Here is a 72,089-nt window from a genome sequence, read left to right as displayed (position 1 = left end):
CTTTATACTATGCACATTTAATATTGTGCAGTGTCTTCATTTGTTTGCAGATTATCTGGGTGCAATAATCACTTAAATCGAAAAGTATCTACTTTTTGATCTATTCTAAACAAATACACAGTTTTCGGTTGTAGTTCCAGGAATACAAGTATAATGGGTGATAAGATAAAATCATAATAAGTAGGACATTGCCTACATCAAGGAGGTGACCTGAGCATCACTTACCCTTACGGAGTATCTGGAACATTAATCGGGGTTGGGATGCGCCCAGGGCGGTAGATAAGGTCTCCTCGCTGCCAGGGATGGCTGCAGACCTCTGGGGCATGAGTCTAATCCTCAGCCGGCCCTCCTTAGACTCCAACCACCAGCTGAAGAGCTCGGTCAGGTTAAATTCCAGCCTCCTCTTCAGAGCAGAACTTGGAAGGTCCTCCCGTTGTCCTTCATTGCTCAAGTTCTTACCATCCTCCAGGGTCTTTGGTGGCCAACCTACTCCACATCCATCCCTGACGAGGTCTTCCCCCACTTCCAGCAGGAGCTGCTTTGATCTTCGTAGACTTTTCAATGTTCCAGCCTTCAGCACCTTGGAGAGCAGCGCTGGCTGCGGCCGGGCGGATAGCTGCTCCTTCTTCAGATGTCCATGTTGACCGGGTCCAACTCGCTCATGCAAGGACTCCACCAGTGGTCTGCAGTCCATGACCAAGCTGGAGGTCGCCTGGAAGTTGGTGTTCGCTGCCCCTGCAGGGAACAGACCCAGCAGATCCCTCAAGGAGTTGCGAAAAGCTGCAGGGATAACAAAGTCAACAGCCAGGTTTTTCCTTTTCAGCCTGGTGAAGCTGGGCTCCCTGGGCCCTTGAAATGCCCGGCTGTGAGACACTGGAGCAGCCCTCTTCTCCAGAGATGTGCAACACCCCAGTGAACACCAGAGAGCCGCCACTAACAAGTAACAGTCTTGGACTCTCATTCTGATCTGCAGGGAGTCAGCTCTACAGATTGGATGTGAATACTGACTATATCTGGCGATCTCCTAATCCTCCCTGATGGTACATTGGAGAAGTTGAGATCACACAAGGTTGTTTTCTAGGGAGCCTCAGAGCTTGAGCTGCCTTGGTGCTGCCTCCAAATCAGATTGTATCTTGCAAATACGGTCTGAAATTTGCATTCCCCAATTTAGCAACAGAGCACGTGATGTCAGAGGAGTCCAGGGGGTCTCTCTTGAGGGTCTTGCGCAGGAGTGCGCTCAGCTGGACAGCATGCTGTCTGTAGTGTAGTGATAGTCACTTCACCAGCGCTGCTCTTTTTCTGAAAGTGCTGAACAGATTTAGGATTCCTGGGTCTTCCCCAGTGTTACTCAGTATCTTGCTGCAGCTCAGTGACAGCCTCTCACTGCCACCCTGTGGATGAGGCGTTGTGTGCAGAGCTTATCCACTACCTGCCAGACTATGCTGTCATCAGTTACTGCTCTCTCCAACTGTCCCCTTGATGTTAAACTGGGCAGCTCCAAGTGCCCAATCGTGCGTAATATGCAGATAAGTATAGACTGGGGATAGGGATAATCAGTCAGTGGCAGGTTATAAGCAATGGGCTTCTGTTCATGCCTGGTCACATAAACGCTTCCCAGCCTGGGGACAGCGGAGCCAGCCCCATAGTGATAAATATTTAATGTCTGTATACTGAATTGGGAAGCATGTGAGTGGCTCGTTACGTTTTCCTTATTGCTTCAGGGACTCGTTTCCTTTCACCGCTTATAAAGGGACTGACTCAATAATCTAAGATACACAGAGCTCGTTCTCTTTTTTCATTATTCTCAGATCTGAAATACACTGTATATTTGTATTAGCTTTTATCTACTACCTCAACATATATTCACCATATTACCACATTTAAGACAGCCAAGATAATGGTGACACCTCCAGATATTCCAATTCAACAGAAAAGTGGGCATTGTCCCAAGAGCTTGCAATCTAGTGTCGTTGGTTTTTTTTAAAAAAATAAGAAATTATAATCATATGTAAAATTCATATTATATATGCAGTGGATGTATTTCTTTGTCATATATTGTAGCTAATAAGATAAACTAGTGGTTCTGATTTAAAATGCAACCCAAAGAGTGATTGGCTGCTATCAAAGTAAATGGACTTCTGGGAACTCAGCCCATATTGTTAACAGTTAAAGAGAAGAATGATTATTATGAACACAGCAGTGCAGAGTAGGAAACAGATCACTCTCCAGATGTTTTGGAACTACAAGTGCCAGCAAGCTCTGGTAGGGTAAAAGCACAAGTTACTTACTGCTGATGGACGGCATCAATTGCTGACTTCCAGCATCTCTATCCAGCACAGTGGCTCAGTGGTTAGCACTTCTGCCCCACAGCACTGGGGTCATGAGTTCAATTCCCGACCATGGCCTTATCTGTGTGGAGTTTGTATGTTCTCCCCGTGTTTGCATGGGTTTCCTCCAGGTGCTCCGGTTTAATCCCACACTCCAAAAACATACTGGTAGGTTAACTGGCTGCTATCAAAATTGACCCTAGTCTCTGTGTGTGTGTGTGTGTGTGTGTGTGTTAGGGAATTTAGACTGTAAGCTCCAATGGGGCAGGGACTGATGTGAGTGAGTTCTCTGCACAGCGCTGCGGAATTAGTGGTGCTATATAAATAAATAATGATGATGACTGTATGACAATATATAGAAAAAAGTTGCATATTACTGACGTGAATAATACACATGAAATGACTGGAGTGTTTATAACTAACTTAATATGTCCCCATGCTCAGTTCTCTGCAGTCTCGTTTGGGGGGAGATGATTCTATCACTAAACAAGCAGATTCCCTCTAGGATATAAGGTCTTAGTCTCATTATTCTTTTGTTTTCCTGCCTACCACTGCACCTCTAGGCCTGTCTCCCCAGCCCTGTTTCTTAAGCCCATGTGTGTCACGCATGTGCTGCTTATCACGTGTGATCGCTGTCTTGTCAACAGCTGGATCTGCGATCCCATGTTCTCTGTTTATACTCCGTTAATGCCTTGTTGACTGGTCATTGTATAATTTTGTCTTGTGTCAGTATGTATCATCTGTACTTGTCTGTGCATTGTGTAATACTGTGTATGGCACTGGCTGCAGACCATTTGTGGCACCTTAGAAACAAAGGATAAAATTGATATTGGGGCAGCACGGTGGCTCAGTGGTTAGCACTTCTGCCTCACAGTGGTGGGATCATGAGTTCAATTTCTGACAATGGCCGCATCTGTGTGGAGTTTGTATGTTCTCCCCGTGTTTGCGTGGGTTTCCTAAAGGTGCTCCGGTTTCCTCCCACACCCAAAAAACATACTGGTGATTTAATTGGCTGCTATCAAAACTGACCCTAGTCCCTCTGTGTGTATGTATGTTAGGGGATTTAGAGATTGTAATCTCCAATGGGGCAGGGACTGATGTGAATGAGTTCTCTGTACAGTGCTGTGGAATTAGTGGCGCTATATAAATAAATGATGATGATGATGATAGTTACAATAATAATTATTAATTATGAAGTAGAAAAATTCCACTGCACTGTATCAAACCAGCTTTCAACTGTTCTGCACTTCAATTTGTGCAGGGGCCTCTAGATGCTCACCAAGGTACGTGGATTTACAGGGTGATATGGCAGCGTTTATAGAGCAGCCGAAGTTTGCACAGGTCGAGGGAGGAGCTGAATGGAGTGAAGTGTGCAATAGACCCAACCATGCTCCTAGTTTTGTGGAGCAGTGCAGGAGCGACATTTACTTTGTGGAGTAAGATTATTGAAGTTATATGTAGGGGTAAGGAAGATGCATTATTAGGGACATTCCCTGCTGTGTAGAACGGCACATTTCCATTCTGCAAAAGCATCAGAATTTTGCAGCACCTCCCAGCTGCCAGTCTTTGGGTCATATCCTAACCCTTTAATGCGACTTGTCCATCAGGACACTGTCCTAGAGATGTAAGAAGAGCTTCAGCTTTCAGTAACGGATGTGGGAAGGAATAATATACTCTGCACCCCAGCCGCAGTGGAATGTCAGGATGACATTGAATAATATATCTTATCTACATGGTGGTTCTTTAAACTCAAGAGAAAATTAGGATGTTAGACAGAGTGGTTGTAACATGCTTTCTACAGGGTTGGTAAGAATTAGATAGATTTGTTTTTACGTACAGACGTGGCCAATAGTTTTTATGCCTCAGTTTTTATGATGGCAATTTGCATATACTTCAGAATGTCATGAAGAGTGATCAGATGAATTGCAATTAATTTCAAAGTCCCTCTTTGCCATGACAATGAACTTTAACCCAAAACAACATATCCACTGCATTTCAGCAATGCCAGAAAAGGACCAGCTGACCTCAGATCAGTGATTCTCTTGTTAACACAGGTGAGAGTGTTGATGAGGACAAGGCTGGGGATCACTCTGTCATGCTGATAGAGTTAGAATAACAGACTGGAAGCTTTTAAAGAAGGGTGGTGCTTGAAATCATTGTTCTTTCTCTGTTAACTATGGTTATCTGCAAGGAAATGCGTGTAGTCATGATGGCTTTGCACAAAAAGAGCTTCACAGGCAATGATATTGCTACTAGTATGATTGGAGCTAAATCAACCATTTATCAGATCATCAAGAGAGGTTTAATAGTTATGAAGAAGGCTTCAGGGCACCTAAGAATGCCCAGCAAGTGCCAGGACCGTCTCCTAAAGTTGATTCATCTGTGGGATCGGGGCACCACCAGTGCAGAGCTTGCTCAGGAATGGCAGCTGGCAGATGTGAATGCATCTACATGCTCAGTGAGGCGTAGACTTTTGGAGGATGGCCTGGTGTCAAGAAGGCCAGCAAAGAAGCCACTTCTTTCTAGGAAAAACATCAGGGACAGACTGTTATTCTGCAAAAGGTACAGGGATTGGACTGCTGAGAACTGGGGTAAAGTAATTTTCTCTGATGAATCCCCATTCAAATTGTTTGGGGTATCTGGAAAAACGTATGCCTGGAGAAGGAAAGGTGAGCGCTACCATCAGTCCTGTGTCATGCCAACAGTAAAGCATCCTGAGACCATTCATGTGTGGGGTTGCTTCTCAGCCAAGGGAGTGGGCTCACTCACAATTTTGCCTAAGAACACATCCATGAATAAAGAATGGTACCAAAACATCCTCCAAGAGCAACTTCTCCCAACCATCCAAGAACAGTTTGATGACGAACAATGCCTTTTCCAGCATGATGGAGCACCTTGCCATAAGGCAAAAGTGATAACTAAGTGGCTTGAGGATCAAAACATCAAAATTTTGGGTCCATGGCCAGGAAACTCCCCAGACCTTAATTCCATCGAGAACTTGTAGTCAATCCTCAAGAGGTGGGTGGACCAACAAAACCCACAAATTCTGACAAACTCCAAGCATTGATTAGGCAAGAATGGGCGACCATCAGTCAGTATGTGGCCCAGAAGTTGATTGACAGCATGCCATGGCGAATTGCTGAGGTCTTCAAATAGAAAGGTTATCACAGCAAATATTGACTCTTTGCATAAACTTAATATAATTGTCAATATAAGCCTTTGGCACTTATGAAATGCTTGTAATTTTACTTCAGTATACCATAGCCACATCTGAGAAGAATATCTAAAAACACTGAAGCAGCAAACTTTGTGAAATCCAATACTTGTGTCATTCTCAAAACTATGACCGTATATTGTATTTCACTGTACTGATTTAATTTGCAATTGTTTGTACATTTACATTTTAATAGTACTAAACATCAATCCTAGCTATAAAAAAAACCTGAAACAAACATTACATCAATGGTTGACTCACCATAGGCATAAATGTGTTTATCTTGGCTGCAAAAGCCTTTCATTTAGCAATTTGCATATTTGCTAAAGGGCGTAGGCCTTTATAATGCTCACAGCAGCACAGATTATTTCAGGAACAATTATACTGATCCTGTCGATGACCCTGGCAGTCTCCTATACAGCTGTTAAATCTTATACTGCACTAATAATATCACAATACTCTATCACATACTTTTAAATAATCTTTGGGCAGCTGTAAGTTTGTATGTTTTTATTACTTTGCTGCTAAATACGTAACCCCCAGTAAGATTTAAATATCATGCAGCATACGCTAAGCTGTAATATATTTACCTTTGGAGGATGGTTCTGGGGGAGGAAGAAAATCATTTAATTGTAGCAAACAGGTACATTTTGACACATAAAAATTGGAGACCGTCTTTGACCTTCATTGTCATTGCATTTAAAAAATTCAACACTTTATTTATTGTCTAAACATTTTTGAAGTCCAACAAATCTGAAGGAAAAATAAATGACTTGCCTTCTTGAATTATATAAAATGTAACATAATAAGCTTAGAAAAGGCCACATTTATTCTGCGTGTGATTATGTTGAATGTTACAAGCGATAAAGCAAGAATATTAGATTGTCCACATTTACAAAGGAGATCAGGTGCAAAATAGACACTATCTGAGTCCAAATAATCAAAATAACTCAAGTTTAGTGCAATGTGGTAGAGGGCACGGGACCAACCGCGATGACCACATTTGCGCTTATGAAGATATCTCTCCATGTATGCAAACAATGAGAGAGAGAGTTTGTTAGTAAACAAACTTAAAATGGACTTGTGTTCACATGCGTAATAGGGGCTATAAACAGGTGTAATCTAGGCATTTTATGGTCTGAAGTGCCTGAGGCAGTTTTGTTCTGTGGATTATGCAAATCCCAGGATAACTTCACACAGATTCAAGAGACACACTATTACTAATTAACACAATACATACAAATAAAATCAGGACAGACATTTAAACATTGAGAGAAATAAGTAGCTCTCAATAAACATTTATAGACACAGAAGGTTGTACGACGTCACAGTACCATCGTTCTTTCATGATGTATGTCTGCAAAACATACTTAGACTCCTCAACTCCTCCCTATCTTTGGCCCCAACATTCAATCTCTTGCCCAATCCTGACGCTTCCAACTACGGAATATTGCCCACATCAGGCCCCTCCTCTCTCACAATGCTGCCAAAACCATCATCCATGCTCTCATCATTTCCCATCTTAATTACTGTAACCTTCTCCTCACTGGCTTCCCCCACTCCCATCTCGGCCCCCTTCGCTCTATTCTTAATGCGGCTTTGAGACTTATCTTTCTTTCACGCCGCTCCTCCTCCGCCTCCCCTCTCTGCCTTGCCCTACACTGGCTCCCCTTCTTCTACAGATTCCTCTTTTAACTCCTCACCCTCACCTACAAGGCCCTCTCCCACTCCACTGCCCCTTATATCTCCAACCTCCTCTCCATTCACACTCCATCCCGCTCCCTGCGATTGGCCAATGACCGTCACATCTCCTGCGCGCTGATCAACTCTACTCTCACCAGAATTCAAGACTTCTCCCGTGCTGCCCTCCTCCACTGGAACGACCTCCTTCTATCCATCTGTCCCCTAATCTGAGCACCCTCAAACAGGCTCTCAAAACCCATCTGTTCCTTACAACCTACCAGCCATCCACCTAACCTTCTCCATCCTTGTTCTCCTCACTTCTCTGTCCGCGCTCCTCTTGCACTTGATCCCATCCACTCTTCTCGTGTCTACTGTCTGTTTCCCGTCTGTTTAGTCTGTAAGCTCTTCCCTTCTGTCTCAATACCATTTCTGTACTTGCAATACATCACTGTACTTGCTGTGTTTGGAGCAATTGGAGTCTTGGTTTTACTCGTTTTGCTCTGTACTGTTGTATCCTATCTGGTCTACTGTTTGTATTGTATTTTGTATGCCGCTGCGGATACCTTGTGGCGCCCTATAAATAAAGGATAATAATAATTATACTAACATAAAAATTAAAATTTTTAATTATTGGTGAAATAAATAGTTCTATAAGGAAGGGATGGAGGTTAAGGTCTCTTATTCTCCATGCAACTACTTGACATTCCCGTGTCTGGCTGGCTCTTCTGTCTTTAAGGAGCAACATTTAACACTATCATGCAGCTTTAACTCGTGTGCATGACTGTAAACAGGAGCAACTGAATGAAAACAGGAACATGTGTGATAAAAAATCATTAAAGGCTTCTGTGCGTCACCTCCACGTTAGATCAATAAGAATCTCAGTCGTTCTCCTGGACAGACCGTCTCCTGGGTAGGACCATGTTTGTGCAGAGGTCACATAGGCAAGTCTAGGGAATCAGGGCTTTAGGAGCTGCTGACTGACCTCTTCAGCCACATACCACATTGTTTCTATATGTATGCCGGCCAACATTAAATACATAATTGATTCGTTACTGATAGAATATTTTAAACTGTTTTATTATGCAGAAGGGATGTGACACAGATTGGGAACATGGGACTCTGTGATGATGATGGAGATACAGGGGGAAATTTCCATGGGGTTCAAAAGGTTAAGGTTTTGGAATGGCCAACACAGTCCCCAGACTATTATTCAAAATCCGTGAGGAAATCTCAACCAGCCGCACGTGCCAGGAGACCTAAGAATCACTAGAGTTCTGTAAGTGGGTAAAAAATAGAAAGACTCTTAAATGGCTGCACAATATGTTTGTAAGCTGTGATTTCTGCCACAGGAAATGTTAGTGAGAACTGTCCAGCAAGACACATGAACTTTTGCACAAGCCACAGTCTCTGTTTGTATCGGGATTTTATGCAATCTTTTAAATTCAGCAAATAGATAATCATTGTGTATGTATACAGTTATAAGTAAAGGATTCAATAAAAGAAAATTGGTAAAAAGATTTAAAAAAATAGATTGAAATTCTGGTTTGAAAACTGCAACTTGACAAGCGAGATACAAACTGATTATTGTAGCAGATATTTCAATCTTTATTTTTATGGAATACTTTCATTATTGAGTTGCTTTTCCCATTGTTTTACATTTACAAACATTTCCCATCAATAATGAGTGCCATCTACATACAGTATACAGACATGGGCATCGTATACAACTAAGTCAGTAATATCAAACAACCTGTGTAAAACAAGGGAACGATAAGAGAATCCAAACCCTCTCTAAGCAGATAGACGTCACCTGGGGCGGTGAGATTTCCTGGAGCGCACATGTGGCTCAATACTTAAATATATTTCTATTTTTAAAGAACAGTTATAGGTTATTTTAAGGGTAGTGCTGTTTCTTTGCTGTATTTTTTTCTCTCCTGTCAGACCAGTTGTTAAACTGTATTGAGGCAAAAAGAAAAGGGGTATTTTGTGTGGAACAATTAAGACTACATTCTACCTGAGAAGCATTAAACATTCCGAGCAGGCCCGGCGCTCCCATTAGGCAAGGTTAGGCACTTGCCTAGGGCGCCGGGCTCTGGAGGGCGCCTGGAGGGCGCCACAGAATGGTAAATTACTTTAAAACTGTGCGGCGTCCGCCGCACAGCATTCAGATGCACGGGGAGGGGGGAAGAGGCTATTGCTCACCACCGCCGCCTCTCTGCTCCGTCTCCTCCCCCCCACTCACTAGTGTCAGTGAGTGGAGGGGAGGAGATGGAGCAGAGAGGCGGCGGTGGTGAGACAAGGTAAGGAAAGACGGGGTGAGGAAGGAGGAGGGCCCCGATTTTGTAAAAATGCCTAGGGCGCCATGGACCCTAGCACCGGCCCTGATTCCGAGCTCATTCCTACTTTAGTGACTTGAAGCATCGCCTCTATGGCAGCCTCCTTCAGCCTCCTTATACGGTAATATTGCGTGCGAAAACCGTTAATACGGTAGTTTACCCGCGGAATTTCAGCTCGCCGCTCAGGGAGCAGTGAGCTGAAATTCCGCGAGTAATTACCGTATTAACGGTAAGATTTTTTGAGCGCTCGTTTGTTAGCGTTAACGCTAACAATTGAATACGCCCCAATGATTATAAAGCTGGTATGTATAATACAATAATGTTTTGAAAAATAATACATAATAATAATAATAATAATAATAATAATAATAAATTATTTACTGAATGTCCTGACCGAGTGGTGCTTCTCTTTCTGTGATGTTATAACTTGAGAACTTATAGAGCTTCTCTATCAAAAATTTAAAAAGTTGGGAACATAGAGGATGAAAGGTCATCTATCTTCCAGATATAACTTGGTGAAAACATGGCCTTTAAGATATGGACAGAGCCCACAATCCTGGGGAGATTTGTTTTGGAGAAGAGGTCATTGTGGACCTGCAGTCTGTCACCTGAAGTGTTTCTCCAGCTGTCTGTGATTAAATCAAGATTATTTTCCCAATTCAAAGACGTTTCTTTATCAAAACTTTGGCCAGTGACATATTTCTTGCAGACAGTTGGTATTTGAAAATCTGCTATTAGCATTTTTCTCACACATGTTGTACTGTCACCTTGCGTATAATTCATATTTTTAAACAAAAATAGTACGCTTGTTATTTCTGTTTTATATAAATGAATGCCGGTTTATTTTCTTCACTTTCAGGAGTATTTATATAGATTTGTGGTATTGAAATGCCAAGAAAGACATTGCAGTAGGGTAAAGCTGCTTAATGAATATTCATTTTACCTTGAATATCTGCATTTAGGGAGATAGATAGATAGATAGATAGATAGATAGATAGATAGATAGATAGATATGAGATAGAAAGATAGATAGATAGATAGATAGATAGATATGAGATAGATAGATATGAGATAGATAGATATATAGATAGATAGATAGATAGATAGATAGATAGATAGATAGATATGAGATAGATAGATAGATAGATAGATAGATAGATATGAGATAGATAGATAGATAGATAGATAGATAGATAGATAGATATGAGATAGATAGATAGATATGAGATAGATAAATAGATAGATAGATATGAGATAGATAGATAGATAGATAGATAGATAGATAGATAGATTTGAGATAGATAGATACATAGATATGAGATAGATAGATAGATAGATAGATAGATAGATAGATAGATAGATATGGGATAGATAGATAGATAGATATGAGATAGATAGATAGATAGATAGATAGATAGATAGATAGATATGAGATAGATAGATAGATAGATATGAGATAGATAGATAGATAGAGAGATAGATATGAGATAGATAGATAGATAGATAGATACATAGATATGAGATAGATAGATAGATAGATAGATAGATAGATAGATAGATAGATAGATAGATATGAGATAGATAGATAGATAGATAGATAGATAGATATGAGATAGATAGATAGATAGATAGATAGATAGATAGATAGATAGATATGAGATAGATATGAGATAGATAGATAGATAGATAGATAGATAGATAGATATGATATAGATAGATAGATGATAAATAGATAGATATGAGATAGATAGATATGAGATAGATAGATAGATATGAGATAGATAGATAGATAGATAGATAGATAGATAGATAGATAGATAGATATGAGATAGATAGATAGATAGATAGATAGATAGATATGAGATAGATATGAGATAGATAGATAGATAGATAGATATTAGATAGATAGATAGATAGATAGATAGATAGATAGATAGATAGATAGATATGAGATAGATAGATAGATAGATAGATGATAGATAGATAGATAGATAGATAGATATGAGATAGATAGATAGATAGATAGATAGATAGATAGATAGATATGAGATAGATAGATAGATAGATAGATAGATAGATAGATAGATAGATAGATAGATATGAGAGATATATGAGATAGATAGATAGATATGAGATAGATAGATAGATAGATAGATAGATAGATATGAGATAGATAGATAGATATGAGAGATATATACGATAGATAGATAGATAGATAGATAGATAGATAGATAGATAGATAGATAGATAGATAGATAGATGATAGATAGATAGATAGATATGAGATTGATATGAGATAGATATGAGATAGATATGAGATAGATAGATAGATAGATAGATATGAGATAGATAGATAGATATGAGATAGATAGATAGATAGATAGATAGATAGATAGATAGATAGATAGATATGAGAGATAGATATGAGAGATATATGAGATAGATAGATATGAGACAGATATGGAATTTAGACTCCAATGGGGCAGGGACTGATGTGAGTAAGTTCTCTGTACAGCGCTGCGGAATCAATGGTGCTATATAAATAAATGGTGATGATGATGATAAATAGATAGATCTAGATCTATACAAATATCAACTTTAAATTTCAGTGTCCAAATAAGCTGTCAAGTATTTGTGTGCTACATGAAAAAATAGTCAGTATTTAACTTATGTGCAAAACAGAAAACTAGTTTGCACACCTTGCATTGTAACATGGTTTTGTCCAGGAGACTGAAATAAGAATCCTCTTCATTTTAAGATCCTTAATGAATCAGGTCCACTATTATTAAGTCATGTACTACTAATGGAGAAGAAAAATGTGTTTAGAGTGAGGCACTCAAATGGCCGTTTCCATTTAAAACTTCAATTTTTATTATATATTATTAAAATCTATAACCACAATTTGGTCCATTAAAGAACTTGTAGCAAAATATTAAAAGTGAATATAGAGTATATTTGTACAAGAAATTGTATCTGTTAATATAGGTAGTGAACCACTAGCTAGCCGCGACACTGTTCAATATATTGTAATGCCTTCCATAAGTTTGTACACTTATAATTGTAATTATTCAGACATCAAGGTAAATAAGACCATTAGTCCATAACCACAAGTAGTTAATAAAGGTATTTTCCTTAATCATGTGCTGATTTTATAATCTACAAAGATTATTGATGATTTCCTATATCTAGAAATAATATCATAGAGGTAATACTGTTTCTTTCAGTTTTTATATCCCACTTCAACTATATGGGACTTTAATATCCCCTATTTTTCCATGGTATTTAGTATCATTAATAGTGCAGTTTCAATCGACTCAACCAGCAAACAACATTCATTCAGTACTGGTGTAATAGAGATCAGATGTTATTCAATGAGTCCCTATGTCTGTTAAGCTCTAATGAATCAAAATGTTTTTCATTAAAGTCGTTCTGTAGCTTTTTATAAATAAACTTTCATGGATGACTGGTCTGTAAACAATAATAGGTCTGAATAATAAGAAGCAGTGAGCCCGGTGTCCGCCGACGCGCGTTTCGCTATAAGGCTTTGCCAGGGCAAGCTGAGGTGACTGTTGATTGGCTTTTTATAGGAAGAGATCCACCCACGTTTAATGACGTCATACATAGCAACGTTGTTAGTAACCAAAACAAACCATGTGATTGTGTCAGCCTATCACATGGTTTGTTTACTGAGGATAAATCTCTCTCTATTTGTGTGTATGGTAGAGAATTTAGACTGTAAGCCTCAATGGGGCAGGGACTGATGTGAGTGAGTTCTCTGTACAGCGCTGCGGAATAAGTGGCGCTATATAAATAAATGGTGATGATGATGATGATGATAAATGCATCCATGTATATACATAGTGATTGTGACAGTAGTATGCTGGCGATAGTTGTTTACAAATGAGGGGAACAAAGGAGTGTGTTGAAATTGGCAAAAAGGTGTCAGATATGGGAGGACTGTAAAGAGTTGAGAGACTTGAAGAATGATAGTTTAGCGAGGAAGAGGGCAGAACTATAGGATGAGAGGATGAACTTGTAATTACAGAAGTCTGCCAAGGAACGAGATTTTCTCCAGTGGTGTTTGGCGGCACATATGCCTTTTTGAAGGAACTGGGTAAATTTGGAGTGCCAAATTTAATGGTAAGAGGGAATTGGGAATTTTAATTAAAGTAAAGTTTTTTGTTTTTTTTTAATAGGGTGTCAGCACTGGTAGTCATGGGCACTCTAGCATACTGGCACACTAGTTCTTCAGGTGCCAAAATATCCATGCAGATAAAGGCTTCCAAGGTGTTAATAATACTCTGGCGGGAAAAATTAGGTTGTGTTGTGCTAAAAGATGGTTTATTAACACAGCAGCTGACAGGGATTAATGTCACAGTACTTTAGTGGCAGGAATATGAGGAGATCCACAGTGTAACAGTATATCTCTGGCAGTAGACAGTCACTGGTAATGTCTCTGACACTGATTCACAATAGCAAACAGTCTCTGGTGTAAATGATGATCACTTAGGTATACAGACAGGGTGATGGTATCACAGTCCAAAAATCACAAACAGATGAGCTCTCAGAAAGAACAGCAGCACTACTGAGACAGACCCAGAGCCCCTCGATGTGGATGGAAGAAATGCTAAATTGAGAGTAAGTACTCTAGTATGTAAGTGTAGTCAGGGCCGTCTCTTCCATTGGGCACAATGGGCAGGTGCCCGGGGGCTCTGCGGGCCAGGGGGCCCGTCCGAGGCAGCACTGAAGCAAAACATCCTGCAAAAAAAACCCCCAGAAAATACTTACCTTGGTACTGGTTCAGACTACTCAGCTTGGTTTTCGGGCACCTCCTCCATCTGCAGCACACTACTCACAGGGAACTCTACTACACTCAGGGCCCTCTTAACCACATTATGGGCCCCCGGGCAAAGCAGTGCTCCGGGGCCCCTATATATATATATATATACATGTAAAAAAAAAAGAAGTGATATATATATATATATATATATATATCACTTCTTTTTTTAACTTTTTTAGTATACTTACCTTGCGGTCAGCTGGCGATCCGGCTCCCTCCCTGGTCTCCTCTGCCGTGTGACGCTCGCAGTGCATGTCGGGCGTGACTTCATCACGCCCGCCTGACATCCATTGCAGAGAGGAGCACGGAGGAGGAGACCAGGGAGAGAGCCGGATCGCCAGCTGACCGCAAGGTAAGTATACAGGAGCCAGCTGACCGCAAGGTAAGTATACAGGAGCCAGAAGTCACCATAATGCAGATCCATGATGCAGGAGCAAGAAGTCTCTGTAATGCAGAGCCAGGAACCACTGGAGTGGAAGGTACAGGACCAGGAATCTAGTGTGTAAACACCATTGATGACAATATAAAGCTTGATACCCGTTAAGCATATTAAATTTATTAGTGTTCCTGTTTTGAGATTGCAGGGCTGATTGTTTATCTTGTTTTGACCACAGTTATTACACCAAACTCAGTCCAGTGTTATTAGGATGTAACGGCATTACCTGGTGTGCGGAAGACTTATATTGGTGTGTTTATGCTGGGAAAGAGGGACTGCTGGAGTCATGGAAAATCAAACAAAATAACGGTGGGTCGCCTACCCACCTCTATTTTGTTTGATTTCCCATGAGAAGGAGAGAGGACTCTCTGGATTTAGGAAGTGGTGCTCAGGATTGAAAGGCAATGTCTGGTACATCGATACGGTAAAAGCATTGGGCACTCATATAGCTGAGGTCTGGTACACAAGTAGTGAATAAGAGGTGGTCTGAGGTATACCCAGGTCTGGAACACAAGTAGTGAATAAAAGGTGGTTTGAGGCATAGCAAAGTTCTGGTACACAAGTAGTGAGTAAGTGGTGGTCTGTGGTATAGCTGAGGTCCGGTAGACAAGTAGTGAATAAGTGGTGGTTTGTCTTAATATGGAGCGCTATGCTCCGTCTCCCATCTTGGTAGTGGTATCTCCTGTGATCTAGTGAAGACAGGAAGTTGGGCAACCTCCAGCCGTCAGCATCACTCTACTGAGCATGCACAGACAGGAAGTTAGGCCTCCAGCCGTCCTCATCGCTCTACTGAGCATGCACAGACAGGAAGTTAGGCCTTCAGCCGTCCACATTGCTCTACTGAGCATGCACAGACAGGAAGTTAGGCCTTCAGCCGTCCGCATTGCTCTACTGAGCATGCACAGACAGGAAGTTAGGCCTCCAGACGTCCTCATCGCTCTACTGAGCATGCACAGACAGGAAGTTAGGCCTTCAGCCGTCCGCATTGCTCTACTGAGCATGCACAGACAGGAAGTTAGGCCTCCAGCCGTCCTCATCGCTCTACTGAGCATGCACAGACAGGAAGTTAGGCCTCCAGCCATCCTCATCGCTCTACTGAGCATGCACAGACAGGAAGTTAGGCCTCCAGACGTCCTCATCGCTCTACTGAGCATGCACAGACAGGAAGTTAGGCCTCCAGCCGTCCTCATCGCTCTTCTGAGCATGCACAGACAGGAAGTTAGGCCTCCAGCCGTCCTCATCGCTCTACTGAGCATGCACAGACAGGAAGTTAGGCCTCCAGCCGTCCTCATCGCTCTACTGAGCATGCACAGACAGGAAGTTAGGCCTCCAGCCATCCTCATCGCTCTACTGAGCATGCACAGACAGGAAGTTAGGCCTCCAGCCGTCCTCATCGCTCTACTGAGCATGCACAGACAGGAAGTTAGGCCTCCAGACGTCCTCATCGCTCTACTGAGCATGCACAGACAGGAAGTTAGGCCTCCAGCCATCCTCATCGCTCTACTGAGCATGCACAGACAGGAAGTTAGGCCTCCAGCCGTCCTCATCGCTCTACTGAGCATGCACAGACAGGAAGTTAGGCCTCCAGACATCCTCATCGCTCTACTGAGCATGCACAGACAGGAAGTTAGGCCTCCAGCCGTCCTCATCGCTCTACTGAGCATGCACAGACAGGAAGTTAGGCCTCCAGCCGTCCTCATCGCTCTACTGAGCATGCACAGACAGGAAGTTAGGCTCTCAGCAAGTTCTTCCAATTAGAACTGAAAAGACCTTTTAACTGGAGCTGCATCCTTTTAGTGTCCTCTTACTTATATATATATATATATAGATATATAAAGTGACTGGAGACACAAAAATATATACGAGCAACCTGTTCTCTGACATTGCTCACAATAGAAGCTTACCATCTGTATATATTAAGTTTGTCATACTGTCTATCTGTGGCAGTCAGTATCAACTGTAAGTAACTGTATATATGTATATATCATCTATTACAGCAAGTTCTGAAATAAAACCAATAAATTGGTTAAGTTTAAAAGCTTCTTCTGTTTTAACATCTACCACCAACGCCGCTGGCACCTATTACATATAACAGCACAAGTGCCCTGATAATAGGATTCTGCCAATAGTCTGAGGTATAGCCGAGGTCTGGTACACGGGAGACACACAGTAATGCTAACTACTCATCTAGTGAGACTCAATAATCTGGCAAATGTAACCTCTTGTTGCCAGATACCGCCACTTGGCACCTGTGATGACATCACTGCCGGTTCCTCCGCTACCTGTCGCTCTGTTACAGACTTCTGATCAGTGGAGGCCACGTCAATCACTACTCGTACTGCTCCTGTTGCTTCTATGCCCCAGTCTGAACACCAATGCTGAAAACATATGTGACATATGATCTGTTGAACATTCTCTTCTACAAACTAGTCTTTATCACATAAGCAGCTCTACGCCCCCAGAAACAAACAGGACCAACCAATGCTATAGTTTGTGACACCCATACTGAGAATTGCACCACTTATACGGAGAAGTCGTACTGTGCGAGTGGTCTGTCTCACAAAGGTCATTGTGAAGGATAAAAATCTCCTGGAACACAGCATCAATAGTTATCCCAATGATAGCAGTCCCTTCAAATCAGAGACAATTGGTAGCTATGATAAAATACACTTGTGTTTTGCCCCTCTTAATTCACTATGCATTATAGGAAATAAATATGTCATATTTCCTGTTCATCCTTCAGTTAGACATTAGACGTAGAGATATGTGTTTGACATAAACTCTAATTTAATCAGTAAGCATCCGGCATGATCATTTTACAAAGCATAAGTGCATAAATAGTCTGATTTTTCACTTTCTCAATATCCTTTCAAGCACCATTCAGATGGAAATATTGCCGGAAAGTTGAAGGGCAGCCAAGCTGAACGGCCTCAGAGTGTTTTGGGTCGGTGCAAAGTGTCCTTTATAATTGTGTTCGAAAATGATGAAGTTTGTGAGTGCGTAAGTATTAACTTTTCTTCTACAGGTATAAAGCGCAGTATTATGCAGTGTACTCTGTCAGCTGAAAGCCTGGGCTTCCTTGGTCTAGGACAGTAACAGATGCGTATTTATGAATCTTAGTTTGTCACGTTGGTCTTTGTTTTTTTCTGCTTAACATTTTAAATTTTTTATTCACAAAACAAATGTTTTTACAAACGGTAAATTGAGGGATCTGTCTCCAGGATTCATTAATAGATGTTACCCAATATCCCAGTGAACTGGGATTATTCTAGGATAGTAACTAGGGGCGTAGATAGGGGCGACCGCCCAGGGCGTAGCGCTGATGGAGGGCGCAGATTATGAATATTTTAGGTTCATTGCGGTAAAATTGAGGGCTAGGTGGGCGACATTTTTCTTTCTCGTCCCACTTGCTAAAACTTTAAGTTACGGCTCTGGTATTCACATCCACCCTCATATGCAAGCCAATGGGGAGTTTTCCTAGTGCCTGGAAACCCCCCTCCAAGCCTGGGGCACTGTATAATTGAGGTGCCTGGACCCTGCGACCGCTTCACACGGCTCTGCTCGGAAAAAAGAGCTGCGTGCACCTAACAGTAGCGCACGCAGCATTGCCCATGTATATTATGGGGATAGGAAGAGCTGGAGAGCAGCCAAGCACTCTCTAAAATTATAGCCACGCCCCCATGCATGCTGGTTACGCCCACTGGTGGCGTGGTGTAGAAACCCCCCTCTGCAAATCCTGCATTTGCCCCTGGTCCTGTTGCTTTCCAGCTTTTCCGTCCCTTATATAATTGATAAAAGACCTATTAATTGTGGATTTTAAGTTGCGTTTTAAAAAATATTGTGGGACCTGAGCGTAGTTCCGACTGTATTCAAATCAAAGCGATTCTGGGTGTACGTACTCTCTACCTAAATGTTACTTGCCAACGTGGACTTACAGACATGACAGACTGCAGGATTCGCCCAAGCATGAGTGTAATACAAGGTCACATCAGACCAGGCATGATATATTATAAAATAAATAAACAACTCTTAACAGTTTAAACATTAGCAAAAAAAATATTTGATTTTTTATTACATTAAATACATAAACAAAGATGCTTTTAATGCATACTGTACATACAATGCGTTTTTACAGTCTATCTTACTTGCATACACATGTTCTGTGGTAGAAAAGACTAAGCCGTGTCTGTCATTACTGTCAGTCGGCCCTGTAGTTGGTGCAAATGATACGGCTGAAACACAGGATTTGAATCTAGAATATCTGCATCAGAACGCCCTCTTAATGTCCATGGCCTCGTTAGTCCGTCCCCTCCCTCCCCCATTTTTCCTCTCAAACTCTCAAGCTGTAGGTAGTCGTAAGTGTCATTTATGTTCAGACGTGAATTGCATGTAATCGCGTTCATGGGTGTAAGGGCCGTTTTGGAGCATGCGCAGAGGGGTTGGGTAGGCTTTACCGATGTCCACCGCTCCGACATGGAGAAGTCCTGCAAAGAAGATCCGACACTATGAAAAACCGATTGGAAAAGAAACAGACTTACCTTCAACCCAACGCTGGAGATCTCCGATGAAAGCACCAGGCTGACTGCAAGTGATTCCGATTGGAGAAGTGTTCTGCACTGCAGGCTAATGTCATCGCGACTTCTGTCAATATAAATTTAAAGCGGCAATGTCGGGTTAAGTGTTTAAACACTTAACCTTAGGGGTTCCCACATTGTCGCTATCTGGAGAAAGATAGATAGCGAAACGCGCGTTGGCAGTATAGCGCGCCGCTCTCCTGCTTAATATTATAGATTATCATCTTTTAGATTCAGCTAACTTCAAGCGCTCACTAAGTCAGCTCAATTGCTATACCAGCATACTAAGGAGCTCATTATACCTAGTGCCAAGCGCTTATAGTTTACCATTCATGTATAAGAAGTGATAGTCTAGCTGAAGCAGTCAAATTGAATTACCTAACACTGACCAAGAGTGCTTATGTATACCAATTAGAAAGGATTATAAAGGAGCTGTTATCACAAACGGTTACCGTATGGTCAAAAGGACTTTAATCCGTGTAATTCAATCTGTTAATCTAATATATTATATATACCAAGCAGGTAGTGTTGGGATATTATAATGCTTATCAAAAATGATATTATTTTCCTGATACACTAATTAGCGACGTGCTAGGGCAGTAGTTAACTATCCTTTTAGCAGTTATTAAGACAATCTTCACACTACTGTTACTAATTTTTTAAATATTTCGCTACTTTCAAGTGTTTTTACGAGCTATGAGTGCTCCATATATAAGGACACTTTTTAATGTATATCAATAAAGATTTGGAGAATTTTATTTAGACAAAGAGTGCCCCTTTATCACAATTCTTCTTTTTCTCTCTCTAAAATTAAAAATTGATACAATGTGTGGGTGCACCTGTCCTTAGAACCATAACAATACAGATTGATTTAATCACTATATGAAGGAGATGTTATGGTGGAATAAAGGATCTGTCTACCAGGTGCGAAATATATGCTTCTAAAATACCTATAAGACCGCTCCGGAAACAGATAGGTTCACATTCAGTTTTTAAAAATTGCCTTCCTGCAAATTATTTGCATAATCATATAGGGATGTCGTGTATTTTATTTGTACATATTAATGTGTTTTAGTATTTATGTGCCTACATACAGTAAATGCACTTTTTCATAAAGCATGCTCCTGGATTGGGTAAAGAGCTCCAAATTAACTTTACAGTTAGATACATAGATCAAAGGGCACTGAGTTTTCTGTAATTGTTAGATGATCAAATATTATTTTACTGGAAGTAATACAAAGCCTAATGCTGGGAGCCTCATGTTGTTGCTGATGTATCATAAATAAAATCGGTTATGATTGTGCCCAAGGAATTAACGTCTTTCCTAAAAAGTCAAAAGAAATGACATTATCAAGACTGCAAGTCTCACCTTTAGCCACATGGGGGAGACATTTTTACTTTGCAGTTGCCTGCTGGCTGTAATTTCAGTTTATTACAACCACGTTGGGCAAAAAAAACATAGAGATCTTTGAATTCCACATGGTTTTTTTTTCTGGTCTATCTTTAAACTTACAATGACCTTAAATAACACAATAATAGGTGTCATAATATGACAATTGTTTTTATAAGCTTACACTGTGGAAAACATGATGTTACATAAAATGTGAATTTCATAATTAACTCAACACTTTGGACCAAGTGAATGAAGCGGTCAGTACACAATCAGCCAATCAGAGCGACATGTGTCTGACTATTCACCTATTGGCCCCACAAATTAAACTTAAGGTGATTCATTTGATTTGCGGCACAGCGAGAAGAAGGTTCTATCCTGCGCTATGGATCTTATTGTTATTCCCTATGGACTATTATCTAGGAATTTAAGAGTTAGATAAAAAGTAAAACAAGGGATTTGGTGTGTTTTTTCCCCCTATTAAGTACTATTGTGGAACTACATGTTCTATCGTGGCCTGACTGCTTGGGCATGCTGGCACTTGTAGTGCTACAAGCTCCATCTTGCCCAAAATGTCAATGGTTGACAGGTCTTGATGGGACTTCTAGTTCCACGATAGTACATAATCTATTTTTCACTTAAAAATATCAAACCTGGTGACCCAGTGGTGCCAGAGTGGGGCTGTTTTTTTTTTACAATATCCCTAGAAGGCGTGGCCACATCCCCATCGTGACATGACCACACCCCCTGTCCCGATGTTAGGGAGTAAATGCTAAGATGATATGATAGTGTGACCACCGCAACCTGCTACTGGTGCATGCTACAGTGTTTGGTGGTGAAGGTAGGTACCTAAGGGGCAAAATCATATTGCTGTATGTGGTCTTAGCAGCTGTCCATCAAGCCTATTTAAGGCTCATTTGGGTGTGGCCCACTAGCCAGTCCTTACTAGATGTAAGCCCCTGTACCTGGGAGGTGAGTGCATCTGATTTTAACTGCATTTTAATGGTGTTTGAAGGATATAGGTCAGTGTAGGACCTGCATACAATGAGGTGCCCTTGATGCTGGGATGCAGGCTTAAAAGTTTTGATCACATTATGACCCAATACCTCATGTTTTCATTTTGATAGATACACACAGATATGCAGTGTTAAGGATAAGCGCTGACAACAACTGTCTTTTGGTTTGTATACATATATGGGCAATTATATTGCCGTGCAACTGGTACCATATATAATATGGGATTAACCAAACGTGGGCTTGTTTCTTCTCTGGTTTCGTCTCCAAAAATTACCTTATGTTTTTTTAGCAGCTGTCCATCAAGCCTCTTTAAGGCACATTTGGGTGTGGCCCACAAACCAGCCCTTACTACATGTAAGCCCCTGTACCTGGTAGGTGAGTGCATCTGATTTTAACTGCATTTTAATGGTGTTTGAAGCACATAGATCAGTATAGGACCTGCATATAATGAGGAGCCCTTTACGCTGGGATGCGGGCTTAACTGTTTTGATCAAAATATGAACCAATACCTCAGGTATCTAAGGGGCAGCCTAGTGCTTTACAGCGCTGGGCTGAGCTCTAGGGGCATGGTCACATCCCCATCTTGATGTGGTTATGCCCCATCGTGACACTGTCATGCCCCTTGTGACCATCCCAACCTGGCATAGACTGGAGCTGGACATTTCCTGTGTTAGTGATAACCAACCCCCATTATATCAGTGGTACTGGTTAATTATTTCAGTGGGGGTAGGTTTATCCCTATGTTTGGGTCACAAAATTGTGTCCTACTCTAAACAGACCCTAAATGTCTACAAATGAACAGACTTACAGGGCAATTTAGAGTACGACATGTGCGGTCCAGACTCCGGTTAATCTGAAACATCCAAGATTCACATAATTTTTAAATAAAAAAAGTATACGTGTGAGTAAAGTAATAATTATGTGGGAAGTAGACAAACAACATATGAAGCAATTGGCTCACAAAACAAAGCTACATTTTAAGCTTTCCTAATAGATAAAACAATGTTCAGTTGTTGGCAAATTACTGAAACCTATAACAAAGACATACATTGAGAGCTAGTGAAGGCCTCTGGAATATATTACTTTATAAATAATAATCTTATAATAATTCTGCATAATCACCCAATTGTTTGCAAGGATAACTGTGGCCGGATCACGTAAAAATAACTTATTGTAGAATTTATTTCAATTAGTTGCGCAGGCGCCTCTGTAAATCATCAGAAATTTACTGACTGTTTTTATATTGTGTTGCATTGCTGTGTCAGAAAAGTATTAATTTCTGAGGTATTGATTTCTGAGTCAGTAGCCATTACTTAGAGGAAATCTGTTTTGTATCTTCGAGAGGTGATCCTCATTAACTTAATTAGACATTTTCTTGTGACGTGACCAACACTTGTTTAGCCTGAATACACAGCAGGGTGCCGTTACCTTTTTTTCCTGTGTGTTACAACCTGGCTGAACAATGTAAGCAGCAAGTGATTTGGGAAACCACAGATTAGTGTAAATTTTGTGTATAATTTGCATTCAAAATTCAAGTTTAGAGAACATAATGCATTCAGATGCTAATCTTTGAATGCTAACATATGAGTCTGAAACTGTTTAAAAAGAGCACTGTTTGACTATGTTTTGCATTATTCTATCTGCACCCTCTGTAGATCACGAGCACCACAAACTAGAGTGTAACTGTCCTTATTAGCTAATAAAACATCACTGCTTCAAAATCCTGCTTTGATTACCTGCTGTAATTCCTGTGACTTGCAGATTAGACCAAATCCAATCTGTTATCCAGCTGTTCTGAGTTTGGGACCCAGCATTTCAGTACCAACAGTCTGCCCTCTCTCTTGCAGCTATGGCCAGTGTGGTAGGCCAGGGGGAACCATCCACAGCAACCCTGATCTGAAGGCAAGAGGTCAGGGTTACCAGCCCAGGTGCCCAGCAAGGGAGTTCACTAGCAGCGAAAGTTATCCAGAAGTACACGGTTCTAGGTGCCGCGAAGGAGCCTAGTGGTGGCACCAGCAGAAACCCCTCCTAGTACATTGGAGGGGTGTATTTTGGGATAAAGAAAGGGGACGGTGGCAAGGCAAGCCCAGCCGGTCCCCAGCAAAACATGGTCAGGGTGGCATAGTAGGTCCATCATGTCATAATAAATAATTATTTTTAAAACACATGGGATTCTTGCCCTGGTGCTATACAAGGGTCCAGCGTGTGAGGTCCAATGTTTTAAATGCAACTCGGTAAAACAACAACATATTGACAAGTAGTGAATAAAATCCCATATATATTATCATCCCAATTGCAGGTCCGTGTTTAACCCTTTGTGTATGCACTCACTTGTTTTGCACGGAACACGCTCCTCTCTGATGACATGTAGTTTTGTACTCTTCACTTCTTCTTTTATTCCGTTGCTTTCAACCCATGATTGGACCCACTTGGAGCTGATCGCTGCAGGAAAAGTCTGGAGATCGCTAAAAACCCAGAGAGAGGAGCAGACAGCAGGGCCGCAGTCCTAGTCTATTACCGTTTATTTAAAAGACAATAAAACGTGGGTATAATTGCATGTACAATAATAACACATTCTTGCCATCGGAGTAAAGACAGAATAGGTAAGAGTAAAGAAAATATGTTTCTGGCATAACACAGCTCTAAAGATAGAGTTATAATCATTTTCCATATTAAAGAGGTGGGATTATTGGAACCTCAATCTATTATATCTATAGCACATTAAAAAACGTGTAACTTGTACAGCTAAGTCAGGCATGTCAATCTCAAAACCCCAATTAGGCCGAATAATCAAGGTCTACGGTTGTGGGGGCCGCAAGAAAACTAAAAAGAAATAAATAACCATCGTCAGCACAAACGGGTGATAGATTTGATAAACAATCGACAAACTGTCATATAAATGTACTTAGACAACAGACGAATAATGATAGTCACAAACAGTCACGGATTGCGAGGTACCAAGCAGTTGACTTGAATTATGAAAGTGTACTGTTCTGAATGAAGCGACAACATACAGCGTGGGTGGAGGGAGACGAGCGGAATTGGCGCACACGTGTCACATGAGACTGACGGGGAAGGTTGACTGAACTCACAAGCAAAGTGCTCTGTCTTATTCAGTGAATTTATAAGTTATTTAGCCAAATAAAATAAAACTCGGGACGCGTTCCACTTCTTATCCCATAGTAATGCGGGGATGCAAAAAATACGCGTTTGGGCCGCATGTGGCCCACTGACCGCGAGTTTAAAACATGTGAACTAAGTTATAGAATAAGTTTATGTCTGTTTATTAGACACCTTATTATTTTTGCACTACTAAATATAAATTAAAATGAAGAGATAGTTTGCATTATTTTCACAACTGAACAGTGAGAGACTTTCTTTTTGTTACTTTGTGTCACGTAATTTATTCTCATATATTGTGTTTGCATATATTTTGTTTTTATTTATTAGGAACCTTATTTATTTATGTTACTTACTAGCGTCATCTTTCACCCTAGTGTTGTATTTCTAGTAAATATTCTGGATTTTATTGAATGAGATTAGATTGAAGGACTTCAAGTGAGGTTTGCGCCAGACATCCTAGACATTTTCCTTTTTTATCTCCTGGGATGATAACAACTGCTGCCAGCCTTAATACTCGCTATTAGATGTTAAAAGGCTCTTAACAAAACCAATGTTTTGCATTTCCCAGGATTCATTGGTGTTTGGTTTGTTAATGATGTTATTAAATCGGGAGAGAGGTTATTATATCACTAATTCTATTATTTAGGGAGAGGACAACTATACCACATGTGAAGCTGTTGACTAAACCCCACCAAATATATTTATATTACTTTATCATGTCATCCGCACTTGTGCCTGGGACCTCCCGTCTGATCCCCCTCCCCTAAGAGGGGGATCAAAAAAGTAGGCAAGTACTGTGTGCTGCATAGTATACAGGACAGGTAGATACTGTGTGTGTGCTGCATTGGGCAGCACGATGGCTTAGTGGTTAGCACTTCTGCCTCACAGTGCTGGGGTCATGAGTTCAATTCCCGACCTTGGCCTTATCTGTGTAGAGTTTGTATGTTCTCCCCGTGTTTGCGTGGGTTTCCTTCAGGTGCTCCGGTTTCCTCCCACACTCCAAAAACATACTGGTAGGTTAATTAGCTGCTATCAAATTGACCCTAGTCTCTCTCAGTCTGTGTGTGTCTGTGTATGTTAGGGGATTTAGACTGTAAGCTCCAATGGGGCAGGGACTGATGTGAGTGAGTTCTCCGTACAGCGCTGCAGAATCAGTGGCGCTATATAAATAAATGGTGATGATGATGATAGTATACAGGACAGGTAGATACCGCGTGGCTGCAGAGTACAGACTGGACCATGCAATCAGATCTTCTCCAATTTCCCACCATATGTGTACGTGTATTTACCACAACATGTAATCACAGCTTAAAAAATGTAATATATGAAATGCAAAAAATCTGCATTTATGAATATGTGTTGACATTAACTACTATCCCAAGTCTGCCTTTAAAGTCTCTATGTACAAAGATTGTTGTTTGAAAGTTATTAAATCATAGCAGAATAAACTGTAATTTACTTGTAGATATGACCTAGCAGGGCTTGTTGCTCGCTGAGCAGGATAGATTTAGCAGCAAACGGGGCTAATACGTCACTAGCTAGAGATATATTGTCGTGGGAAATTGTCCTTAAACTTGAAAGAGAAACTGTTATTCATTCATTCTCAGACATATTTCACTTTGAGTAATGAAGTGATGATTATTACAGTATACATGAAATTAAAGTGCTTGAACTCTCAAAAATAGTTTGGAATTAACTAAGTGTTTACAATATTATTTATGATCTAACAGATGTTGACACATGGTTAAAAAAGTGAAAATACCTCTGACGACTGAGTCGCTAAAGATGCTGAGATGCTCAAACCAACCAGGTTTGACCATGTTTGAGCTGGTCCGACCATGGTAAAGCCTTCTGGAAGGTGTTCAGCTGATTACCATGAGTGTAAACTCTTTAGAATGCGTGCAGGTTAAATTTTAAACATTTTTTTGGCCGTTTCTTATTGCAAATCTCGAATACGGGAGGTGAACCTCGATTGGCGAACTTTAGACACAGACGTGTTCGCCTATTTAAAATATATTTTTTAAATACGTTTACATTTATTAAAAATATTATTTAAAAACACTAATTTTAACGTGAACATTGAACAGCAAAGCTCAAATGTAACCAGGGAACAAAAGCTGCAAACTTAGATCTGACAGTTTAAACTTGTTCATCATTGTTTTCAGCATCTCTAAAAGATTAAGGTTCTAAAAAGTTTTCGTTTTTAAGGATGTGACAGGATGGACCGCCTATGCCACCCTGTCTGTTGTGTTGCTGGGGACCGACTAGGCTTGCCTTGCCACCGTCTACTTTCTCTATATCAAAATGCGCCCCTCTAACCACAGTAGGAGGGGCCAGCACCTAGATTCGGTTCCATCTGGGTTACTGTCGCTGCTATAGTGCCCCCTTGCTAGTACACTTAGGCTGGTACACCTGACCTCTTGCCTTCAGATCAGGGTTGCTGTGGATGGTTCCCCCTGGCCTATCACACTGCCCAGAGCGTTGGTACTGGATGCTGGGTCCCAACCTCAGAACAGCCGGAAAACAGATTAGATTTTGTCAGAGGAATTACAGCAGGTAAGTAGCCGTCAAGGCAGGTTCCTTAAGCAACGATGTTTATTAGCTCAGGAAGTCCTTGAAAGGACAGTTACACACACTAGTTTGAGGTACTAGTGATATCCAGAAAGGTACAGATGGAATAATACATTTCAGTGTAAATCAGGGCTCTTTAAATACAATTTTGCACACTAGCTTGGCAGGAGGTAATCCGGCCTCCTGTCCCTTAAACCAATCCAGACTGATTCATGCAGCCTGCACATACATCAGCCTGGAGGGGCTTATTACCTTTTTACATTTCTACTAGTGGTGCCACCTGCTGTAAGACTATAAATTGAGCAACTTTCCTTTCTGTTTTGTTTATTTGAGAGGCATGTTATGGTATCAGAGCAGAGTGCTGGTGCTCTATTGCCATTTGGAGGTTCTTGGGGTACCTCTTGGTAAGTTAGCTCTCAATTTAAAAACACATATATATATGACCCAAAAATAGGGACTCTCATTGATTAGAGTTAGGACCACCCTATTAGCAGAAGCACTGTTAAGTGGCGGGTGGCTTAGCATACATACGCAATTTAACTTGCAAAATTCACATTCATCTGTGATAACTTGCATAGGGAGTCTACCAGCAAGTATAATGACCTCCTCCTGTATTTTAGCCTCAACAGATGTTTTGGTCACTGAGCGACGAAAATGTTTAATTAACATAAGATTACCTGTCTCTAGACCGTTGCAAAAACCCAAACATGACATACTGTCTCAGAAGTCCATACATTTCTGTACAAAACACATATGAATAAAAAAGGACAAGTACATTTACAATGAAATATAAAAGTGCATTGCACTCTTAATTAAATAAAATATCCTCAATAAGTTATTTATAAGTGATCCAGCCACAAAGGGGTTATTGGTTGATATGGTAACTTTACTAGAAACTACTTTTAAAATCCCCTTTATAAAAACTTAATATTAATCCAAATTGGATATATTATAGCGCCCTATTGACAATAGACTCCAGATGAAAGAACGTGTTTGTGCGACCACTTGTCAGAGAACGATAAGGATTCTTTTGTTATATAAATAAGTGCCATTCAACCTCTTGTTCCCTTGGCCAATTTTAGAACCTCTTTGACATTTCTACAATTTTCGTCCAGTGTTATCTCACCTTCAACTGGGCAGAGAGCTGTGTTGATTTCTATGACGTGTCTTTACAAATAGAAAGACAAGTTAATCCAATACAAGAAAAGTGAATTATTTCCATATAGTAACGGAATGTAACCACTTTTTATTATTTGGGAATGTGAGTTTTGGAGATGTCCTATTTCAGAAGACTTTTCTATAACATACATTAGAGACAGAAGCTGCCCTCTCCGCAGCTGCTTCCGTCACTCTTGTCAAGCTGTTGAGAGTCTGGAGATTACGTTTTGGTGACGAGAACCATATTGTTTGGGTCCTTGGCCATGTGATCGCCGCACACAGCTTCCAGACAGAGGGCTGTTGTTTTCTAATGAGAAAGTACCTTGTATAAGTGGTTTTTAGTCTTTAGTGATTCACAGGCTTAGGGAAAGAGGTTTTCCTTGTCGGCCTGTACTAAGAGATCCAATCTTTTCCACTTCTTAAAGTTTATCCTAATTTGCAAAATGTAAAGGAAAGTTACTATTTTATGTTTTAAAAAGTGTAAATGAAAACATCCTTTTTTTACAGCAAACCAATGCATGAAATATTGTATAATAATATAATTCTGCACATTTGCTACCCATACAGTATACCAACTAAATATTGGAATAATGAGTATAACCTTTCGCAGAATATTATTCTAGTGTGCTACCAATATAAAGTCCTAATTGTCCTTGAAAAGCAATATAAAAATAGCTTGGTTATCAGAGAAAATGGGAATGGTCATTTGGTTACGAAATGTCTCAGATCGGGAATGGGTTTAAGGATATTTTTGATCCTTCTGAAGATGGATCAATTCAGATATCTGCAAATCAAAGCGCAAAACAGGGAACTTTCCCCCAGATGCTCTTTAGCGCACTAAGATAAGGCCTCTAGTGGCACATTAGTAAGAGAGGTTAAACAAATAAACAAAAATTAGGTTAGAAACTATGCCTTATGCAAATTACCTGCCCTAAGTGACGTTTCTTATTTAAACTTAAGTAACGCTCGGGGGAGCAGGATGGCACAGAGTGATGAGGGGGTAAAGCAGAATGGCACAGGGTGATGAAGGGGGGGGGTGCAGGATGGCACAGAGTGATGAAGGGGGAAAGCAGAATGGCACAGAGTGATGAAGGGGGGGTGCAGGATGGCACAGGGTGATGAAGGGGGGATGCAGGATGGCACAGAGTGATGAAGGGGGGAAAGCAGAATGGCACAGGGTGATGAAGGTGGGATGCAGGATGGCACAGAGTGATGAAGGGGGAAAGCAGAATGGCACAGAGTGATGAAGGGGGGGTGCAGGATGGCACAGGGTGATGAAGGTGGGATGCAGGATGGCACAGAGTGATGAAGGGGGCAAGCAGAATGGCACAGAGTATTGAAGGGGGAAAGCAGAATGGCACAGAGTGATGAAGGGGGAAAGCAGAATGGCACAGAGTGATGAAGGGGGGGTGCAGGATGGCACAGAGTGGTGAAGGGGATAGAGCAGAATGTCACAGGGTGATGAAGGGGAGGAGCAGGATGGCACAGAGTGATGAAGGGGGGGGTGCAGGATGGCACAGAGTGGGGAAGGGGATAGAGCAGGATGGCACAGAGTGATGAAGGGGGGGGGTGCAGGATGGCACAGAGTGGTGAAGGGGATAGAGCAGAATGTCACAGGGTGATGAAGGGGAGGAGCAGGATGGCACAGAGTGATGAAGGGGAGGAGCAGGATGGCACAGAGTGATGAAGGGGAGGAGCAGGATGGCACAGAGTGATGAAGCGGGGCTAGGAGAAGGGGGGAGCAAAAGCAGCATGAAGGGAGCAGTGTGGTCATAAGGGGGCACAGTGCGGTGAGTAACGTGTGTGTGTGTGATGGCACAGGAGGCTTGTGGAAATGTAGTGTGTGTGATGGCACAGGGGGCTTGTGGCAATGTAGTGTGTGTGTGATGGCACAGGGGGCTTGTGGCAATGTAGTGTGTGTGTGATGGCACAGGGGGCTTGTGGCAATGTAGTGTGTGTGTGATGGCACAGGGGGCTTGTGGCAATGTAGTGTGTGTGTGATGGCACAGGGGGCTTGTGGCAATGTAATGTGTGTGTGATGTAGGTGGTGACTAATTACTGGGTGCTGTTTTGTTTGTGGGGTGATGGTGGGGCAATTTAATTTAATAGTGTGGACTTTTACTTTAAGATAGGGTGGTTTTGGGGCTATTAATTGAATGTGGGGTTGAGGTCTATTTATTAAATGTGAATATGAATTATTTAATGACAGTGATGATTGTGGGAAATAGGTATATTTATGAAAAGTAAATACTATTAATTTATTGCTGGGACTGTTTGGAGGGAAGAAAATAGGTTTATTTATTAAATGTGATACTATTACTTTAATATTGGGGTTGGTTGGAGGAATATAGATCTATTTATTAAATGGGAATGCTATTACTTTAATGTTGGGGCTGGAGGAAGGCCTAAGTATTAATCGTGGGTCCTATTGATTTAACTCCGTAGATGGTTGTAGTTTTCTTAATGTACCCATTTTTTTCCAAATAGGGCCCCCAACATTTCAGGATCCAGAAAAGCCGCAACTCAAGAAACCAGCAGCTACAGGTGATGAAAGTGACAAGAACAGGTAGGAGAGAGCAGGACAGTCTGCTAACTGTTCTGATTCTAGTAGGACAATCCCGATTTTTGTAGACTGTTCTGCCCAATCTAAGCGGCAGGTCAAGACTGTGTACTCTTTATATACACACAGCATTCTTTATATACTATACTACGGTGCTAGCTGTCCTTTATGGGCTGACCACACCCCTTCTAGTGGTTTGGTTATACCTCTCTAGTGGCTGGCCAAACCCCCTCTAGTGGGCCTCTACTATTGAATTCCCCCTGTGTGCCCTTCATTCCCCAGTCTGACACTGCCCCCACCATATAATTCTGCCATGGGGTGATGTGAGGGCATGAAGTATACACGTACTCAGATGATGTCCTTATCCTCTCTGTATACCCACTGAGCCAGGTAATGTCATTTAAAATGTATGGAATCTCTGTGTACACACTGATCCAGGTAATGTCATTTATAATGTATATCCTCTGAGTATACTCACTGAGCCAGGTAATGTAATTTATAATGTATATCCTCTGTGTATACTCACTGAGCCAGGTAATGTAATTTATAATGTATATCCTCTGTGTACTCACTGAGCCAGGTAATGTAATTTATAATGTATGTCCTCTCTCTATACTTACTGAGCCAGGTAATGTAATTTATAATGTATGGAATCTCTGTGTACATACTGATTAAGGTAATGTCATTTATAATGTATATCCTCTGTGTACACAGTGATCCAAGTAATGTAATATATAATCTATGTCCTCTCTGTATACACACTGATCCAGGTAATGTCATTATAATTTGTGTCTCTGGCATATAGTTCTGGACATGCACAGAGCGATTTTACGCAAAATACGGCACATATCGGCATTTGCGTTCCTTAATGACTCAGGCCCCTTGTGTGTCAGATTATCTGTGTAGTATTTTGGATTTATATATAATTAACAAATAAATGGATTATTCTGCACACCTTATTCTGAGTAAATGATTAATGCGGAATATACATTGCATTTGGTGGTGTTTAAATATCTGGAAACAATTCACTGGGAACTCTTAAAGCAATATTTCCAACGTCTGTATTCATTAACAATATTTATCAATTAATAACCACAGAGCACTGCAGGATGTCCGATCCCCCTAAAGTATTCTGAGAAGTGACTGCAATGAGTCTAACCTAAACCAGAATGGGCAGAGGAGGCTGATCTCTGGGTAATATCTAATACCTGTGTTTATGAGAGATTCATATGAAACCTCAGTCTTCATAAACCAATTAAACAGAGCGGGGCGGCCTCTTCTGAGCATGCGAGATCCATCGTTTGTATCACTCAGAAGAATTCTTCTCTCTACTGTTTTAAGAGCAGATCGGGGGACTCAGGGCGGAGCGGGGTCCTCAGGGAAGAGGGGGGAGAGGTGGGGGGGGACTTAGCATTGCTAGAACCCCCTCTTTGTACCCAGTAGCAGCAGCACCCCCTATTGTTGCACCTCTGGAGGAAGCTAACTAATTCCATTTTGTAGTGCAGCTTTACATAATAAAATAATATAGAATAGCCTCAAACATATAAAATATTATAGATAATATTACAAAAAAACCTGTATGTATGAATATACATATACACCTATACGTTCATATTATGGGGCTTATTTAGAGTTGGAAGTATTTATTTTTTTGCGCAAAATCCACATATCTGTACCACACGTGTGCATCAAAAAATGGACGCAGGCATCTGTATGTAGACTTTTACGTATGGTTGACTTATGCCACCTGGACAGGTCGAACGGGCCTAAGGACATGAAGAGTGCGTTCATGTTATTAAAACACAATTAGACATAAACGCATCCACAGATACACCCGGTAGGAGGCAGAACTCTTGCGGGTGCTGGAATGATGATGATCATAGCACTTTATAGCCATTTGATTGGCTCATTGTCCATTGACCACTCAAGTACTTAATTCATTAGCGTGGCGGCTTTGTAAAACAGAGTCTCAGCCACCTATTCGAATTGACTTAATTCACATTTGCATCTTCATTACTGCAGGAAAGTAGATTGCCATTTGATTTTTAAAAGGGAAACAGATGCTTGTATTAATATAATTTGTATTTGTGGTAGTATTTAATTTTATATGGAACACGTGACTTTTATATTTATTACTAACACGTGTTACCCCTGTCGTTCTGTATGTCAGGCGCTATTGCTGTTAACGTTTCTGAGCTGGATGCAAGTCTGCTTTTTATCCCAATGTTTAAAGGTACTCATGGAGCTCAAAATGCAAAGTCTAAATGAGACTATGGGCTAGATTTACTAAGCTGCGGGTTTGAAAAAGTGGGGATGTTGCCTATAGCAACCAATCAGATTCTAGCTTTCATTTATTTAGTGCTTTTTACAAAATGACAGTTAGAATCTGATTGGTTGCTATAGGCAACATCCCCACTTTTTCAAACCCGCAGCTTAGTAAATCAAGCCCTATTAGTTCTAAGGAGAACTTAAAAGCATTAACAATCTCTTAAATTCAATCACAGAGCTTGGAGCATCTAGGCCAATATCCGCTATGGCTGATTTATTTTGTGTCTAGTTAATGTGCAGTTTGACCATGATTAGTACAAATAGCATTATCCATATAAATTGCGAAACTTTCCAAACTGTTTTTTTTTTAAATATAGAGCAGAGTGATGCTGTTCTCTGCCTTATTCTATTTAAACTTTAGGGGCCCGATTCATCACAGCACGTATACTGCAAGGAACCTGCGTTTAGTAAAAACTTACGTATTTCGGCTTTGTACACGGCCAAATTCAACAGGGCATGGATCTCAAGATAGGTGTGCTGTTGAATTTGGGTGCATGCCCACTCTGCTCTAATCCACAAGACACTGCAGTATACGTCCAATACCTGCGTGGAATATAAATTCACAAAAAGAACACACAGAAAAATAAAAAATGAACGCCACCAGGTAAAAATAAAAGAAGGTTTTTACAGTTGCTCCTGATTGCAAACCCATGTTATAGCATGGCTATGAGACTGTCATCACTACTGATCAATACTTAGACTAGCCCTGTAGCTGGAGCAAGAGATACGGCAGAAAAACAAGTAACCTTGAGATGCCCAGAGCTGGCGCTGGAGTTTGGCACGTCCCTACTGTACAGGACCTATGTCTTCCCTGTCCTGTTCACTCCTAAAATCGAAGGCTGCAATAAGTGACCTTTGCGTTTGCAGACGGAACGGACAGGCATATGTCCCAGTTCTGGACCAGCACAGAGTGATTTTGATACGCTCAAATTCGTCAGATACAGTTCTCGATGAATCAGGCTCTCGGAGGCTATAGTATTAAATTATCTTTATTTCCAACAGGTGTTTGAAATGCTTATTTGTGAATGTTTCATTTTCAATGTAGTTGTCCAAATAATTAATTTGATTGATATATTAATTACTTATACTGTTCTAATAGAGACATATCACACAAGATAATTAAATATTATGTGTAGGTAATATCATGGGTAAGGGCTTTTTGAATTTAAAAATCCAGAAGAAATGACCTATCCTACCTTGTATGTCATTGATCACTTGTCCTTAGACCAAATGGTCTTCCCCAGCTATAGTCATTGCTCTAATGTGTATATACCCTTGAGATGCCCTACTGGTGCAGTCTAGTTTCCATGTACTAGGATCTGGTGTACGTGGTGTACGTGGTCTTATCGTCGTTCCCCTTTCCGTATCCCTGTGGTCAGTTGAGTGATAAGACAGATTAGCATTTCATTGGCGATACAAATAACAATGGGAAAGGAGTAAAACATACTTGACATTCCATGGCTACTGGTGGTTTCAGATTTCAGCTACTTAGGACTCATGACCAATTAAAATAATGGCTCAAAGTAAGACACAGCATGGAGTTGTCACGCACGACCACTGATAATTAACCAAAGTCACCTCCACTCCAGACCAGATTACAAGGATCTCAATTAATGAGGTCATGTGTCAATCACAATGTATAGGCAGCTGCGCTTGTATATAAGGACTGGGCTACTAGTCAGAACATAAACATTTCTGCAAGGTACAGAGAGTATTCCAGAGGCAAGATGGTGCTTTCCGATAGTGAGAAGTCTGCCGTCCTTTCCCTGTGGGAGAAGATCGCTCCAGAGGCCAATAAACTGGGAGCTGAGGCCATGGAAAGGTGTGGGCAGGGAACCAACTGGGACTGAGGTTATGGGCAAGTAATAAAGCTAATGCACTGGGCTGAGGCTGTGCAGAGGCTGCAAACTGGAGGCTAAACTAATGGACTGGAGGCTATGGGCAGCTAATAAACTGGGGTGGTGAAGCTATGGGCAATTATTATTATTATTATTATTTATTATTATTTCTGTTATTATTATTATTACTATTATTATTATTTCTATTATTATTTTATTATTATTATTATTATTAATAGTATTATTATTAGTATTATTATTAGTATTATTTCTATTATTATTATTATTATTAATAATATTATTATTATTATTTCTATTATTATTATTACTATTATTATTATTTATATTATTATTTTATTATTATTATTATTTCTATTATTATTATTATTATTTCTATTATTAATAATATTATTATTATTATTATTTCTATTATTATTATTATTATTATTAATAATATTATTATTTATAAGGCACCAGAAGGGTTAAGCAGCCCTGTACATAGGTTCTTAAAACATACCACAAAATGACAGCATAACATAATTACAAAAGTGACAAAATTCTACAAATACAAACAAGTAATTACATATCTACCACTCGCAAAGTTACATAATTACATAGAGAGCTTACATTCTAGGTAGTACTATACTGTTGGAGTGAGGCTATGGGCATGTATTATTATTATTATTATTATTATTATTATTATTATTATTATTATTATTATTGCCACAATTACATATAATGAGCTATTAATATTTTTGTGACCCACCAGTTTTACAATATTATAGTAAATAAGATGAAATAATAAAACAAAAATATTGCCATTTTAACATAAGGCCTATCCTACGCATTTTCAATTTCAGATTACAGTTATATCATCCCCATTGGGTATTTACACCATCCTTCCTTATTTTCCTACGCCATTTAAATTATTCTAAAACAACAAAAGTGGATAATGTTACTAGTTTTTGATTATAATAATAACGAGGGTGCTGGAACATATTCCGGGAATCCTGCAGCTGTCCAGCGTGATGTCATCCTACGACACAGGACATCGTTCCGCTGAAGTACAGACTATGACATTGCTGACATTGGTTACATGGCGCTGAACACGCTGCCAAATTCTTTCCTGTCTAATATCTTGTGACACTTTCAACCTATTGACACAACAATGTGCTCTGAGGTTGGTAACCAGTGATCTGCGGATTGAGGTTGTGAGCAGGTAATGCTATGTGGGTGGAGGTGATGGGAGGTTCATAGCCTGAGTGTATGTAGATCAGGTAGATTAATTCATAGTTCTAGCTTCTAGCTTCTAGTATTACATTGTGCTGAAGACTGAAATCGACTGTGTTCTTGACATATCTCAAATATTTAAACTTTTTTGACTGAGCTATGCATATGTGTGCACCCGATTAACCCCATTTATTGTGCTTCAAATATAAAAATGTGTTTTCTTTTACCACTTTCTGATTTGTATTTACACTACTCGCAAATAGAGCCCCTGGGGTAAATGTATGAAGCTGAGAGTTATCCAGTGGGTTTGAAAAGTGATGATGTTGCCTATAGCAACCGATCAGATTCTACCTGTCATTTTGTAGAAAGTACTAAATAAATAATAGCTAGAATCTGATTGGTTTTTCAAACCTGCCGAAATACTCTCAGCTTGGTACATTTACCCCCCTGTCTTTCTTGTCATTCAAGAGCTAGCCACCTCTCACTACACCCTCCTACACTTCTCCAATGCTGCTCCCCACTTATCTAACACCCTACCCCTCCTGACCAGACTCTCCCCCAGCCTTCAGTCTTTAAATCTCATTGGCAAAACCCACTTTACTATCACCTATTGTACTCCCACCTGATACCACTCTCTCTGGGTACCACCAGCTACTAATAGCTTGTATTGTCTCAGCCTTATTCCTGTAGATTGTAAGCTCTCATGAACAGGGCCCACTCCAGGGGCAAAGGCAGGATTTGTAGAGGGGGGTTTCCACACCACAACACCAGTGGGCGTGACCAGCATGCATGGGGGAGTGTCTATAATATTAGACAGTGTTTGGCTGCTCTCCAACTCTTCCTATCCCCATAATATACATGGGCAATACTGCGTGCACTACTGTTAGGTGCACACAGCTCTCCCTTTTCAAGCAGAGCCGTGTGAAGTGGGGACAGGGTCCAGCCACCTCAATTATACATTGTCCCAGGCTTGGAGGGGGTTTCCATGCACTAGGAAACCCCCCTCGGTTTGCCTATGCACTCTACCCTCTGTTTAATGTCTGCACCTTCTCAGTCAACCGGTTTTATTCGCTATGTTGTTCAGTGCTGTGGAGGTTTGTAATGCCTCACAAATAGACAATGAAGATCCTAATAGTTATAATTGGAACTATATGACAAACTGTATTCTATGTCTGTTAGATTAAGATGCCACCAGGCAGTTAGAAACAAATGTCCTATCTCTGTGACGTAACTAGAGATACATAACCCACAACAGTTAATCGACCTATTCTTTGATTAAGTTCTGTATGTTTTATTCCCAGGCTTTTCCAGAAGCACCCTGATACAAAGTCTTTCTTCGGCCGCTTCGATCTGACTCCTGGCTCTCAGGACATCTTGACACATGGAGGAAAAATCATGAATGCCCTCGGAGAAGCCGCAAAGAACCTGGGCAACCTGAACAAGTACCAAGACCTTCATACCAACAAGCTGAAAGTCAGCATTGATCACATTAAGGTGAGGGGCTTAATGTACAGAAAATCTCCTAATAAATGAAACGTTGTTTCCGTAATCTCCATTTTCACGGAGACCAAGATTTAATCAAAGACTGACAGGTAAGACAACGTGACTTCAGTAATGGAGACAGAAAGGTAAAGGACACTTAAGTCTCTAGAGATTCATTAGCTGCTTTTCTTTAACGCATAGTTGCCTACTTTCCCGGAATGTCTGGGAGACTCCTGCATTTCTGGGAGACCTCCCGGGAGACCAGGGCAACCTCCTGGATCCCACCCTGCAATAGATAAGTGGTGGGGGGCGGGGCTTAATGACACAAATATTACATCATCTTAGCCACACACCCTGCTGTAATTACCAAAATTGTGACAATCGTTTAGGAGCCAATGTTGAGCAGTATGGATGTACATTTTTGTATCGTGAGACAAACAAATGGGTATATTTGCACATAATGAAATGTTCTGCGCACCTGAATGTTTTGCGCTTCTGTAAACGAGATTTAAAGTAATTTAAAATGGTATTTAGTTTATCCTCACCATTTAATCCTCTGACAGAAAGCATGCAGCTTTGTGAAGTCAGAGCCACTTCTGTTTCTTAGTATTACAAGACTCCTCAAGGTCTCAATGTCTCCCTGCAGAGTGACCTCACCTGCAGCAGCAGCAGCAGAGTTAGCTGGTTAATACTAAGACCCCGACATAAATCTGGATGCACAAATTATACATCCACTTAGAACTTAAAAAGGAGTGGTCTCCAATTGGTTTAATAAATCTTACATTAAAAATGAGACACACTAGCATTTAGTATATAGAGCACCAGAAACTAGAGATGTTCAATGACTCCCGTGTTTTGGTTTTGGATCTGGATTAACTTTGTGTTTTGGTTTTGGCAAAACCGCCCTCGCGTGTTTTGGTTTTGGATCCTGATTTTGTTTTCTAAAATCCCTATTTTTTTTTGCTAAAATCACATAATTTGCCTCTTTTTTTATGCCTACATTATTTATTATTATTATTATTATTATTATTATTATTATTATTATTATTATTAATAATAATAACCTCAATAACATTAATTTCTCCTGGGGAGGGAGGTACTTATGGAATCCAAATCCCGCGAGATCCGCCAACGCAATGTTATGAGCGTTTTGTCGCTATCCAATAACGATTGTCGAATCTCGATTTGTGTTTCCAACGCACAAATATTTATTTTCAAAAAGTAGCAGAATAACTCAAGTGAAATAATAATAAGTACAGCCGTTACTTATCGCAGGCGCTCTGGATCCAGTGAACAGTCATTCAGTCCTGAAGTCTGTGGTCTAGGTTACTGAACACTAGACGAGGAGCTGCTGCTTATATGCAAACAGAAATACAGTAAAACAATGCAAAGGGTGTGGCTTGCTTCTATTGGTCCAGGCTTCAGGAGGGTCCAGGGGGTTGTAGGTCATAGGCTAGTTTAAGCACAGGAATCCAAAGGTGGGGGTCATCTCTCCAGGGCATGAGCTCTGATCTTCCCACCAAGATTACTAATCCTAATAGTCCATAATTCCTTAACATTAATAACTTGCGTATGCACTCTGCGATCCCTTCGCAGAGTGAACCGGACAGTTGCAAATGTAAAGGGGATTAATATGATCCCACACATGACATGATTCCTTCAACGTGTACCATATGTTTTACTGATATGCATATAACTTATAATATTACACATAAACTTTACTATATTTTGACATAAATAACTATGTGCTGCAACTACCATTAATGTGTACTGTTTTACAAGTGTGAGTGTTTGTGCGAATGTATGTAAAAGCGCAAATACTGTTGTTGCCACGTGTTGCGGCCGCGTACGCCCTTTCACGCCGTAGCGTGCCATACGCATCTTTTCAGACAAAGACAACCAAGTTTGCTCGATTTTAATTGAAATGACTTCATACAATTTGCTGACTTCCACAGCAATGATGACGTTTTGCCTCGATTCAGATACGAGGACGCTCGGAGATACCGAGCCGGCTCGCAAGCCTACTCGGATCCCCTAAGTTTGGGTGGGCTCGGTTTTCAGAAAACCGAACCTGACCATCTCTACCAGAAACACCATTTTTATCGGTTTTATACCAATATTATCAGAGAGTATAAGATGAAAGCATGTGGACAGATGGATTGTAAGGTCCGAGGTTATTTAGAAGATTTTCGGTAGAAACAAAGAATCAAATTCACGCAATAATTGATCATATTTGATATGTATTTGTTTTTCATTTTTAACATATTTAAAAGACCGATGGAAAGATTGAAAATGGCAGATTCCAGATGATTTTCAAAAGTGTAAAAATTTGCCTCTGACAGTGCAAATCTAAATTGCTTTTGCACAAATATGCACAATCCTATGCAATGCTCAGATGTTACACATATTAGTGGTGGCAACTGCGGGGTGAAACGTTCTGCTGGTGAGAGAGCAGGGCGGATTGGGGTATTACTTGCTGATTGTGAGCTTGGGGCATTAATGTTCTTAGTTACATTCAAAATGTGAATTTGTATTTTGCAGGAAGAGAATATTCAAATGAGACAGAAGGGGCTAAAAAGACACATTTCTGGGTTCTTTCCAGTTTAGACGGGGGGCACAGGACATTTTTCTCCTTGCAAAAGGACTTTTCTAGGGGGTAGTTCCTAAATCCTCCCTGTTGGGTGCACATATTAATGTAGACAAATAGGCTTCTTGGTAAAAATAGAAAAGCTCTGTGCTCCTGTGTGTTTTGCACTTTCGTGTATGACTTCTACTGCATTTCTGCATTGCAAGTTTACAAGCCTGTCAGTCACTTTATGTCTGCTCAGTTAGAGAACCTCCTCACATTGCAACTTGCTGCAAGAGAAGGGACAGAGATCTTTTTTTCTTTTACCTCCAATGTGTGTTTTACAGCTCTATATAATGCTCTCACATGGAAAGTTGTGATATATACACTTTCTGAACCGAAATCCCTCAGGTCCTTTACTCGGATCTTCTTCTCTCCCCAGTTGCTGAACGGTTGTATCCAGGAGGTCTTAGCTTCTCACTTCCCCGGTGAATTCGTACAGGCGGCCTGGGAGAAATTCCTCAACGAGGCTGGAGCTGTCCTGACTTCCTCTTAATCACCCAAGAGAAGAACCTGACTGTGATGTGTTTTCCACATGGATACAGCTCCTGATCCTCCAGAATGACTGTAGCAACTTTCTGTAGCATCCAGACCCTCCACCAGGGGCAACTCTAGGGTATATGGGGGCTCTAAGCCAAACGTGTGTAGGGCCCCATCTAACACTGTAACTTGCAATTGAACCAAGGAATTTCAATGTACGTTGCACAAATAAAAATAAAACACAACATACATTTGAATATATTTCTTTAAACTGAGCATATGTATTTAATTTAGACACACGTGACCGGGTGGACACCTAGAACTACTACTGATGGATATAATTAAATTTGCATTTTGGAGCTGTACATAAAGTATATACTTTAATTGTATGTGTATAGTAGAAGAATAATGTACTCAAGGAGTGGAGAGCACACTTTCAGGGCACGTGACGGTAACACGCACCAGTCTAACACGCACCAGTCAATCCCTCGTCACTGACAGTCAGCCAATCACCAGTGTTTGAGCCGTGTGAGTGTGCACTCCATTGAAGTCATCCCTAGCATGTGCCCTAACAATGTATTAATTTATTTTAATTTTAAGCCTAGCGTAGAACCGTGTCTAAAGTAACCTCAAATAAAATGGTCAGATGTTATTTTCTGCTTGTGTTTCAATCAATGCCTTGTGTGGTTTTTGTATGTCTTCCAATGACCGTTCTTTGTCAGAACACGTATGGTTCATACTAGCAGTAGTTAAAAAAAATGTTTTTAGCTAAATGCCAGTGATATGTTGGCATAAGTATCTCAGTAGGCTGGTGGGTGTCGTCATATAAACTAGCAGGTGTGTTTATGCTAAATAGTGGGTGTTGCTTAACAGATGATAGGCATTGATATCTATCTATTGTTAAGGCACTAAGTTTGCTGAAGTAAATATGAAATCTTTAATACATTCACATCTGAGGTGGACACTTCTCATACAGAGAGATGTGCGGCCTTGTGTAGACAAGTACACGCTTTTATACAGTTTATCAACATCTGTTACACAATGTAATGATCTTTACTCTTACTTACAGTTTTGTAACATGGTAAAAAAAAAGTTTTAAATTCACATTGGATATCATGAGATGAACAAACAACAAACATCAGCATTGTTTATAGCGTATATGGTGGTATCATAAATCTCCCTTCACCATTTTTAAACCTAAGGGTAAATAAGTTTGTCTTTCTGTCACTAAGGCTGGCTACACACTGGAGGTATTTCAGCCAATCATCGAGCTAATCAGCCGACATGCGACAGTACGGTCAGATATCGCGTTAGTCTGTTTACTTACACGATGAACCAGGGGCAAACGCAGGATTTGTAGAGGGGGGGTTTCCACACCACGCTGCCAGTGGGCGTGACCAGCAAGCATGGGGGTGTGGCTATAATATTAGAAAGTGCCTGACTGCTCTCCAACTCCTTCTATCCCCATAATATACATGGACAATGCTGCATGCACTACTGTTAGGTGCACACAGCTCTCCCTTTTCAAGCAGAGCTGTGTGAAGCAGTAGTAGGGTCCAGCCACCTCAATTATACAGTGCCCCAGGCTTGGAGGGGGGTTTCCAGGCACTAGGAACCCCCTCTCGGTTTGCCTGTGATGAACGACAGTGGTTCCAAAGTGCCGATCGTTGTTTCATTTGGTTGGTCGAACCGTTTGATGATCTCGTTCCAATCACCTTCCGGTCATGTAGTGTGTATGAATTCACGACTGATTCCATGACCAACTGGTGATAGTTCCTCAAACTGCGGCTCCTTTCGGGGTATGTGTATGTAAATTTCTGATGTCTTCTCCTCTCCCACGTGGTGCGGTGTCCACACATCAGTCCAATGGCAATTATGTCCTTTTAACGGAAAAGCAACAGTAGCTGTGTATTGCATTGATGTGTATAGCATATGTCTGCTTGCCTAATTATTCACCTTTCTCAGTACAGTCTACAAGAAAGGCACATACTAAAGATGTGTATTGGACATGTCTGCTCCCCATAATTAAACCCCCCCTGTACATCTAGGGGTATATTTACTAAACTGCGGGTTTGAAAAAGTGGAGATGTTGCCTATAGCAACCAATCAGATTCTAACTGTCATTTTGTAGAATGTACTAAATAAATGATAACTAGAATCTGGTCGCTATGGGCAACATCTTCTATAGATGTGTTTTGGATAAAACCATACATGTGCATTCAACAGGTTTCATACTTATGACTTTATTGTAAGTAAATATATATATTTATTGCAAGTGCACCAAAGAAACCATGCTTATTTAATCTAGCACATTCATTAGCAGACAATATCCATAGCAATGGATATAGAAAAAAGCATCACTTATAAATCCACTGACATATTTAACGATTAACCTGGCTACTCCATTCCGACATAACTTTCTCATATACTGGAAACATTGAACCAATTTTCTTGATTTTTTTCTTAATATCATTGATGTTTGCCCTTAATTCAGTAAAATATTTGTTCAGCTTTTCCATCCTGTTGACCACACCCTTCCCATCACCTGAAGGACCACAAATATTTCTGCGTGTTGCATCCTTCTCTCCTTCTGAACTTGGGTCAGATGTGACGATAGTGTCTATATGAGGAAAGGTTTTTGCTGGAGATGTTCTGCCCTTTATTTAAACTTCTTCGACATATCGTTGCAGGGAGCCCATATGTCCATGCAGTGTGTACAAAATCTTTTAAGACAATTAAATGGCTGTTAAAAGTCGCTGCTCAGATGGTTGGTCTTCCACAAATCGTTTAAAACGTGTCTAGTGTGTACACACGTTCCGCTCGACCAATCGGACCTTCAGATGCAGGTACAATCGTTGTAGATAAAACATTGGTTGGAAAACTCTCCAGTGTGTACCTTGACTAAGAATACATCTGTTGAGACCATGTCTACTTGTGACCCCAGCTGAATTCTGATGACAATAGAATTGGATACACTTATTTACTCTTGTCTTCTGCTTCAGTACAGTAAACAGGTAGCAGGACAGGTTCCTAGAGTCAAGAAAGACAATTAGTCTATTCAGAGTGCACCCCAGTAAGTAAGAACTGGTCAGTTGGGGACAACCAGGGACATGATGCCTGAATGGGGTACCAAGATGTAACAAGGACCTGAGCCCTAGCTCCAAGGATCTACACACCCATGGAGGGAAGGTGGTTAATGCCCTTGTAGAAGCATTGAAGAACCTGAGAAACCTTGCAGAGCATCTGTCCATTATCAGAGACATGCACACAAACACTCTGAAACTGACTGTAGCTACAATCAAGAGAATGTGACCTATAGTGAGATACAAAGGATCTTTCCCTGTTGTGGAAGACATGGGTTTCTTCCAGTACAATAAATATATTTGATGTGCTTACCCTGTCTTTTAGTTCATATACTGCAGCTCTCTTTGTACAGTGGATGTTAGTCTGGTACTATGTGTACCGGAAATCTAACTCTTACAATATCAAACCAAGGAATCCTAGAGAAGAGCTGAACATAACCTGCTGATCTGTCAAAAATATCAAAGGAAAATTCTTCTACTAACATACAAGGCCGTCAACAAAATTGCACCGACATACATCTCCTCACTTGTCTAAAATTTCTCCCAACTCGACACCTCAGTTCTGCACAAGATCTGCGTCTCTTTTCCACTCTCATCACATTACTCCATTCCCGGTTACAGGACATTTTTGGGGCTGCACCCATTCTGTGGAATTCCCTCCCTTGCACAGTAAGACTTTCCTCTGGTCTTCAAACCTTCAAGCGTTCTCTGAAAACCAACCTCTTCAGGCAAGCTTATAATATTCCTCAACCACCCTCTTAATCTCCCTAGGTTACCCTATTACCACACTCTACACAGCTAACACAAGACAACAACCCTCTGACCAACATTACTGTGTGACTGATCACACAGCCCACTCAATACTTTGTACCCTTTGCATTCTAGCTGGACAAATATTCAATATGATGCAGCACTTACCCTCGTTATCAAACCATTGTCCCATAGATTGTAAGCTTGCTAGCAGGACCCTCTTACCTCTCTGTCTCTATGTATAGTACCCAGTATTTTATTAATGTTTGTTCCCAATTGTAAAGCGCTGCGGAATCTGCTGGCGCTATATAAATAAATGATGATTTTATATAGCGCCAACAAATTTCGTGTCACTTTTCAACAGTCTTCAGTAGTACACTATTAAAGACAAACCTTTATTTTTAGGTTTATAGATAACACAATTTTCCTAATCTGCTCTGATTGAATCAAAATTGGGGATGAAAAGCCCCAAACAGTGTGTGAGCTCTGGCTTGGATTACTTTTGGGACGTGCTTTAAACTTTGTATTCTACATTAAAATGCCAGTCACGAATAGGATACATTTAAAATGTAACAGACGTCTCACATGTTGTGCTAACGTTCATATATCATAAGGTGCATGCTGCTCAGTATACACAGAATTGCTAATTATCTTTTCTTTTCTTTTCAGACGCTTCTTACATCCGTATTATTAAGAAAAATGCATCAAACTCTACAGGAGGCCCAATATCTTTCTTAAACAAGCTGGATTCATGTAGAGGCCTGTTACATACTCAATGGTCTGTCTGGAAGCTACAATATTAATAGCTCAATATTCAGGCTCTAATTTGTTTAAGCTGCATCTCTTTGCAATTCTGAGCTTCCATTTCACCATTGTTACACATCAGTATAAGCTCTGTGACTATTCAGACTAGGGGCTAGATTTACTAAACTGCGAGTTTGAAAAAGGGGAGATGTTGCCTATAGCCACCAATCAGATTCTAGTTAGTACATTGTACAAAATGACAGCAAGCATCTGATTGGTCGCTATAGGCAACATCTCCACTTTTTCAAACCCGCAGTTTAGTAAATATACCACCTAGGTTCTTAAACCTTCACTTTCATCCTCAAATAGATTGTCTCATTCTTATCATTTTCACTTCAGGTTTCCCATTTGTATACCACAATATTCATCTTGCTGACCAATATTATAACATTATTTAGCTCGCCTGCTGTGGACGATAATAACACTGGAAGTTATAATGAAAGCATATAATTCATGTGTTCTATTAGTATGTTAGACCACTGGGAAACGAGAGTGGTAAAGTCAACTTATCTCAAGAGGGCTCTGCTGATTTCTTTTATGACAATTTGGTAGAGTAAATCTTGTACACACGATGAATGTTGTTAATATTTCGTGTTGGGAGGGTGTATATTTAAGGATTCTCCATAGCTGATTTATCTCCAAGGTTTTTGAGGAGAGCTGGCTCTGTTCCATTCTTCTAGAATCACTAATTGACCTGATTTTTCAGTGGGCGCTAGTAAGTCACCAGATTTTTGGCAAATCTGGAAATATTCACTTCTCTGAAAACCAGATGAAATTTGAGAATTAAATAGCCCTTTGCAATGCGCTCTTATTGGATAAAGAGAAGACTGAGAAGGCCATGCCAAAGATATGAGGAGGGAAAGGGGCTTAAAGTGATAGCTAAGAAGGGAACACAGGTCATAATTAAATAAACAGTTGTTATTTTGCTCACCCTTTGATGAGTGGCGGTATGTTCAGACCTCCTTAGAGCCTAGAATATGTCAATGTTCCGTCCTGTGATGGTTTTATCCAAGTCTATTGTTCTTTTGCCTTCCAGGTTAGATTACTGACCACAGTGATATAATGAAATAGCCTAGGACTTTATTTAAAAGTCTGGGAAATATATTACAATGCAGACTATTCCAACATTGGAAATCTAGGGGTTAAACGATAGTCAGAGGTAAAATGGATATAACATAATATAATGTTTAATCTTGTCCAAACTACAATAAGGACATATTGATACAAAGACACAGGTCATTTAGTAGTAGTGCTGGATGTCAGTGTCAGATAATGATAAATAAAACATCACACAACCTGGATCTGCCTCCCAGTTCCACCTGGAGATCATCTAATCACTAGTCCCAGACTTCAGTCCTAGTGCTCAGACAGGCCATGTTATAAGGATATCCTGCATGAGCACAGGTGTGTCAGTCACATGATCCTCTAATGACCCATTTGTGATTATATAAAGGGATTCCTAGAGCCTTGGTTATTAGAGGAGATTGAGCATTGTATGAGCACTGAGAGAAGAGAGAGCACCAGGTAACAAGATGCTTCTGTCAGACAGTGAGAAGGCTGCTATGGACTCTCTGTTTGAGAAGATTGCTCTTAAAGCTGAGGATTTGGGGTGTGAGGCCCTGGACAGGTGAGACACATATTTTTTTATTTTTTTTTTCCCATAGACTGTATGGAACAATAGTATATCTGTAGTAACGTATACCATGAGCTGGATTTTAAGGTTACTTTGAATTTGTCTTTGGAATGATGTGTGTTTTATTCTGCTGTCTATGTTTTTGTTTTTTTTTCCAAGGACTTGCTAAATCCTTTCACACTCTACTTAAATGTATTGTACTGACCCAGTGATGATGGCCATTTAAATGTTAAATCTGTCCAATGCATAATATAAATTTAATATATATAACTGAATACCATAGTTTTTATTAACAATCATTTCTAGGTAAAATTTTAATCCATATTTAGATACCTTTGAAAACTCCTATCAGGGACACTACTGAAGTAAGTGTAACACATGGGGAGGGGGATGGCCTGCTCTATTTTAGGGCTGTGTCTAGCTCTAACATGCCAACATTTGACATCTCCCTCTTGGGAGATATTGCTGGTGGGTTTTTTTTTGTGTTTTTTTTTGGGGGGTGTGGCCAAGTGGGACATGTTGCTTGGCCCTGCCCCCTAATGTGTCAGTTTGGCCAATTATAGTGGGAAAGTGCCTGTCATGTGTGTACTGCGTCACTAAGCCCCACCCCCACCAGTCAACTAACCCTGCAGAACATGAAATGGGAGTCTGCTCTGCTCTCCTGGGAGTCCAGGAGGACTTCCAGAGATTTGGGAGTCTCCTGGACAGTCTAGGAGAGTAGGCAACTACGGTCTAGCTCCATGCATCACAACATGCAGAGCGAAACCGTATCCTGTTCTATAGACCCAGTGACCCCATTGTCAATGAAAATCTAATACCCCCCCCCCATCTTCCTTTTCCCTGAGATGCACCTTGTTTATACCTGCTGGTCGCCTGCAGCTTTTTTTACTGTCTGTCACTAAATTGCTGCTCCTTCCCCTCTCCCTGCTTCTGTGCACACCGCAGCCCCAAAATCAGACTGTGCACACAGTACGCACTTCTGGGGTTGTGTGCAGTTAAGCGAAGTGAAGCCCTCCAGTCACCACAGAGGGAAATGTGATAGTCGTCAGTACATTGACACTATAATACATGAAGTGTCTTAATAACAAATGACAGCCTTCAGTATCTTTCAGTGAGAAAGTCTTCAGTAGTTGACAAACCTGATTGTAATACTGTGAATGGGATCTCCACTGACTTCTCCCCATTAAAGAAAAGCCGCTACTGATTCTCTAGAGACGGGACGTGTCTTACATTTTTGACTCCATTACTGAAGTCATGAGTGTCCTAACTGCCAGTCTGTTAAATCTTGGTCTCCATGAAAATGGCCACCTCCATAGTAGTCAATGCATGAAAATAGGACACATTTTAAGTGTTATCCAGACACCAACATCTTTTCCTACTGGTTCATCATTGGGGAGAATGCCAGACTCTCCTGAGAGTCGGGAAGATCACCCATTATTTCGGGAGTCTCCCTAGGAGTATAATTTGTTTTCTCACCTGCCATCTCAAATCGGTATGTATGCAGTGTATACGTGACCGCAAAATAAGCAAACAGTTCCTGGTAGGTAACAGAAGAGGCTGCTGCTGCTGTAGAACAATAAACAAAATAAGATTATTCCAGAAAATCTGAAGTAATAATACTGTACCTTCAGTTTTGCAATTTGGCTGTAACCCCTACATCTATATATCTGGTTTATATGATGACCTACTGTGGATCCAATGTTAAGAGGCTGCTAAATATAAATCTGCATTGAGGATCACATACAAAGCTGCCCCTGTGGTTTGGGGATTGCAAAATGCTGCATCTTCTGATGGGAGAAGTTGGGAGGGGGCTCTTGTAAAATGTAACTAGGTGCAGAACTTGTGGCTGCCTTGTGCACATTTACAGGTGGACAGTAAAGGTTTGGCTACAGGATACTATTACAAAACTGAGGTTTTGCAAAATGTTTGTGGTAGGCAGTGATGTGCCCACTCGTGTGATTGTGTAAGTGAGGTCAGCTGCATATAATTGAGCTGTATAAGGAACCTGGACTACGGTAAGACAGAATTGACAATTGTACGTAACCTCACACTAATGCTCTGTGCTGCACCTTCCATCAAAAAGCTAGGACATGAAGGGCATCCATCTAATCTTGTGGGAGTATTCGCAGGTGTACTGAATGAATATATTACTGAAACGCTACTGATAATTACCCTATTGCTAAATATCTTGCTTTTCTGGAACACCCAAACCAGAAACGTTACTCCGTGTAGCTACCTCTTTAATGAAGCTATATCTCAATCTATTCTAGGCTCTTCCAGAACCATCCTGAGACCAAGTCTCATTTCGTTAACAAGGACCTGAGTCCTGGCTCCAAGGACCTACACACCCATGGAGGGAAGGTGGTTAATGCCCTTGTAGAAGCATTGAAGAATCTGGGAAGCCTTGCAGAGCATCTGTCCACTCTCAGAGACATGCACACAATCACTCTGAAACTGACTGTAGATATAATCAAGGTGAGGAAATGACCCATAAATAAATGTGACCTTTATTCCACCACTGATGGACAGTCACACTGCCCTGGTTTATCATGCTGAACCACTCCATATTAATCCTGCTATATAAATTGGTTATGAATGACCACATTATCTCTTAGAGATCCTGCACACTATATTTAATTGTATCAGTTGGTTGTATTAATGCTAAGATTGAAACTGGAGATCTCCTATTGTAGTATCTCTAATAGAATGTTCTAACTGTTGTTCAATATGGCAGCTATTCAAAATAAGACCTGTTGATGCCCATTAAATCTACTATACTAAACTGTAACACCCCCACTAACCAATCCCTCTGCCTCCCTCCCCAGCTGCTGTGTGACTGCCTCCTGGAGGTCATCATCAAACACTTCCCTGATGCAGACCGGGCTGCCTGTGACAAGTTCCTCACTGCAGTTGCTGAGAACCTGATCTCCAGTTAAATGGGGAAGAGATGGATCTGTCTCCTGTAAACCAGTCTAATGTGTCCATGAATATGATCTACACTATGGTTCCTGGATCAGGGGCACACGCAGGATTTTTAGAGGGGGTTCCCCCCCCACCCAAAAAAAAAGAGAGAAAAAAGCAGCAGCACTGTACTATACAGCGGCCGTGGCGCTGTCAGAGTCCGCAGCGGTGCTGTATACAATACAGCACCGCTGCAGACGCTTCTTTGATAGCACCGTGGCTGCTGTATAGTACAGTGCCGCTATGTGGGGCACTTCATGAGGGGAGGGGTTTCTGGGTCTCTGTGCCCCTGAGGATGGAGGAAAATACAATTTGACAACACTGAACACTACTGGATCATACAGTTGTATTGAACAGTGTACAACTACTCTGCCAATTCTTCAATAAAAAATATTTAACTATTCCTGCTGGGCTGTCAGTAGCTGAGGGAATGAAACATGTGACCAGAAGCTGTAACATTGTTGTCAATGGGATTCCATATATCTAAGTCTTTAACAGCTTCTTCTCCAGAACCTCCCAGACACAATGGTGCTCATGTAAAGGTGAATGTACATTGTTTTACAATATATTCTGTACTGTGCATGCACACAAGAAATGGCATGTCAGTATGCAGACTTTGTTTCGTGGCAGGACAGGGGTGGGAAGGCAAGAACAGAGAGGCTGTGTTTAGGCCCGGCGCTCCCATTAGGCAAGGTTAGGCACTTGCCTAGGGCGCCTGGATCTGGAGGGTGCCACAGATTAAAAATGTCTTTAAAACTGTGCGGCGACCGCTGACCATACCTTTCATGGCCACCGCACAGCTTCTGATACATCCACAGGGAGGGGGGGAGGGACAATGGATCATCACCACCGCCGCCTCTCTGCTCCGTCTACTCCCCTCCACTCACTGTCGGGCCGTGACATCATCATCACGGCCTGACAGTGTCAGTGAGTGGAGGGGAGCAGAGAGGAGGCAAGTTAAGGTAAGAAAAGATGGGAGGGGGGGCCAATTTTGAAAATGGGGTGGGGGGGCACCGATTTTGAAAAAGTGCCTAGGGTGCCAAGGACCCTAGCACTGGCACTGGCTGTGTTGCCCTAAAAGCAACGCAATCAGGGGTGAAATCTGTAACAGATATGTAAGGAGGTGATAATTAAAAGGACCGTGCTGATCATTACTTTTTTGTGTGCTAAAAATAGAGTGATTCAAGCTCAGCAACTTTAGGGGGATGAAAAGCTACAACCAGGCTTTGAGCACTGGGGCTTCGATTAATTTTGGGACACCCAATGCTACACTAAAATTCCAGCCAATAATGATTTAAAGTGTATCTTCATGCAGCAGACTCTAACTTAGTATACTATCTCATGTATATTAAGGTGCATGCAATGTCTTTTCAGACTCTTTTTGGTTTTTTTTTAGGCTTGATTTTGTTTTTTGATATGCATAAAATTTAAGATGCTCAATGTCTTTATTTTAATTAGAAGTTGGACTTGTGAACATTGTTTCGGAGGCCTGTTACATGGGCACCAGACAATGTCCACTTTATAAAAGTAATGCACAGGCTTTATCCACTGAAGTTATCAGTGCATGTGTCATTGCATTCCCAAATCCATTATACTGCACATGGCTGGATGGGGAGTAACCATGATGTAGAACAGAATATTTTGCAGGGCATCTCCTGCCAATATACAGTACTCGGTGGTCTGTGTGGAATCTACAACATATTGGGCCACAGCAAAATTAACATGGCTCTAAAATATTGTAATATAGCAGTAGAGAAACTCTCAGATGGAATTCTTTCCAGTTATACCCTTCTCTCCAACAGTGTAGTCTTGGTACAAAAGCTTGCCCTCCATCTCACTGGTTATTCTGTCATGCAATGGTAGGCTTTCCTCCATAGTCTTGGAGCCTCCATGGGGCAAGTGGTGGTCATGTAACAAGATTCCAAAGAGTAATATGGATGGCTTGTGGGGATGATCTGTCCCACAGTTACATCAAGAAATTTGTGGAGGGGGATACGTCTCTAAGATAAGCTAAAGTAAGAGTTTTTTTGTTATGGAAGAGTAAAAGTCCAACGAGTTGCGAGGTCGGCACTCTGCTGTGGGGTGTGAAGTGTGTCCAGTTAGTGGGTCATAAATCCAGTTGTTTGAGTCCTTTCTTCAATGACTGGAATGTTCTTATTGGAATGAATTCCCATATTTTTCTCTCCCTGTCATTTTTAAAAAGACCTTTCAGTATTAGGACTTTTAAATCTGTCATACTGTGTCCTGGTCCAGAATCGTCTTGTGTGTAGGTGTAGACTCATCCTGGATTGCGGTTTCTGCTTGGTCTCCAATGTAGATTCCCTCAGGGCACCATGTACAGTGTATCATATACACCACGTTGAAGGATGTACATGAGAATGTGTCAGTGGTTTTATAGTCCCGCTGTGTGTTTGGTATGTGGACTGTGTTTGTTGGTAGGACATGGGTGCAGGTTTTGCATTATTTGTTTTTGCAAGGAAAGGTGCCAGTCTCTGATGGTGATGGGAGGTCACTTTTAACAAAAAGTTGGGAGGCTGTTTATATGAAAGGAAAGGTAAATCTGGGAATATTTCCTTCAGTCTATTGTCTTTCTGAAATATGGGTTGAAGGTCAACCTTCATCTTCTAATGGGGCAGGGACTGATGTGAATGAATTCTCCGTACAGCGCTGCAGAATTAGTGGCGCTATATAAATAGATGATAGAAACTTTCAAAGGTTTTAACAAGGTACAGGAAGGAAACATTCCTCAAAGGAAAAGTACCATCAGCAGTGGTAGAGGCTAATACAGTAGAGCCATTTAGACAGACATAAGAATACCCTTACAAAAAACTAAAGCTCATATCTGGTTTGAGGTTACAATGGATTAAAATATGGGCAGACTAGATGGGCCAAGTAGTTCTTATCTGCCATCAATTCTATGTAGGAAAGCAGCCTCCTGCCTTGAATGACAGATTCTATTACCAAGACACATTCATTCATCCATAGTAGGTGTATATTGGTGTGGAGGGTACTATTACTTTAATGATCACATGATTGACTACCCTACTTTACAAACATCAATATGTTTGAATTGTGATTTGAAACCCTCATACTTTAAACTGGAAAAATGGGCTTTCCATCAGCCACAAGTTAACTTTCTGGGCTACATCATCTCTCTTTAGAAACCCAAGAGCCCTAAAAATGATAAGGAGGTTCAGCGTTTTCAGGCAAATATATTAACAATCTTTAAGAGCATAATAGTAAAGTAGGAGATCAGATTATACCTTCCCCTCTCCGGCAGCTGCAACCAGATTGATAACAGACTGGACTATCTCCCACCCCTTTCATACTGCAGCCTCAACATGTGTTTTTGCCACCTGGGTCGAGACTGCAGTATGAATGACTCCAGGTCTAGTTCCCAGGTCGGCTGACCCGGGACTCTTGGTGGGGTAATTACTGGTTTTTGACCTGGGTCGTCTGCACTATGAATGGTGAGACCTGGGTTTCTCGCCAGACAAAGTTAAAGTTTTGAAAAAAAACCATCACAAGAGGAGCCAATCAGAGCTGTGTAAGTAACAAGTAGGGGAGTTATTATATTCAACAGGATATCCCATTACTCTGACATGCTGCCACTTAGATGCCCATTGTTGGATTGTCCGTCCCTCAATGGCCAATATCCATTATAATTGTGAACATTTCATTAACATGTGGACTTCCATACACAACAGGGGCTAACGACTAACATTAGTTACTTAAAAGTAAATATTTGCCATCTTTATTTTGCACTACTGGCCAATCACCCATTCAGGGGTAAACCAAACATAGAATATATACTGTATATTAACTGTGACTTTACCCATAATTAATATACAGCACATATGTCGCAATGCCTTCAAAATAGTGTAATATTGTTGATAATTGAGCAAGGATCATTTTGATAATGTTACAGTTCCCTTCTCACCATTCTCTGTATTTAATATCACGCAGTTACTAAGTAATGGATAAATAAGACATGATGAAATGTATTTAATGTAACCATTGTATATACAGATGTGTCAGAAGGTACACAATTATTTTATGTTTATTATATGAAAAAACAAACAAACTGAACAGTGGATCATTTTTTTGTCTTATGTGTTGTCCTATAATTGCAAAGCCCTTGGAGGTTTTCACACAATCATAGTCTGGCTGTGCTGGCTTTAATGGTTCTTGAGTACATGTAAACCCACTTTTGTAGTGTGCATGGGTATGAATCAATGGTGCCAGCAATTCTCAAAGCAAGGATCCCTTTTTTTTGCAAAACTGCATGGTTTAACAACTCTACTAGAGGGAGGTGGAGGTTCCCAGAAAGAGTCCAGCTCTAGTATCTAGAGACCCAATAACTGTGGTATAAACCACCCCCTACTAGCCACACAGATTACATGTCCATCACTATATTCATGGAGCCTTTAAAATAATGAAGAGCACAGAGTTATAATTGCAACCACTTGGTGACTACAGAAAGACTCAATAACTGATTAGTCAGTGAACTATATCCCTATTAAATGCATTACATAGTGACAACAGTGCAATGGAAGATCAGAATTGTAAAGAGATGCAGTTAACATACTAGAGTCTGAATATTATGTATGGGTGGACAGTGCTTTAACCAAGATTATAGCCGATGACATGGAGTACAGGCTTTTGTACCAAGAAATAGATTCTGGACAGCTATATTCCACGTCACATCTGACAGCGTTTCTAATGTCAGCAAGCCAGGAATAACGCTCCAAGGCTTCCACATAGCAAAGATTACAAACTATTAGAACCATTTTATATTGCTGTTACCCAATGAGTTGATATATAAACTGCGTACCATATACAGTCATGGCCAAAAGTTTTGAGAATTACACATTTTTTCACTCTGGAGCTGAACTGTGGTACTCTGTCTTACTGAATCCCATTTCACCCAGAACCAGCCAGAGGTAATGAAAGATTATCATCACAAGAAGCTAGTTTGTTTTCAGATCAGTTTCCTTCTTAGGCTGACTATATAAACCATCCCTCACCAATCTAGCTGCCCTCTCTCCCAATTGTAAATTTCAGAACTTACACCAGTAGCTCCACAATGCATTGTTCAGAAGCTGATTGTTTTGTGGGATGTGAATGTTTGTCATGTGTATATTGCATTTGTAATGTTTGTTTCTCTATATGCTTTATGTATAGCCATGGTCAAAAGTTTTGAGAATGACTCATATTATTTTTCACAAAGTCTGCTGCCTCAGTTTTTATGATGGAAGTTTGCATATAATCCAGAATGTCATGGAGTGATCAGATGAAATGCAATTAATTTCAAAGTTTCTCTTTGCCATGAAAAAAAAAACAAAAACTTTATACCAAAAACATTTTCACTGCATTTCAGTCCTGCCACAAAAGGACCAGCTGACATCAGGTCAGTGATTCTCTCGTTAACACAGGTGAGTGTTGACGAGAACAAGGATGGAGATTACTCTGTCATGCTTATTGAGGTAGAAGAACAGACTGGAAGCTTTTAAAAGGATGGCGGTGCTTGAAATCATTGTACTTCCTATGTTAACTATGGTTACCTGCAAGAAAACATGTGCAGTCATCATTGCTTTGCACAAGGGCTTCATAGTCAAGAATATTGCCACTAGTAAGGTTGCACCTAAATCAACCATTTATCGGAACAAGAACTTCAAGGAGAGAGGTTCAATAGTTGTGAAGGCAGCTTCAGGACGCCCAAGAACGTCCAGCAAGCACCAGGACCATCTCCTAAAGTTGATTCAGCTGCAGGATGGGGGCACCACCAGTGCAGAGCTTGCTCAGGAATGGCAGCAGGCAGGTGTGAGTGCATCTGCACGTACAGTGAGGCGAAGACTTTGACGACGGCTTGGTGTCAAGAAGGCCAGCAAAGAAGCCACTTCTCTCCAGGAAAAACATCAGGGATAGACTGATATTCTGCAAAAGGCACAGGGATTGGACTGCTGAGGACTGGGGTAAAGTCATTTTATCTGATGAATCCCCTTTCAGATTGTTTGGGACATCTGAAAAAACCCTTGTCCGGAGAAGGAAAGGCGAGTGCTACCATCAGTCCTGTGTCATGCCAACAGTAAAGCATCCAGAGACCATTCATGTGTGGGGTTGCTTCTCAGCCAAGTGAGTGGGGGGCTCACTCAGTTTTGCCTAAGAACACAGCCATGCATAAAGAATGGGACCAGAACATCCTCCAAGAGCAACTTCTCCCAACCATCCAAGAACAGTTTGGTCACATACAATGCCTTTTTCAGCATGATTGAGCACCTTGTCATAGGCAAAAGTGATAAGTGGCTGGGGATCAAACCATCAAAATTGTGGGTCCATGTTCAGGAAACTCACCAGACTTTAATCCCATTGATAACTTGGTCAATCCTCAAGAGGCGGGTGGACAAACAAAAACCCACAAATTCTGGCAAACTCCAAGCATTGATTAGTCAAGAACGGGCGGCCATCAGTCAGTATGTGGCCCAGAAGTTGATTGACAGCATGGCAGGGCGACTTGCTGAGGTCTTCAAAAAGAAAGGTCAACACTGCAAATATTAACTCTTTGCATAAACTTAATGTGATTGTCAATAAAAGCCTTTGACACTTAAGAAATGCTTATAATTTTACTTCAGTATACCATAGCAACATCTGACAGAAAGGTCTAAAAATACCGAAGCAGCAAACTTTGTGAAAACCAATACTTGTGTTATTCTCAAAACTTTTGGCCATGACTGTACTAGCATGAGGTGCACTGACGTGTGTTATTCCAGTTCTACATCACTGTTACTCAGACCATGTGCAGTATAAAGGATTTGGGAGTGCAGCTAGGCATGCATTATTTACTTCAGTAGGTATAGCCTGTGCCCTTAATTACCAAGTGGACATTGTCCAGCTCCTGTGTAACAGGCCTCTAGGTGAATCAAGTTCATAGTTGAGTGCATTTGACTTAATAATGCAGACATTAAAAGGAGTCTGGATGGGGGGGAAAAAAAAAAAAAAAAAAGTTACATGTATACATCTTAAGATAATGAAAATTAGTATACCATGTATAATGTGTCTGCTGCATGAAGATACATTTTAAATGTAGATGCTTAACTGGATTTTTAATGTAGAGCACAAAATGTGAGAGTCATGACCCGAAAGTTACTCAAGCCCAAGTGCAGCTTTTGCAGAGGTTCCTCAAGCTGTTCCATCCCCCTAAAACTGCAGAGATTGAACCCCTTTTGGTGGGGCATGCCTTTATTTTATCACACAAAAGGAAAAAAGGACCATGATAGCGATCAAGGATCTGGAGTCAGGAGTCAAACGCCTGCAACAAATACCCTTTTCAGTAGACATATCTGTGGGCGTTGTCACCGCAGATTGAGTTGGTTACATAAACATGCCTTTGCTGTTATTGCCTGCACTGCCTTTAAACAGAAAGAGTAGCAGAGTCAACCTATGGACACAAACACATGCATCTTGTTCACATGTCCAGTATGGAAAATATAACAATAAAAATTAAAAAACTAAATAAAAAAAAAAAACGCTTGTTCCATCTCTACATAAACTCCACTGAGCCTCAGGGTTTTCTGGGTACAAAGCTCAATATCCCCTGTTAGAGTCTTGGAGATATGGAAACCCATTCCTAACCAGCGGTCATGTTACAGCTTCTCCTCACGCATTTCATTGCCTCAACTACAGTACAAATGGAGACAGCACAAGCGAGATTTAATAAATATTGTTTATGGACTTGTCACAATATGCACACACTATTCAGTACAACTGAGTGATCCAGTACAACTGAATGACCCTGTAAGGTTCAGCATCCAGCTTGGCCTTTGTGCATCTTCCTCCTCCATCCTGATACAGGAGTCATAGTGTAGATCATGTTCATGGAGACATTAGACTGGTTTACAGCAGACAGATCCATCTCTTCCCCATTTAACTGGAGATCAGGTTCTCAGCAACTGCAGTGAGGAACTTGTCACAGGCAGCCCGGTCTGCATCAGGGAAGTGTTTGATGATGACCTCCAGGAGGCAGTCACACAGCAGCTGGGGAGGGAGGCAGAGGGATTGGTTAGTGGGGTTACAGTTAAGCATATTAGATTTAATGAGCATAAACAGGTCCTATTTTGAATAGCTTCCATATTGAACAACAGTTAGCACATTCTATAAGGGATACTACAATAGGCGATCTCCAGTTTCAATCTTTACATTTAATTGCATATCAATAGGTTGGTTGTATAAATGCTGTGTTCAGGATCTCTAAGAGATAATGTGGTCATTCATAACCAAATTATAGCAGGATTAATATGGAGTGGTTCAGCATGATAAACTAGGGCAGTGTGAATGTCCATCAGTGGTGGACTAAAGGTCACATGTTACTATGGGTCATCTCACCTTGATTATATCTACAGTCAGTTTCAGAGTGATTGTGTGCATGTCCCGGAGAGTGGACAGATGCTCTGCAAGGCTTCCCAGGTTCTTCAATGCTTCTACAAGGGCATTAACCACCTTCTCTCCATGGGTGTGTAGGTCCTTGGAGCCAGGACTCAGGTCCTTGTTAACGAAGTGAGACTTGGTCTCAGGATGATTCTGGAAGAGCCTAGAAGAGGTTGAGGAACAGTTTTATTAAAGAGGGAGATACATGGAGCAACACCCAGAGGGGACATATGCAATAGAAAGTCAAGATATTTAGTAATAGGGTATTTGTCACAGTCTCAGTAATAACTGCTTACCAGCACAATATTAGATTTATTAGAGCTGCTCATTGACCCCCGTGTTTTGGTTTTGGATTTGGATTACGCCGTGTTTTGGTTTTGCCAAACCGCCCTTGCGTGTCTGGGTTTTGTTTTCCAATTTTGTTTAAAAATCAATGTTTTTGGGCATAAAATAACCGAATTTAGTGCTCCATCTGTTTCTTGGATAAGTAATGTAATTGTAAAGCTAATAAATTATGAAAAAAAAAACTGTTTAAATCCTGGTAGGCCATCATTAATTGTACACACAAACCAGATTGTCTTCCTCTCCATCTATGCATATTGGCAAAGCAGCCATTGTCTTTGGGTGTATATTACACCCTACACTTATAGTTAAATATGTAAAGAAATGGACAAAGGCAGTTTGGTTTCTGTCTCTCTAGGCCCCCCCCCCTCCACCTGTTGAAAATAGTAACAAATTCAGCCATTATAGACTCTAGAATATAAATAGAAATTGAGAAAGGAAATTTGGTATCTGTCTGCATCATCCTCATCATTAGCGCCCTCGTCGCCTACACAAATCTCCCCCTCATCCTCTTCTAATTCCAAAGTGGCATCCTCAATTTGTGCATCACCGGCTACACTCAGTTTGTTCAGGCACACATCAGCAGAACTGCTTAAAGGGCCCTTCTTTATGGGTACACCAACAGAATGCTCACGATTAGACATACCACTGGTGGATGGACTCTCCACAGGGATTGTCATCATTTCTGATTCAGAGCACACATTATCCTCTAATGCCTTACTGTTTTCTTGCAGCTCGGCCTTGATGCGTAACAGTAGTTGTGCACCACTTTTAGACACCAAATTACTTGGTCTTGCTTGGTCACGAGTGACCGTACAAGAAGGCGCAATAACATTTTTTGATCTGCCACTAATAGAGAAAGGTGAAGGCTCCATTCTTTCTTTGCCACTGCGTGTGTAGAATGGCATGTTGGCAATTTCAGTCATTAATCGGCACTTAACTTTTCCTCAGTTAGACTTTTTCGCTTCTGCACGGTAACATTTTTTTGGGTGTATGTTTTTTTTCCCTGATTTAAAAAGACTATATACTTTTACATAGGCTTTACCAGATGACGTACTGGGAACACAACCATCAGGACTGGTGCCAGCACCTGCTTGCTAATTCTGCTCATATGTGGATTGCTTTGAATCCATTTTCATGAGCCCAAAGCACTTGTAGTGCAAAATATTGTATAAATACTGCTGATAAATATGACTTGGCAGCCAGAAAAATTAAATTTTAAATACCTCATTCTGCAAAGTTCCATCTTATTTTTATATGTGGCACAAGGCACCCACAGATCCTGCACCTAGCTGCATTTCCCACCAGATGACACAGCATTTTGCAGCTTTGTATGCAACTCTCAATGTGTATTTATATTAAGCAGTCTCTTAAGTGTGTGTGTGTGTGTGTTAGCCAATTAGCAAAACTAAAGAGAATGTACATCAGTCACTGAAATGCTACAGGCTTTTAAAGTAGGCATACCCCTTGTTTATTACTACTTGGCAGGGCCGGACTGGGACTAAAAATCAGCCCTGGCATTTAAAGTACACAGGCCCATCTCAGTCCCAGCATAAAATGAAGTGTGCGCCGCCGCTGCGCGGCGGCGCCGAAAAGGGCGTGCCCACATTGTGTTTTGGGTGTGGCCAACATGTGGCATTGATACATATATTATAATAAAACATTACATTTATCACGCCCTCCCAGTCACATCACGCCATCCCCAGCCCACTGGGGATGCTTCTGGTGCTGCTGACATCCATCAGGGTGGGAACTTCCTGTAGAGTGAGCAGGGAAGCTCTTTGTCTCACAAGATTACCAAATCTTGTGATACTTGGAGCTCCTAGGCTTCCTCTGCAGGCTGTGTCCTGTCCGGGAACTGAGAGCAGCCATCAGTTCCCTTCCCCTAACATGCTGCATTAAGGCTCAGGGGGCCCAGGGTATTTAAGACAGCTGGGCCCCTATTATGTAACATGGTTATCAATTTAGACAAATACACAGGCAATACTGTGTGCACTACTGTTAGAAGCACACAGCTCTGCCTTCACAAGCAGTACGTTGTGAAGCGGGACATACCTCCCAACTGTCCTTGCAGTTAAACCAAATCCTGACTAAGTGACAGTCACCCAAATTCAGGACTGCCCCACCAGATTCAGGACCGTTGGCAGACTGTCCTGCTCTCTCCTACCTGTCTTTGTCACTTTCACCACTTGTAGCAGCTAGTTTCTTTAGCTCAGTTCTTTCTTGTCTTTATCCTGGAATATTAGATCCCCAATTCTGAAAAAATTGGGGTACATGAGATTTAGAAAACTCCAACTCACGTTTTATAATTAGGCCTCCCTCCAGTCCCCACAATAATAATTTTCACATTTAATAAGTATACCTATTTCCCTTCAAACAGCCCCAACATTAAACTAACAATATACCCATTTACTCAAAACATATTTCCCTCCCTGCAGACAGTCTAAGTAATAAATTAAATAGCATTAAAGTTTAATAAATATAGCTATTTTCCACAACCATCGCCAGCAATAAATAATTCATATTCACATTTAATAAATAGCCCTCCACCCCAAAATCAGCACCATATTCAATTGATAGCCCTAAACCACCCAAGCATGAAATTAAAGATTCCTTCACCTCAACTTAAATAGTTAGCCCCCACCTACACTCCACCATTAAATAGCCTACCTCCCACACTATATTAAGATCCTCCTTTCCCTCACATATTATATTAAAATACTGCGCGCACAAACACACTATTATATACATGGCGCCACACACACACTAATATATACATGGCGCCACACACACACACACTAATATATACATGGCGCCACACACACACACACTAATATATACATGGCGCCACACACACACTAATATATATATATATATATATATATATATAGGTCCAGACTTCACACAATGTACTGATACACACACAATTGCCAGCCAGACACACACCCCCCCCAGGGAGAGACACAGCCAGCCCCCCCACCAGTGAGAGATGCAGCAACAACCAGCCCCCCCAGTCAGAGACATAGTGACAGCGACAGCCAGCCCCCCCCAAGTCAGAGATATAGTGACAGCCAGCCCCCCCCAAGACAGAGACAGCGCCAGCAACAGCCAGCCCCCCCTAAGTCAGAGACATAGTGACAGCCAGCCCCCCAAGTCAGAGACATAGTGACAGCAACAGCCAGCCCCCCAAGTCAGAGACATAGTGACAGCCAGCCCCCCCCAAGTCAGAGACATAGTGACATTGACAGCCAGCCACCCCCCAAGTCAGAGACATAGTGACAGCCAGCCCCCCAAGTCAGAGACATAGTGACAGCCAGCCCCCCAAGTCAGAGACATAGTGACAGCCAGCCCCCCAAGTCAGAGACATAGTGACAGCCAGCCCCCCCCAAGTCAGAGACATAGTGACATTGACAGCCAGCCCCCCCCAAGTCAGAGACATAGTGACAGCGACAGCCAGCCACCCCCCAAGTCAGAGACATAGTGACAGCCAGCCCCCCAAGTCAGAGACATAGTGACAGCCAGCCCCCCAAGTCAGAGACATAGTGACAGCCAGCCCCCCCCAAGTCAGAGACATAGTGACATTGACAGCCAGCCCCCCCCAAGTCAGAGACATAGTGACAGCGACAGCCAGCCACCCCCCAAGTCAGAGACATAGTGACAGCCAGCCCCCCCCCAAGACAGAGACAGCGCCAGCAACAGCCAGCCCCCCCCCCCCCAAGTCAGAGACATAGTGACAGCCAGCCCCCCCAAGTCAGAGACATAGTGACAGCGACAGCCAGCCCCCCAAGTCAGAGACATAGTGACAGCCAGCCCCCCCAAGTCAGAGACATAGTGACATTGACAGCCAGCCACCCCCCAAGTCAGAGACATAGTGACAGCCAGCCCCCCCCAAGACAGAGACAGCGCCAGCAACAGCCAGCCCCCCCTAAGTCAGAGACATAGTGACAGCCAGCCCCCCAAGTCAGAGACATAGTGACATTGACAGCCAGCCACCCCCCAAGTCAGAGACATAGTGACAGCCAGCCCCCCAAGTCAGAGACATAGTGACAGCCAGCCCCCCAAGTCAGAGACATAGTGACAGCCAGCCCCCCCCCCCCCCAAGTCAGAGACAGTGGCAGTGACAGCCAGCCCCCCCCCCCCCAAGTCAGTGACAGTGACAGCCAGCCCCCCCCCCCCCCAAGTCAGTGACAGTGACAGCCAGCCCCCCCAAGTCAGAGACATAGTGACAGCCAGCCCCCCCCCCCCCAAGTCAGAGACATAGTGACAGTGACAGCCAGCCCCCTCCCCCAAGTCAGAGACAGTGACAGCAACAGCCAGCCCCCCCTATGTTAGAGACAGTGACAGCGATAGCCAGCCCCCCCCCCCAAGTCAGAGACATAGTGACAGCCAGCCCCCCCCAAGTCAGAGACATAGTGCCAGCCCCCCCTCCCCCAAGTCAGAGACAGTGACAGCAACAGCCAGCCCCCCCCTAAGTTAGAGACATAGTGACAGTGACAGCCAGCCCCCCAAGTCAAAAACATAGTGACAGCCAGCCCCCCCCCCCCCCCCAAGTCAGAGACATAGTGACAGCCAGCCCCCCCCCCCCCCCAAGTCAGAGACATAGTGACAGTGACAGCCAGCCCCCCCCCCAAGTCAGAGACATAGTGACAGCCAGCCCCCCCCCCCCAATTCAGAGACATAGTGACAGTGCCAGCCAGCCCCCCCCCAATTCAGAGACATAGTGACAGTGCCAGCCAGCCCCCCCCCAATTCAGAGACATAGTGACAGTGCCAGCCAGCTCCCCCCCAAGTCAGAGACATAGTGTCAGTGACAGCCAGCCCCCTCCCCCAGTCAGAGACACACTTACCTTATCACCTCGCTGCTCGGCGGACAGTGTCAATGCGATGTGCGGCGTGCCAGTAATCACATGGGATGCGCATCATGTGACAGGTGCTGTTACATGATGCGCCTCCCATGTGATTACTGGCGCGCCGCACATCGCATTGACACTGTCCGCCGAGCAGCGCGCAGTGAGCTGCGCTGCTCGGACGGACATCCTGCCCCGTTGGACCGGCCCAACTAGCCATCGGCCCTTCTGGCATTTGCCAGAAGTGCCCGATGGCCAGTCCGGCCCTGCTACCTGGTTATTTTAGAGTCTCAAATGAACCTCATACAGATGTGGGGGTGTCAAGAGGAGAGAGAAATAGCCTCCCACAAATCCCCATAAAGGGCTATAAGTTAAAAAACCTTGCCAACAGGTATTGTTAAGAGCTATGGTACATGTACTCAGACTTCGGTTAAGTGGTTAAGTTTACATTTAAGCAGCTTCCTTTAAGCACTGCAGATTGAATACCTAATGGCACCAATCATCACTGGGTCAGAATACTATATTTAAGTTGAGGTGGGAGTGTACAGCAAGGATTTAGCAGGTCCTTATAAACTGTCATATGTACAGCAGACGATAGATAGGATTCCAGAAACAGAGAAACTCAACTTGTGGTATAAGTTGTTACAGATATACAATAGTTCATACTGTCTAGGTAACAAGCTCCCAACTATGTGTCTCACCTGTCCAGGGCCTCACACCCCAAATCCTCAGCTTTAAGAGCAATCTTCTCAAACAGAGAGTCCATAGCAGCCTTCTCACTGTCTGACAGAAGCATCTTGTTATCTGGTGCTCTCAGTGCCCACACAATTCCCAATCTTCTCTAATAACCAAGGCTCTAGGAATCCCTTTATATAATCACAAATGGGTCATTAGAGGATCATGTGACTGACACACCTGTGCTCATGCAGGATATCCATATAACCTGGCCTGTCTGGGAACTAGGACTGAAGTCTGAGACTAGTGATTCAGTGTTTCCCAATCTCAGTCCTCAGGGACCCCTAACAGTGCATGTTTTCCATATGTCATTGGTGGAGCTCAGGTCTATTCATTACTGACTGATACATTTTGAAAGATCCATAGGTGGCTGTAGATCTCCAATAACAGAATGATCTAATAGTCTGTATTTTAATATATCAGCCAATTCTGTAGATAGTCAGTCTCAGGCTATATCATTATCTCACTGTAGCCAGGTTCATTAGAGAAGACGTGTTCTGAAAATGGGGCAGATAATTACATTTTTGTAAAGCTGTGGTCACAATGTAATGTATAATGTAAACAAATTATACAACAGATTTTTTTTTACCCGTTTTATGGAATTATATAAGCTGCATACTTTACATTACAGTATCTGCACTACTTGTCACAAAATGTTATGAAGCTATTAACACTTCACTAGATGTCACAGGTTTGGAGAACATCAAAATGTCTCTGTTTTTTCTATAGTCATTTAGGATTAAACATAGAAAAGTCTGTGAAGTTCAACCTATTTTAAGTTCTTGCTGTGTTGATCCAGAGGAAGAAAATCAAAACCCCTGAGAGGCAGCTGCTATTCCAATAAATTGTGATGTAATTCACGGATAAATCATTCTTTTAATACTGTGTAATAATTATAGGTGCAGATAACTTTTCTTGTAAAAAACATATTCAATCCACTAATACATTTAGAATAGGTTTTATTTCTGAATTTCACAGCAAAATAGTAAATATTTTAAAGATAATTTACAACAAGATAGGAAAAGAATCTTCTATAAAACGAGGAGTATTTGGGCAAATCCTTAGGGCTAGACTTACTAAGCTGCGGGTTTGAAAAAGTGGGGATGTTGCCTATAGCAACCAATCAGATTCTAGCTGTCATTTATTTAGTGCATTCTACAAAATGACAGCTAGAATCTGATTGGTTGCTATAGGCAACATCTCCACTTTCTCAAACCCGTAGTTTAGTAAATATACCCCTTAGTCTTGTATTGTCAAAGATGCAGATGTGGAGTTGCCTGACTTGTTGAAGCATAAATAGCACCTAGAGGTATCTTGAAAAATAAGGATAGGGTCTTGGTGAACCTTGTTCCCAGTTCTCTAACCTGGAAGGCAAAACAGCAATTCCTCATCTGACACCGCATAAGCAACACTCTCTACTTGGTAGACTGCTCTAGCAATAGACCTGGATAAAACCATCACATGACGGAACACTGACATCCTCGATGTTACAAGGAGGTCTGAGCATTCATCCACTCATCATAGTGTGAGCAAAATAGCAACTAGTTCTATAATTGTGGCCTGTGCTCCACTCTCACTATCACCATATGCCCCACTTCTTCCTCCTGCCTTTAACACTTTTTCTCAATCGTCTATTCATCCAATAAGAGACCATTACAAAGGGCTTATTGATTCTAACATTTGTCTTCAGGGAATTAAGTAGCGAATATTTCCAGATTCTCCAAAAATCAGGTGGCTAAGATGCGGACCAAGAATAGAGCCAATCACAGTGTATGGAACATATAGAAACCAATCAGCAAGCCTACAGCACATTGGACAGTTTTTCATCCAGGATGGTACTTGCGGAATACGTCTGTGATTGTGGCTATTAGTGGCTTCCTGCCTATCATCATCATATTTATATAGCGCCACTAAGCCTATGTTCTAGTGTGTGATCCAAATGTGTTTTCAGTGATGCTGGAAGAATTGAACGGAGCCAGTTATCCCCCAAAAACATTGAAATAAATTAACAATGGAAAATCCCTAAATATACAACTCCCAACCAAGACTGACAACATTTGTAATAGATTTACTGTACCAAATTGTTGTAAAAGATTTCAGCAGAACCCTCTCGAGATACGTTGACTTTAACACTCTCGTTCTCACGTCAAGTCTTTCTTTGATCCTTAAGTGCTTATAGTATGTATGGTATGTATTAGGTGCTGTCGTTATAATTGCAGGTAATGTTATGGGCCTCAGGAGGAGAGCTAAATAATGTTATAAAATTGGGCAGCAATATGAATATTATGATGTACAAATGGGAGACCTGAAGAGAGAGTGATAAGAATGAGTAATTCTATATGTTGTTATATAGCTTTTTCCTTTAGGGTTTATGTGAACCCAATTTATACATTTAAACATATTATCTAACAACAGCCTTGACCCTATCTAAAACAACATTTAATCTTAGCTCTATAGGCAAATACAACAGGTGAATTAATCTACATTGGAGTATAAATGATTAAATAATAACCACGTACTTAAAAGTTTATCAGCATTGATTACCTTCTATAAGCTGGGGAAAAATCAGTAGTATAGTAGCACACAACAGCATGAAGATCAGGAGCGGATCTAGACGCTTTTTTTTAGCCAGGGTGATTTAGCAGAGACCCACCCCCTCCTTTACTCTGATTGATGGAAATGCTGTACCTGGGCACTGAGAAGCAGCACTATTTGTGCGGTAGGGCAGGATCCGCTGCCTGCCTCTCAGCCACAAGGCACATCTATCTCCCCCTTCTGGATCCACCACTGATGAACATCCAGCTTATACTGTGTACTTCTTCAGATAAACATGAAACCGAAGTAAACAGAGCTCTTCCTTAGTCATGAGAGCACATCCATGAAACAGACAAAGGGATCCAGAAGTATCAAAAGTAGAAAGGGATGTTGGGGGTGCTAAGTTGGGGAAAAAGTAGTATAGGGTATAAACCTGAAAGAGAATGAGGTTGTCCATAATATTTGACTCCATCCCTCTCCCCGATGGCTCTTGGTAAATCTTTAATTTGGGCCTCTGCAAAATGGGCTGGAGAGCAGAACATGCTATGCAGAAGATTTTTGTAGGGGTAGGAAGCAACATTTGTTGGAGGTGAAGAATAGGTGCAAAGAGTCTTTAATGGGAAAGGATATCTCCTGAATTGTGGAGAACCCTCAGAACAGGATAAGAAGTGTCTAATCTGCAGGTACGCCCATTTCTCTTGTATCTCATGAAAGGAGCGAAGGCCGTCCCTGCCCACCAGCTTTGGTCCAGGCCTGTAAGATTCATGGTTGAATCCCAGGGTCAGTGGGGAAGACTCAGTTATAGATAAGTAGGGTGAGAGTGAAGTGCAGTGAAGATATATCTTTGTGGGGACATATACATCTCCAGCAGTGTATGATAGCTAATTTGTCAATTTCTTGTGAAAATCAGTAAACCAATCATGTTGCTCCATCATCATCATCATCATCGCCATTTATTTATATAGCGCCACTGATTCCGCAGCGCTGTACAGAGAACTCATTCATATCAGTCCCTGCCCCATTGGAGCTTACAATCTAAATTCCTTAACATACACACAGACACACAGAGAGAGACTATGGTCAATTTTGATAGCAGCCAATAAAACTACCAGTATGTTTTTGGAGTGTGGGAGGAAACCGGAGCACCCGGAGGAAACCCACGCAAACGCAGGGAGAACATACAAACTCCACACAGATAAGGCCATGATTGGGAATCAAACTCATGACCCCAGTGCTGTGAGGCAGAACTGCTAACCACTAAGCCACCATGCTGCCCCATATATCAACCTACTATTAATTAAACAGAATTGAATTTCCACATAAATTTTGTCTATAACATTAGATGAATGATAGGACTTGGGTGTTCTTAATATGTATGTGACATTTTTTTCCCTTTAGGTTATTGTCTGGTGGGATTGATGTAAAGGTTCCGATAGTCAATTCCCTTCCATGAAAACTGTGAAGACTCTGAAGGTCCAAATCACGCATCGTATACTGCAGTAGGGCAGTTCTGTCACTTTTGGATCAATGGCTTATTCCACTTGGGAATTGTGCCCTTCCTCAGGTTTGAAAGAAGGCAGACAAGCAATCGTCGTTCCCTATTAACTAGATTCTATTTGATCAGTATCTCTGCGTCTGTAGATACTACTTTTGGTTGCAAGGTTCTCCAGGATCATTTCCTCTGTAAACGTCACTTTCCACCAATTCTGGGTGGCTTTGGAACTTACCCATGTCACTGTCTGTGACCCCACCTGGAAATAGAAGAAAAAGGGGAAGATGACATACCGTTAAATCTCTTTCCGAGGCTTGTTGGGGGCCATAGGTCACCCCACTCAGGAAGCTGGGTTGTTTTTGCTGTCTCAGCTGATTGTCTGGATTTTGATAGAGGTAAACTGAAGATGGGGTGGTGGCGTTTCCTCTTAAAGTGTTGTAACTCCTAAAGCTCAAAACCCAATTGTGTCTGTTTTGTATGTCTATTTCTTCTAAGAGGTTGGCATAAAACTACATGAATATCACATGGCATGACTTGATGTTTCAGATGTCAACCTAGGTCTTGAAAGTCACATATATTGTGTTACACAGCCCAAATATCTTATGTAAAGTGTAAGATTTGATACATTAATGATATTTTACTTCACAGGAATGAGGTGAATGCCCTAGGTTTTGTAGAAGAACAGCGTGGATGGATGGATGTTGAGATGGATGGACGGTGGGACCCAACTGCTTAGGTCATGTAGAAGACAGCATAGACGGACGTATGGTATGGATGGTAAGGAGATCTGTGAGAATGTCCTCACGTTAAAGCTGGATATAAAACACTGACTACAATTAAAAATATACAGTGAATCTCCAGTCTATATATTATACAGTGGGTGATGTACAAACATGGAGCAAGACATGAGGAAGTCATAACCCGGAGACAATACCCAGAGAAATAGGTCCTTGTCTACCAAGATAAGTAATACAGATTAGAATCCATTTATTATTTTCCACTCATTATGAATTGCTTTGGAATATACTCATGTCACAGTGTGTGATCCCAGCTGTTTGTAGTAAAGAAGGGAGGTGGGGGGGTTATTTAGTGCTAAATGCCTTTTTCCAAGGCACGTTGAGGGGTACAGGTCTGTCTTGGCTAATGATTGCCTGAATATTAATAGTGGTAATCAGAAGACGTACAGGAACTGTAAGGGATGTTTGGGGTGATGGGGCTTCCTCTTGAATTAGTTACAAATATCTTATGTAAAGTGCTATTAGATTTGATACATTAATGATATTTTACTTCACAGGAATGAGGGAGGTAGGCTATCTAATGGTGGAGTGCAGGTGGGGGCTAGTTATTTGTGGGGTGATGGTGGGGCAATTTACTAGTGGGTGCTATTAATTTAAAGTGTCAGGACCTTTAATTTAATGCTGGGGTGGTTTGGGGTTATTAATTGAATATAGGGCTGAGTTTGGTGAGAAGGGTTATTTACTAGATGAGAATATGAATTTAATGCAGGGAATGGGTTTTATTTATATAAAGTAAACACTATTTAATTTATTGGGAATTAACACAAACCCTGAGGAAGACTCTCATACTGAGGTGAAACGCGTTGGGTAAAGACAAATTACAATACCTATTAACACCTACGGCTCTGCCTGAGGGCAGCCTGCACTTTTCTTCACCATCTGAATATCTCGGCAACCACCAGTGACCCCTGTGTCGGCACAGACTAACATCAACTGCGCATGCGCAGCGCTACTTGGTGCATCTCTACAACTTGCCATTTCAATACCAACAACTGCATTCGGTGACCCCTGCTCATCAGGGGAGGTAGACGGACAATCCAAGGAGGGAAAAAAAAAAAAAATGGCACAGCTTTCACGGTACAAATGTAAGTCGAGCACCACTCAATGAGAATGGAAGACCTAGCTACGTTTACAATGGATCACATTCTATAATCAGGATATAGCAACATGGAGACATCCGACTCTTTCTTTACTCTGGACTGTGTTAATTTCACATTACTCTCTTTCCTGCTGCAGACAGTTTAGCCACATATGAACTCAGTTTGTGGACGTGGCACATTTGTCCATTACCTTGGACATATTTACATAATTTTTATCTATATGCTTATTTGTATGTTCTGGCTGGAACAATATTCTATAGATCAGATAGTGTTAATAAATTTATGTCTTTACTTATTTTGCAACAAATTACACTTGGTTACTAGCTGAGCATCACCATCTTATTTGTCATGGGGAAAGGATGGTATCCCTACCCTCAGAAGCAGCTCAAGCACCATTTACACTTTGTGTTTGAAAGGACAGCCCTGGATCCTCCCCTCTATTTGGATTTAATTTATTTCTGGACCTGTTTGGGAGGGGGGGTGTGGGGGGGCAGGTTTATATATTAAAAGGGAATACTAGTAATTTAATGTCAGGTTGGAGGGAAATAAATCTAATTATAAAATGAATATTCATTTTAATGTGGAGGTTGGAGGGAGGTCTAATTATTAAATGTGGCTGCTATTGAATTAATGCCGGGGAGGTTTTGTTTTTTTTTTGTTTTATGTACCAATTTTTCTTTCCCAAATAGGGCCTTCAACATTCCAGGATCCAGACAGCAGCAACTGATCTAAACGATTTTCCACAGGTGGTGAAAGTAAGAACAGGTAGGAGAGAGCAGGACCGTCTGCCAACTGTCCCAAATCTGATGGGACAGTCCCAAATTTGGGTGACCATCACTTAGTCAGGAAACAATCCAAATCTCAGGTATAGCACAGACAAATTCCTCCAGTCTATAGTGTTCTATAACCCTTCTGTTTAGCTCTTTACTGCACCATGATGGAGCAACTTTCCTAGCGCAATACAGATGTACCTTCCATTCATCCTCAGATTTCACTCATTGTCTACATCTGTCCAAACAACTTTACCACTGCAAACATGGATGCTGGGACCTTTCAGTGATTTTCAGATAACTACCAACTTGTCCCTAAAACAGAATCAGAAGCCTCAGCAACTATTTGGGAAACTCAGCAATTTCTGGTTGAGACTGTTCATTCTCAACTTTAATAGTTTGCAATACATTTAAAACTTAGAGAAAAGAACATGAACAGGAGGCTGGTTGTAAGGCGATAACTACAGCTCCTAAAGGTAGTCTTGTTACCTATTTTAAGATAGATACTTGGTTTGGGTGTGGAGGGAGGGAGGTGCTTAGAGGGATATAGGATATATAGCAATGACAAAAAAAAATAACCCATGTGATTGAGACATTACTTAAG

General features: G+C 41.4%; 4 protein-coding genes across 4 annotated transcripts in view; 2 read left to right on the top strand and 2 right to left on the bottom strand.

The window, feature by feature from the left end:
- Positions 1-1,294, bottom strand: part of ALK (ALK receptor tyrosine kinase) — a 588,292-nt gene extending 586,998 nt beyond the window's left edge. The window contains exon 1 of the mRNA XM_075204381.1: positions 226-1,294. Coding sequence (XP_075060482.1) covers positions 226-961 — 736 coding nt within the window. The 5' untranslated portion in view covers positions 962-1,294. The remainder of the gene's footprint in view (positions 1-225) is intronic.
- A 33,939-nt stretch (positions 1,295-35,233) lies between these two features.
- On the top strand, positions 35,234-41,865 carry LOC142143057 (hemoglobin heart muscle subunit alpha-type-like). Its single transcript, XM_075200774.1, has 3 exons — positions 35,234-35,379; positions 37,927-38,119; positions 41,116-41,865. Exons 1-3 carry the CDS (start codon positions 35,285-35,287, stop codon positions 41,227-41,229), a joined length of 402 nt encoding a protein of 133 aa, XP_075056875.1. The 5' UTR covers positions 35,234-35,284; the 3' UTR covers positions 41,230-41,865.
- A 5,473-nt stretch (positions 41,866-47,338) lies between these two features.
- Positions 47,339-50,514, top strand: LOC142143056 (hemoglobin heart muscle subunit alpha-type-like). The gene is made up of 3 exons (XM_075200773.1): positions 47,339-47,477; positions 49,754-49,958; positions 50,309-50,514. Exons 1-3 carry the CDS (start codon positions 47,383-47,385, stop codon positions 50,417-50,419), a joined length of 411 nt encoding a protein of 136 aa, XP_075056874.1. The 5' UTR covers positions 47,339-47,382; the 3' UTR covers positions 50,420-50,514.
- A 7,639-nt stretch (positions 50,515-58,153) lies between these two features.
- On the bottom strand, positions 58,154-64,865 carry LOC142143055 (hemoglobin heart muscle subunit alpha-type-like). The gene is made up of 3 exons (XM_075200772.1): positions 64,758-64,865; positions 58,827-59,031; positions 58,154-58,478 (listed from the first exon to the last, which is right to left on the bottom strand). The coding sequence occupies exons 1-3, from the start codon at positions 64,850-64,852 to the stop codon at positions 58,368-58,370; spliced, it is 411 nt and encodes a 136-aa protein (XP_075056873.1). The 5' UTR covers positions 64,853-64,865; the 3' UTR covers positions 58,154-58,367.
- Positions 64,866-72,089: the final 7,224 nt, after the last annotated feature.

The sequence above is a fragment of the Mixophyes fleayi genome, chromosome 3, assembly GCF_038048845.1.
Source record: "Mixophyes fleayi isolate aMixFle1 chromosome 3, aMixFle1.hap1, whole genome shotgun sequence".
In the NCBI taxonomy this organism is placed as follows: Eukaryota; Metazoa; Chordata; class Amphibia; order Anura; family Limnodynastidae; genus Mixophyes; species Mixophyes fleayi.
This window is presented reverse-complemented; position numbering and strand designations above follow the sequence as displayed.

Excerpts from the sequence above, each read along its gene's own strand:
- LOC142143056 (XM_075200773.1), top strand. The coding sequence starts at position 47,383 with ATGCTTCTGTCAGACAGTGAGAAGGCTGCTATGGACTCTCTGTTTGAG. Across the intron at positions 47,478-49,753 it reads GGGTGTGAGGCCCTGGACAG|GCTCTTCCAGAACCATCCTG; the intron begins GTGAGACACATA and ends AATCTATTCTAG. Across the intron at positions 49,959-50,308 it reads TGACTGTAGATATAATCAAG|CTGCTGTGTGACTGCCTCCT; the intron begins GTGAGGAAATGA and ends CTCCCTCCCCAG.
- LOC142143057 (XM_075200774.1), top strand. The coding sequence starts at position 35,285 with ATGGTGCTTTCCGATAGTGAGAAGTCTGCCGTCCTTTCCCTGTGGGAG. Across the intron at positions 35,380-37,926 it reads GGAGCTGAGGCCATGGAAAG|GCTTTTCCAGAAGCACCCTG; the intron begins GTGTGGGCAGGG and ends TTTTATTCCCAG. Across the intron at positions 38,120-41,115 it reads TCAGCATTGATCACATTAAG|TTGCTGAACGGTTGTATCCA; the intron begins GTGAGGGGCTTA and ends TTCTCTCCCCAG.
- LOC142143055 (XM_075200772.1), bottom strand. The coding sequence starts at position 64,852 with ATGCTTCTGTCAGACAGTGAGAAGGCTGCTATGGACTCTCTGTTTGAG. Across the intron at positions 59,032-64,757 it reads GGGTGTGAGGCCCTGGACAG|GCTCTTCCAGAATCATCCTG; the intron begins GTGAGACACATA and ends AACCTCTTCTAG. Across the intron at positions 58,479-58,826 it reads TGACTGTAGATATAATCAAG|CTGCTGTGTGACTGCCTCCT; the intron begins GTGAGATGACCC and ends CTCCCTCCCCAG.